We start from the raw sequence: 54,370 nt of genomic DNA, 5'->3' as shown, positions 1-54,370 counted from the left end.
TTTACTTTTATTATTCACTCGCATGAACCTTTTCTATTTGTTTTAAACGTTTAACGTTTAAAATTTCTTTCTTCAGGGAGCTGTAACTTCCTCCGTGGTTATTGTTAGTTGTTGCCCTGGAAAATTGGAAACCATCAGTCTTCTAACTCTAATACCAAAAATTAATCGCATTGCTCCTATAATGATCCTTTCCCTAGTAAACATGCTCCTTTTCTAACTTAACTGAAGTAACATAACCGTTTCTATTTGATTTAAAAGTTTTAACGCTTGGCATACCTTTCCTCTTGGAGCTGTAGCTTTCTCCGTGGTTATTGGTAATTGTTGCCCTGAAAGCCATCACGGTCTTTAAACTCTAATACCACAAAATGGTCACATTGCTCCTCTAGTGATTCTTTCCCAAGTTAACATTTAACATGCTCCTTCTCTAACTTGGCTGCACCGTACTGAAAACGACCAATAGTCAGAAATACGTATATACGGTTGCCTTCCATCGATATACCTATTTTTCTTTTCCTATATATATATATATATATATATATATATATATATATATATATATATATATATATATATATATATATATATATATATATAAATATATATTTCTTAGGTTATACAGCAATTGAAAAATAAGAATAAGCCCATATCAAACAGTATATTCAGGCAAATTAGATAAATATAGAACAAACACGCTTTGACATTATATCAACAACTTGCCAACTTTTTGATTTACCCGTATATTTAATAAAATAAGTTCTAAAAAGCGCAGAGAACAATTCGACGTAAAAATTTTATTTTAATAACTTGGTATAAAAATTCAAAGGGAAAATTTCTATTTCAATCAATTTTTTTATTCGAAAGTCACGTTCTTGCTACCTTAAGAAAGCAATAACTTCGAGATGAAAAATCACCCACGAATTCAGTAAAAAAACTCAATAAACTTCTAAAAGAATTGGTCTCATTCCCTTAGAGCTCTGAAAGACTCATAATTTTCACTGATATATGCAGATGCGTGCGAAACTGAAAATGTTTTTTTAGGCCAGTTATCACAAATAAAATGAGCCTAATTTCTAGACCAACGATTACTTAAAAAAAAGATTGGCTTTAGTAGTAAAATAAAAATACCTTTTTCCGTCGACCGTCCATTTATGATCAATTTTAACACCCTCAAAATAATTGATTAATGACCCCTATTAATGAATGATTTTCTATTAATGAACGATTTTATTATAGGCAACACAACATACTCGTACATTGCTTGCATAAATTAATTAAACGCTCTGTGATTGGCAGTGACCTGTGGTGTAAGCAACCAAACATATACCTATTTATATTCCCACTAAAAAATTAATTGAAAATGAAGTAGCCGCTGTTAGTACTATCTGTCATTAGTGTCATTGTATGTCATTATTTACTTTATTGTTTAAAATTCTGTGTATTTGAAAAATCAAAGGATGGATATTGACGAAGAGTTTAATTTAACGCCACCAGAATTTCTTCTTCTATCACAGAATTTACAGAGGTCCAAGAAGACTTAAATATAAATTTGTCAAAATGCTATACAGCAGATAATCATTTATCAATATCTTCCTTTAATTTCAGTAATTGCACCATTTCGAATATTAATGTTTACTATAATAAAACTACCACTAAGGAAACTTTCAATAAAGTCAATGAAAGCTGAAAAAATTGTTGTTTATCGTTAAGTAAATAAATATTTAAACTAAGATATCTTTATTTCAGAAAAGTACGGCCGACGGAAAAGTTTTGCAACGAACTCGTGAATTAAAATGGCGATTAACAATCTCGAACATTAACGCGCTCGCTTTGCTCACGCGTTAAAATATCTCAATTGTTAATCGCCTTTATTAATGCACTTGTTGGTTAAATAACTATTAATTGCTTAATACCTTAATACCTAAAATATACAACACGGATAATATCATAGATCTAGCCATAGGTTTCGTCAAATGGTTTAACCTTTAACGATCCTACATTCCAGTACTGGTTTGATTTCTTTTACCAAATAATGCCACATGTAGACACATTATTTAACCAACTGCAGATTGCAGAAAATTGAAACAGACTGTGAAATTGCAATACGCTATTGACAGTTTTAAAAAAATAGTTGTTAACATCAAAAACAGCCTAACCTCTGTAACGGAAATTATGCAAAATGAGTGGGGACAGAAGAGACGTGTACGAAATGAGAAAAAATTTAATTTATCTACAAGAGAAACTTGTGAAAACATTTTAATTCAAATTTAGGATTGTTTTGCTTGCAAAAATCATCTATCTGGTGCAAAGTAGTGTGAAAGATAAAATTATGAACACTATAGAAAGGAGATTTAGAACCTTTAGAAGACATTGATATTTTCAGCAACGGTTAAAAAATATGCCCTAAAATTGAAATTGGCAATATTTTACCCGTGGCCAGAAATAACACAACACAAAATGAAAATGTTATGGGTTGCTTACGTACTTTAAATTTAATAGTGTCATATAGTTTGGATTCAATATTCAGTGAAACTGGTAAAGTTTTGATTATTTTATTAACAACCGCAGAAACTGAAAGACGTTATTCTACTTTGAAGTTGACCAATACGTGTCTAAGGAATATAACGCCTGAAGAAAGACGAATGACACTTGCCGTATTGTCTGTCGAAAAAACTTTAGTTGGAGAAATTTCTGACTTCAACGAGAAGATGATAAAAAGGTTATATAAGTTTTATATAAGATTGTGATCATCCCGTATTTCCAGAAAGGAGCACTGTATTATTAACTTTTCTTTGATGATTGGCCTAATTTTTTATGGCATATAGTACTTGCTATATAAAAATCTCTTTTTTAAGTTTATATACTTTTTGACCTATCAGTTAGGCGTACACAAAACGAAGCTTAAAGAAGAACTAACAAAATATTTCACCGAATACAGATCCGGTTCAGTAAAATAATCCCCTTCTTAATAAGGAACTTTTTCAATCCTTAACAGTTTTACATTTTTTAGATTATTTTTTAAGTTTTAGTGTTTTAAATTTAATTAAATGCGAGAGAAAATTTTAATTGTATTCAAATTGTGTTGTTTTGTTTACCTTCATCATCATCATCATCCAGCCTTTATTTATTACGCCTACTGCTGGACATAGAACTCCCTTAAACTCCTTTATTCTTTGTAATTTTGTGCTCTTCGTTTCTAATTTTTGGTGATACGCCTGATGTCGTCAGCCCAACGTAGGTGGTCTTCTTCTACTATGTTTGTCTGCTCTTGGCCTCCAATTTGTAATTTTGCTAGTCCATCGTGAGTCATGCATTCTCGCTACATGGCCAGCCCAGTTCCATTTTAATTCCACTATATATTCCATAACATCCCTCCCAGTATAGACAGTTCCATTCTTCTCTATGCCACTCTCAATTTCGAAGCTGTAGTCTTGGTTAGACTCATAGTTTCCGCTCCATAGATCATGACCGGTAATACGCATTGGTCCAATACTTTTCTTTTGAGGCTAATTGCTATATTGATCTCACATGTTTTCCAAAGGCTGCCCACTCTAAAGTAATTCGTCTTTGGATTTCGCATGTTTGGTTAGCAAATACTTTAGTTGACAAATACTTATATTTCTCTACCAGTTCTACCACTTTGTCTTGAATAGTTAAAGGGTTATTGGGGACCATATTTGATATAAACTTAGTTTTGGCTCTCTGAGGTTCACTCTCTGAGGTCACTAGTTCACTCTGAGGCCCACCTTCGAACATGCAACTCATTTAACATATCTGTGGCTTTTCCTAAATTATCTGTGACAACGACCATGGCATCTGCGAAACGGACATGGTTAAGCTTTTCGCTATCTATTGTTACTCCTCTGTGGTCCCAATTGATCATCTTAAAGGCATACTCTAATGCCGCTATGAATAATTTCGATGACAATGTATCTCCTTGCCTTATCCCACGTTTTATTTTTATGGATCCGGTTTTATCGTGTCTCTCAACAGTCATAGTGGCTATTTGTAAATATTGTAAATAAGTTCACGATACCTATGGTCAATCCTGCTGTCATTCATTGTTTCTATAAGGCTGTCTATTCCGATCGTGTCGAACGTTTTATGAAAATATATAAAAGTGAGGATAAGAGGTTTGTTATATTCTATAGATGTTGTGTGACTAGCTGTCACTGGTTTGAGTGGCTTCACTGTATGGAGGTAATCATTGGTACCATAATCTGATCGGAATCCTGCCTGTTCTCTTGGTTGGTAAAAATCTAATTTTTTCTCTAATTTTGATGTCACTAACCTAGTGAAGAGCTTGTATATGTGGTTCAACAGGCTAATAGGTCTATAATATTCTAGGTTCGTTCTATCTCCTTTTTTAAGGAAAAGGATGGTTATAGCATTGTTTGATTCTTTGGGTACCTGGGGCTTTATTATTTTTCATTTTTCTTAACGCTTGTCGAATCTCATCTACCTTTGTTTCTGGCATTAGTTCGGAACCTTGATTCATGATCTTCTTTGAAATGGATGTTTGTATTCCTGTTTGACCTTCTCGTCTATTTTCATATAATTCCTCGTTAAACTCTTCCACGATCTGTATTAACTCGTCTCTAAGTGATATTATTTCATTTTGCTTGTTTCTTAATTTATGATTTTCGCATTTCCCATTGGTTAGCTTTCTACGTGGAACATTTAGGCTGTTATTTTCCTCGGTTATTGGTTTTAAATTTCCTTAAATCTTTCCTGATTGCCTTTGAAACTGTTTTATTTATTTCTCTAAGAGTGTGGCTGTCTGCATTCTTATCGCTTCTTATTTGTCTTCTTTGATCCAGCGGAGTTTCAGTGTATGGATTCATTTTACTATCTGATTTTCTTTTAGGACAGTACACTCGGTGACTTTCCTGTAAGGCGTTTATGATGTAAATTATTCAAGTCGTTAGGATCGTTCTCGGAGGTTTCATGCAGTAGTAACTTATTATTGATATGTGCCTGATATTGGTTGATATCTAATGGGGGTGTCCAGATACAATAAGATTTATTTCTAATCATTATGTTGATTTAGACTTTCGCTCGTATCTTTCTGTGATCACTACTTATGGTGAACTTGTTGCAAGTACTGTTACATCTTTAATTATTTGTTTTTTGTCATTTATAATGTAGTCGATTTCGTTCCTTGTTCTACCGTTTGAACTTTCCCAGATTTATCTTCTGTGTATATTTTTGTGAAAGAAGCTGTTCATGTTGCATACATTATTCTGGAGTAGGCGTCTAGCTCTGTTTCTTTTACACCTATTTTACAATTGAGTACGAGAGTTATTAAGCGCAGTAGATATATCGTCATAAAACATTCGTCTGTATGGTCTGTTGTTGGAGCGTATACTTGGATAACTTTTAGTTGATCTACTGTTCAACTTCAGAATAAGATAGGCCACTCTAGATGATACTTTAAATGAGTATTATCTTGTTCGCGTGGTTTCTATGGACAAAAAAACCAATGCCTCCCACTGATGTAATTTCAGGGCCAGTCTGATAGAATATATGCCCCGATTTCAGTGTTTTTCAAGTTTCACCTCTCTTTTTAACTTCGTTGATACCTATGACATACCATAACTTCCTTGATAGTTAGATGTCGAAAAAGGCAATAACCCCGACTTATGCTTCGTATCGTATAACATCAAGTCAAACTGTATCAAAACAGTATATGATTGCCTCCAAAAATCACAACATCGTCGTATAAGAATAAATGTAAACAACGTAATATAAACTCTTACTACTCGATTTAGGAGAAGGTTTAATTTTAGAAAAGCCATATGGGGCAAATTTTATGAAGAACTAAATAGCAGAGTCAAAACAATCGACGCAATAAATTTGTAGAAGCAGTTAAGAAGGTATCCAAGAAACCTGTATCCAGAGGCCGCAAATAATGATATTACATGATGGTGTTACATAAGAAACACAAAAAAAATACAAAAGCTTCTTCGAATATTTTTTTAACGAAACGATTCTTGAATATAGCATCGTTCAAGCACTAAGCGAAGCAAGAAAGGAAACATGGGAACAAACATTATAGAAAATATACATGTCGCACAGCAGCAAAATATTCTTAAATATAACAAATAAACTGAGCCAAGATCCTACAAAACAAAAGAGTGTAAATAACGCAAGTAAAAACCAGGTAGCGTACCAACTACTATGGGACAGTAAAACCGAAGGCAAAAAAATAATAAACAACTCTCAAAGCGAATCTAACTTTTCCAACATACCATTTAATATCCAATAATTAAACGGAAACATACAATGCATGAAAATCGGTAAGGTGCCAGATGGAGATGAAATATTTACAAAGCAGATTAAACATTTTGGTCCTAAAGTAGCTGCTGAAGCTAATTAACGGCTTCCTTCGGATATAAAATCGCGAAATTACTACGTAAAGCAAAAGTAGAAACGCTTCTCAAACCAGAAAAGAACACTAAAGTACCAAATGACTACTGCCAATCTCCCTGTTGTGGACGTTAAATTTTATAAAAATATGTTCCGACACCATATCCAGACGGTAGTGAATTTTTAATCGATTGCCGAACTGTAGGAAAAATTTTGCAACGGACAAGTATTGAATTTACAGAATTTATAAAGGAAAACTGTATGGTCGAAAACAAGCAGATAATTAAAGTCCCACTAGTTGACCTAATAGCTGCCTACAATACCATGGACGATAAAAAATTGCTAGCAAAAATATATTCACAATGATTCTAAACTGATAAAAGTCCTAGAGTGTGTCACAGAACAGAATATTTTACAATATTAAAGGAAAAAAATCAGGTGAAGAAATTTAAACAATGGCCTGCCCCAAGGAAATATATTTTCTTCAGTTCTGTTCAATATACATGTTACGGTTAAAACGCGAATATCGGATAATATGCCAGAATTTTCGGATAGAGTTAGAATATAATGATATACATCGTCTTGGTCCCGTCAGCGCTTTGTAAACACGCATCCCCATCACACGTTTTTCTTCCATCAATGTACGCTAGAGGAGATAGAAGGCCTTCGACTGTATAAAAGAGCAGCCGCCGCAAGAGAAAGGCAAGTTCCGTCGGAGTATTAATCTGGCAACAACTTCACTGGCCCTAGGGTACTGACGAAAGACCAACTGCTTCTGCTAAAGTATTGATCTAGTGTGGCAGTTTCGTACCCAGTCTTGGAGTATTGATTTGAGACAGACCCATTTTCTCCTGTGACCGAGTACTGATTGGTCATCATTCGTTCCTCGCCCGGCCGAGTGTTAATTGGCCCGTTCCATCTCTATTCCTTTGACCCGTTCCTTCCCGTTTGTGAGTATTAACACACCGTAATTGCCGTTTGGATTTTATGTCATTAATTGTATTTTATTTTTGACAGATACTAAATAGTGGGTCATATCGCCTTCGATGCCGTCGTTGCCAGGATTAACGTTTAAATTTTTATTGTATATGTTACCTAGGATATAATTTTATTTGGTTATTTATTTATTTCGAATATATTTTTATTTAATTTAAACCTGTGTTTTACTGAGTATGCTGTCTAAAAGAGCTACTCGTCACAAGAATTATCCAAGTACAGTGGATAAAGCTACATATTTGTGAATATTTCGTTATATTTTGGATTTAACCAGTTTACCCTGTTCAAATAAATAACCGTTTTAGCGTTTTTTAACTTTGGAGTAAAAATGAATGTAAGTTTTACCGCTGTTTTAGTTACATCAAGGTTTCAGGGCTTAGTTATATCTTTTAGACAATAATTCTGTAATAGATTCTTAATAAAGAAAAGAAAGAAAATAAAATTTAAACGTAAGTAGTGTTATTTATATTTAACTTAAAAAGGTACTGATTTAACCATTTGACATTGAATGTATCTCGAATGACTTAAATTAATCAAGAAGTTATTAATGTCCTTTGCCTTTTATCCAGTCAATTTTTATAACACGCAAAATATCCGGCTAAAACAACTAGTTACATCCAGTTTCGGGGTATTCCCGTAACAGATGCACAAATAAACTGCCAACAGAAAAGGACGCAGGACACTACCTATGTACTGACCAGTTGGTTATAGCCAAAATAAGCTACTCTAGACAACATGTTTAAATACTAGGAGAAAAAATACCTTAAGTCCCGTCCCTTAAAACGAAAGAAAGCGCTTTTCATTTAAATACACACAATGTCAGTCATACGGGAGAAAAGGTCCTGCAATGAACAGGCAAACCAAAATACCTCGGAGTAACTTTGAGCAGCTCGTAGTGGGCTCGTACACCATGGTAATATCCAATACGCAACATGAAACACGCAGTATCAATAAATATCGCCGATTAATATTTATCTCTTGAGCGCATTGGAACTATCGTTCACTTAAGCAACGGAGATAAAGATCGTACAACCAAAATGACATGAGACATTCCGTGCATATCTTAATGAGCAATCAGTTTTAGACCTTACCGATAGGTACTAGAGAACTAAAAAATCTATACCTTTGGTACAAAGCTATCTAAGTACAATAAAATATAACGATATTCTCTATAAAAGCCAAACTCTGCCCTATTACGGTGAAATGACAAAAACACTATTTTTTAGAGAGGTTAGGATATGTTACTTAAACTCACATTTACTCCCAAATATATTTAATATAATTATTCAAGAAAAATGAACAAAGTATCAGTACATTTTTACTGATGTCAAAAGATGCAAATGGAACAGGCTATGCAATGTTCCACGAAAATAAAAATTACCATCACCAGTATAGCTTACCCAGTGAATGCTCAATATACACAGTAGAAATGATGGGGATAATGTTTGCTCTTTAGTATTTACTACTGAATCCGACTAGCAACTACGTTATCTTTACTGACAGTAAGACGTGACATGGTCGAAAGATTTAACAACATTCAAACAGTCATTTAATTAATTATTTGTGGCTTATTCCCATTTAAATAGTAATTAATTCAAACAGTCAAACACATAAACCATATTGAACTGAAAATTCTTAAAATTCTCTATGAAACAATTAGGATTAAATGTAATAATTACATGGATCAAGGGCCATTCGGGAATAAAACGCAATGAGATCGTTGACAATTTGGCTAAATCAGCATATTTATATGCTTGGAGAAAAAGTAAATAAAAATTTAATTCTAGCGACACATTTTGACACCGTTAGTAGACAAAAACTTAAAAATAATTGGCATTTACATTACAGAGAATGTAAGACTGGCTTAAACTTTTATCATTGTAACACTAGGATACCTTCAAGAAGATGGTTCTACACAGAATCTAATTGACACTTTATAAAGACCGTTAATCGGCTGAGAGCAAATCATGCTCTTACGCCATCTTAGATGCATGGAATCGGCTTATCAAATACTTCCAATTGTACTTGTGGCAAAATAGGCGGTCTAACACATATTATATTAGAATGTGATTTATAAATTAATAATATAAACGAACTTTATAAGGAATTAATAAATTCTAAGTGTTGTAAGGTGTTTTCCAATAAACATTAATCTTTTAATATTTTCAAATAATATGGAAATTCTTCATTGCATTTACAAACATATTAAAATATGAAAATAGAAGTTGTAAATAGTATATAGGCATAATCTGTTAATATGGTTTGAAAAAAAAAACAAAAAAAAGTATACCACAAATTAATAAAAAAAAACATAAAAGAATTAAAGAAATAGAAATAGAACAAAAAACAAAAAAATAAATACAAAAAAAAACAAAAAAACAGCAAAAACTAAAAAAAAGAAAACAAAAAAAAAACAAGAAGATGATAAAAGAATAAAAAACAAAATGAAAATATATCAAAACAAAATTTATGTATCCATAAAAATATTATGTATATGTAGTACTAACATTGATAACTAATAACAAGAAAATTTTGACTATCAATCTGCAAGTAATAATAATTAAAATTCAGTTGATTTTAAAAATAAACACAAACAAGTCTGGGTAATCGGCTCTGTCAAAGCCATTTTTCAGAAAAAAAAATACGACATGGAAACGTTTATACTAAATAAGAAAGACTCTAATAAAATAGAAACTTTTGACTTCTGGTTGTATCGTCGAGTATTATGAATTTCATAGATACAGAGAATCACCAATATCGAGGTACTAAGGAATATGAAGAAAAAAAGGTGGAATACCTATTAAAAAGAAAAACCGTCATTACCTTGGACACATTATGAGAAGTAATAAACACCATCTGCTTCAACTTATAATGCATGGAAAAATTAGCGCAAGAAGATCAATGGGAGGCTGAGGACAATCCCGGCTAAAAAATCTGCTTGAATGTTTCAACACCACTAATAGTCATCTATTTGAAACCTCAGTCTTGGATGTACTAAGAGCTTTGTTGATTGCCACCTTCGGAACGGAGACGTCATTTAATGAAGAAGCTGAGGAAAAATCTTTGCCAATATTTTTGAATATTGTTCTCAGTTATACGATATTCTGCTCAGGGTGCCTGTCCGTTCCGAATATTGGCGATCATTCTGGCTATAATGACTTTGTTGGTTGCTATACGAAATAGCTGTGTTGAGGTCTTTCTATACCATGCTCTCCGGTTAGCATGCCAGGATATTCTTTTTCGTACTGTGGCCCTTTTTCCTTCAATTTTACCTTGCAAAATGCATTGAAGTAGCTCGTATCTGCCTTGATTTCTCATTATATGTCCCAAGTACTGCAGCTGACGGCCCTTCACGATGTTGACCAAATCCGCAGTTGTGTTTATCCTCCACAGTACTTCTTCATTGGTGACTTTGTCTGTCCATGGTATCTTCAGGATCCTTCTGTATGACCATAGCTCAAAAGTCTGAAGTTTTGATAGAGTTTCCGCCCTTAATGTCCACGTTTCTACTCCGTACAGAAGTACTGAGTACACATAACATTTAAGAAGCCTTATTCCTATTTCTAGGGTAAGGTCATGGCTCTTGAACACGGAGCTCATAGTCAAGAATGCACTTTTTGTCTTTCCAATGCAACATTTAACCTTTTGGGTATTGTCCCACGACTCATTGATTATAGTTCCCAAGTATTTGTATTGTGAGACACGTTCCATTCTTATTTGGTTCACATACAGATTTGCTCCAGTTATGTTTTCCTTGTTGATGATCATTAGCTTGGTTTTTCTGGTGTTTATATCCATATCTTCTACTTGTTTCCATTATTTTGTTCATTAAGTTTGCAGCCCTTCTATTGTATTGAAAAACACTCTTGTATCATCTGCATATCGCATGTTATTGAGTTTGACTCCATTTATTGATATGACTTCATCAATATCTTTTAGAGCCTCTTCAAAAATGTGCTCTGAGTACAGATTTAATATCAGTGGTGAAAGTTTGCACCCCTGTCTCACTCCCCTTAAGATTTTGATCTGGTCTGTATATTCTCTATCTATTCAGTTATAAGATATTTATTTAAAATACTTGTAATTTATTTACAAATCTGAATTATATTTTACTAGCTTTTTTTCTGTTTTCCATACATTTCAGACGTATTTTTAACTCCTTCTTTAATACAGGTTGTTATATTTTAAACTTTTCTTTAATATCTAATTTTTCTTCTTAAGATAAATTCCGATCTATTATTTATTAAAAATTTTCTGTAAGGGTCTTCCCATTCTTGTATACTTATTAACGACGTTTAATTGGCAGACATATTTATACATCTACAGCTTTTGGTATTCTTGCCTAATTTAATGGCGTTTTAACGTTTTTATTAAATTTATTGTAGATATTTTTAGATACGCTGTTAGATTTTAATATAAACTGGTCCTCGCTTTCAAACAACTATTTTATATTTTTACCTAAAGACAAATTCTCGGTAGTCAAGAACCGTCCCTGTGGAAACGCCGATCCCGGTAAGATATGAAAAATAAGATGAAGTCATAGAATTTTAAAAGCACCCAAGGGAATCAGCATTCTCACTGTGCAATATGCGTATCTGGCAGCTCAAGAATGAGGTAATATTTGCAATTCAAATAGACTGGGATATATATTCATACTTTTCTTATACTGAGGATAGTGTTATTGCAGTCCTTTTGTCGTCAACAGTCTTGAATGTGTGTAGACGTATAGGATGAGACGACGTCATTCAAGGAGAGTGATTCTTCAACACCCCTCGTGAAGGTGAGAATAAAAATAAGTATATAGAGTCTAAACAGTTTGCTTAAGTTTTATCTTTTAAATTTATCAAACGATGATTTTAATATTTTTACTAAATTTTATAAAGCTAAAATAAATGAACAGAACTTAAAAAAAAATGATAAGAATGATAAAAGTAGTGACACTCTTAGGTAAATGCGAAACAGTTCGAAATATTCTGACTCTGGTACTATGTCACGCCCAGTTCAATTTTGGCGTTGTAATTCTTTTAATTGTCTCTGTAATAGATTTTTCTCCTAATTATTTGAGTTGAGACTCTGTCTCTGAGGGCTATATTCAACATTGACCTCTCCGTTGTTCTGTGTGCCACTTGTATATTATTGATTACTTTTATTTTAAGAATCAATGTTTCAATAATAATGAAAATGCCCTCTTTAACTTTACACTGCGCAGTGTAACACACATGAGACGTTTCGATTTCAAAGCAGTTATTTTTAATTTAAATAAGTGTAAAGCTACCCTTCTGCTACAAATGTGTACCTTACACGAACAAAATAACGGACCATTTTGTTCGCATCGGCATTTACACGATTAGCACGTGCGCAAGCTTGTACAAATAATTTGGTTTGTGGGTTTTATTTACCAGTTATTGTGTTGCAATTTTATCTCTTTTAGATAAGATAGGTACGTTTTCTTTCAACTTATTGTTTTTGAAACAAATACTAGTCAGATTTTCGCTGAGAACGAAATTGAAATAGGTTGTTACACATCTGAAACATTGCGCATGCGAGTAACTATTTGAAATATGCGTGGGATATTTTTGAATTGCTTGTGCTTTTGAACAAAATATACTTTTTTTGCACATTTTTAGATATACATAACCGCTTTAGACCTCTTACTCAAAAAGAATTTAAGGAAGCAATTCTCAATTTGATGGATAGTGAGTACGAGTTCGATGGTGAACTTGTGGAACGAGAGAATTATTATAGTGTCCTAAATGTATCACATATGTCAGTTGAACTAGAAAATGTAGTTGTAACACAACCAGAAGAATCAGCAGTAGTGAGTATTCAGATGGTGAAATTATTTCCGTGAATAATACTGACGATCCTCCATCTGTCTCTGTGTCATTACGAGATACCAAAAAGGAATTGAAAGAGAAATATTCAAAAATAATAGGGCGTTAAAAAAAATTAATTCCAAACAAAGACTTTTCAGTTTTCAGGAAAAATCCGAGCTTTCTAAAAATATTCTTAATCTCGCAACACCTTATAGCTTCTTTGCTTATTGTTTTGATGAGAGTGTTTTTAAAAACATTACCACAGAATTTAATTTGCATTCGAGACGTATTAATCCTATTAAACCTGCAATGCTTTAGGACTTATCCAGATAAAAAAAGTTGTCTTAAATAAGTTTTGAAGAAGTTCGTCAATATTTACATTTTAATGAAAATCAGTCGAGGGTACCAAGAGACCATCCTAATCCTGATCGTTTACATAAGCTTTGGTCCATTATTGATGCACTCAACAAAAAGTTTTAGTCAGTTCCTCTTCAAAAATATTTATCTGTCGATGAACAGCTATGTGACACTAAAGCTCGACACCATATAAAGCAATATCTTTCAGCAAAACCCCATTAATGGGAATACAAATTGTATATTTTCTGTGGAATGGATGGTCTTTCATTTAGTTTTAAAATTTATACCGAAATTTCGTTAGGTAAATAAACCCGGTTTGGGATCCAGTGCCAACGTTGTTGTCAGACTTCGCTGAATAATACTTTGTAATCAAAATTACAGAGTATATTTAGATAATTTTTTATACTTCGATATCTTTGGGGGCCTACCTATTGCAACATGGTAATTATTTGTTGGAAACGGTAAGATCGAAATAATTGTAAGCTATCCTCTGACCAGCAAGTCAAAAAATATCCCAGAGGATCTTTTCATGAATTTGTATTTGATATTGACAGTGTTGAGGTAGCTTTCGTAATTTGCCTGGATAATAAACCTGTTACATTCCTATCAACATATAAAGTTTAAATGCCGCTAATTAAGGCCGAACGTAAGGACAGGAAGCAACGTAAGTGTGTCAACATTGAATGTAAAAGTTTGGTTCCTGAATATAACACTTATATGGGTGGAGTCGACTTTATGGACAGTTATATTGACCGTTATAAGATAAAGATGCGGGTAAACAAATTGTATTTGCGGTTATTTTACCACCTTTTGGATACGACTGCTGTCAACATTTGTCTCCTCTGTAGGAGATGTTGTGTACTTCAAAATAAGAAATGTTTAACTCAGCCTGAATTTCGGGCTAATATATCCTAATGTTTAGGCAAATATATATACTCAAAGTCTAGTATATATACTCAAAACCCTGAATGACAAAAATGTTGAGTGTCTAATTAAAGTGTTTAATAAAATCTAAAACGACGGTCAAAATTCCAGAAAATTAGTTAAAATCCATCTTTTTATTATCCTTACCCAAGAAAAATAATCCTAAATCTTGTGATGAATACCGAATAATTAGTCTCATAAGCCACACTTTAAAAATACTACTTAAAGTTATTCAGCAGAATATATTATGTATAAAAAATGAGAAGAACAATTAGACAATACACAGTTTGGATTAAGAGGTTTAATGGGAACAAAAGAGGCAATATGCGCAATGGCGGCATTATTACAAAATGCAGGGAATATAATAAAAACGTATTCATATGTTGTATAGATTTTCAAAAAGCGTTTGACATAGTTCAACATGGTAGTTCAACATGCATTGAAACAGCTACACCTAGATCCCAAGGATATTAATTTAATCAAAAATCTATACTACAATCAAATAGCGGTCGTAAGCGTGGAAGATAGTGAGACAAACCAATAAGAAATTCAAAGAGGAGTCAGACAGGGATGTGTACTGTCACCCCAAATATTTAATGTGTACTCCCAACTAAAATTTCAGGAGGCACTATGGAAAATAACTAAAGGTGTAAGGATTAGAGGGAACATCATTAATAAGACAAAATTTGCACACTATACCGCAATCACGGCAGAAAATATGGAAGATTCTTATATAAATCATTAACAGAGAAAGCAAAAAGATGGCACTAACAATGAATATAGATAAAACCAAACACATGGTGATCTCGAAAACCCATGTTGACAACATACATCTGACATTGGAGAGAGAGTCGACCCGTTAGAGAGTGTCGAGAGAGAGTCGACAAGTATAAATACGTCGAAGCAATTATAAAATCAAATCACAGTTAGATCAAGATAAAAAGATAAAGGTCAAAACTGAAATAGCTTGAAAAGGATTTATAAAATACAAGTCAATGTATACAAATAAGAAATTGAGTATGAGTATTATCAGATTGAGGTTCGTCGAATATTATGTATGATCACAACTGCTATATGGGATAGAAGCTTGGACTCTGAAAGCATAATTCGTAAAAAAATTAGAGACATTCGAAATGTAGCTATATAAGCGTACTCTAAAAATTCCTTTGGACTGCAAAAGTCTTAAACAAAGAAATGTTAAGAGGAGTTGGATATGACAGAAAGCTCGTGAACACAATCAAAATAAGAAGAACATCTTATTGGGCCACATACTTCGAAACGATAAATTCTCTCTTCTGCACGTCATCATGCAAGGAGGAGTAGAGGGAAGAAAAGGCTTGGGAAGAAATCTTGGCTGAGCAATATCAGAGATTGAACTAACCTCAGTGTTGAAAAGATATTTCTTGTTGCAAAAGATACGGATGCGTTTAAAGAAGTGATCGCCAACTTTAGTTAGAAGACGGCATAATAATAAGAAATTAATCATTGGAAACTATGACTATTAGCATTACTTTTTATTTAATTTTATTTGAGACGCTTTGCGTTAAATGTAACGACCCGAATTGACTACTCCAACTGTTACATTTTTCAGAGAGCTCGTTTAATTTTTCTATTTATATAAAAGAAATCATTTTAATTATTTACAAACTTACTTCTTTCTTAAAAATAAATTTGCTTAAATACGTTTGCAATAAAATTTTTTGTTTTCCTAAAAATCCCTAACAAGTATTAAAAAAATATGAAACTTAATAAAATTATACTTTACCTGAAACAAAATCCCAACTCAGGTAGCAAAACACCAATCTGCTTCAACTAATTAGAACAACCTCTTAGCCATATTTTTATTCCTGGTCCCGTTTCCAATCTCAAGAGATAAAAAAGTTAGATTAATTAAGTCAAGGAAAAGTAAGCAGCAAACCGAAATATTTAATTAGAATTTCCGTAACGAACAGCAGCCTGCAAATAGTTGAAAACCGCATCAAACTCAAATTAAAACGAATCTAAAGTCGTTTTAGCCACACGAAAATGGCGTCGTGCCATTCATCATCATAAGTTACTTTAACCATAAAAGGGCTTTAATGATTTCCGTATCTGGTTCAAAGCAATAGCTCTGAAAGGGTAGAAGGCAGATATTCTGAAAGTTAGGTGAAGCGAAAAACACTAAATCGGAGTAAGGACGCAATTTGAAGAAAAATAACCAACTGCTAAATCACTGATGTCACATTTCGGGTCGTTTGAGCTATTTAACTTTTTCCTGTACACTAGAAAAACCACGTAGGTGTATTTTTCACAACTACAGAGCTGGACTTAACAAAAATTCTTATTTAATTTGCATATAAATTTTCTTACAAAATATAAATAATTGAGATGGTGTCAGTTTGAGCGTTTATTGCATCGTGTTTTGTAATCGAAGAATGCCATTAGGGTGCAATAAAGTAAAGAGAGCATAATAGTTAAATATAATTTTATTGTAACTGGCTGAACGACTAATGTCTATGCCATTAAAAAAATTAAATATAAAGTAACTGGCTTAACAAATCATAATTTGTATAGTATATTGATAGTTCTAGAATGTTAGAAAATTATAAATGTAAAAATAGAGCTCTGGGGCAAGTTGGCGCTGTCATGGAGACAATTAGGCTAGCAAGTACACTCTTGATGTCACAAATTCAAACACTTTTTGATTTAGGTTTACTTCGGCTACATTCCTGCTTCACAAAAATGTGACAAATTAGATCTTAAAAACTATAGGCCCATTAGATTTTTAAACCACTTATCCATTTCTTCTTCTTCTACTGAAATCTGCCTTATTGTATCGTACTATGTTTTCTTCTAAATTGAGTGCTTGGCATTCCTGCTGATGATTTCGTCCCTACTCTTCTGTTATCTCGTCTCTTATCATCATTATCCAGCCTCAAGAGTCTACTGCTAAACATGGGCTTTTTTCTCGTGTTTCTCATCCCATTTACCTTGCGCCACTTTCATCCAGTTTTTATTTTTTTTTAATTGTCAGCCCATCGTGTAGATTGCCGGTCGATGCTTCTCTTGTTTTCCCTTGGTCTCCATTCCAATAACCTCTTTGTCCATAGCCCATCCGTCATTCTAGTTTTGTGTCTTGCTGCTCTCTATCTATATCTCGTCTCTATAAGGCCAAAATATCAGCCAGAGGATCTTTCATTTTAAGACTAATAATTTTGTTGTTTCACTCTGGTTAAATATCCACGCCTTACTTCCATACGTTATTATAAGGCGATTTAAAGTTTTATATATTTTTGTTTTAGCTGTTATTGAAAGCAATTTTGATATAAGTAGCGTCGTTAGTAAAATAATACGCTCTATTTCCTGTCCTAGATTTTTAAAACTAAGGGCACGTTTATGTTGGAGCTGCGATAAACGATGCGATGAGCAGCGATGAGAGCCGCGACAAGAGCAGCGCAAAATTCATTTTTATGATATGCAGTTTATAGTGGAGCTTCGACAATATTAATTAGATACTAATTAATTAAAAATATTGCTTAAAATGAGTGACTCTCAAGAAGACATACTTTCAACTTCAAGTGCTGTTAAATATTATATTGTTGAAACTGCAAATGAAAAGTGAAAATTCTCTGCGCACCCTATAAATACCCAAAGGCACATGTTTGGAGACTTTCATCATCTGTACCAACAAATAAGGCACCATCCTACAAAATTTATGGAATATATGAGAATGAGAATAGACACCTTTGATTATATACTTTCGCATATCTCTGATGGGATTAAAAAAAAATGGAGAAACTGTCACTGTAGACCAATTTTATCCGAAGAGCGGCTAATGATTACAATCAGGTAGATAATAAATGTAGTCATATTTTATAAAAAACTTTATTCTAACATAATTCAAAACTTAAACAGACACAAGAGAAAGTATTAGTAACGCTAAATTTAAAAAAATAATAAAAAAGTAAACTTTAACCTTTAAATGAGTTAAATATCAAATATCTAATATAACGCTCTAGGATTAATTTAATAAAGCAAAAGTATTGAAGCATTTTTGAATAAAGCGAGCGGTTCGAATTTATATAAATAGATTTATTAAGTTTACAGCATGAAAATATCTTAGCCACTAAACTTAACTCATAGAAGTTATGTTTATATATAAAAGTAATTATGTACTAGAACATGCTGGAGTATCCCACCTCTAATTCACCTATTTGACGGGTCGATCTCTCTCGCGCTCGAGACATTGCCGAAAACTTCTAGTCGCTTTCGAGATGCAACCGTTACACGGGCCACGCCGAATGCTTGTTCGTAACACTGCTCTCCTCTTAGATCTGAGCGTCCCGATCAGCAACTCTATATGTAGGCCCAGGATGGCGGAATCTACAGAACTCTTCAGCTCTGCATGAACCCCTCAGAAAAAAAAACAGTCTACTATCTTTGAAGGACACGATCTCTTCGGATTAATGCAACACACAGTAATTCTTACGCCAGTTTCTCGGAAGATCACTTCAAGCATTCTTGTGACAGTCTTCCAATCTAGATTATCTAGTGCATGGCCTATCTTGGGTAAAGCCACATTCTTGATGTCGTAATTGCAGACGATTTTCTTCAAATTAGTTGGAGCACGCCATATATCCTCGTAGGTTGCCCTGTCTGTATACGACTTCCTGGTCACCATATACAGCAAAGATCGAGGACCATCTTCTAATCTCAGTACTTTCCCATCTTTAGACTGCTGATTTTTTAACTCGTCCAAACGACTTAACTTCTTATAAAATACGGACGAGATTCCTTTAGTCGTCTCAAGATCTTGGGCAACACAGTGGGCCAAAGAGACGTTTTGCGGGACACTAAAAAGATCCTGCTGAACTTCTGTGGTCACGCCAAATCTAGTACTCTTTCCCTCTGCGTAATTTGACATAAATTTATTAAAGCTTGGTCGCCGGTCATCTTTGATCTCATGTTGTTGCAGGGTTCGGGATTCTTCTGTTTCATTTGAGCTAGCATAAGGTGCAAGACGATTTATGTGAACTACTTTTGGTTTACCTTTCGACAATTTCTTAATTCGGTATATTACATCATTTATTCTCTTTTTAATTTCATACGGACCCTCCCATTGACTTTGCAGTTTAGGAGACAAGCTATGACGACGTTGTGGATTATAAAGCCAAACAAGATGACCTACTTCATAGCTTTCATTCTTGCATCGAGAATCATATTGATCTTTCATTCTGACTAAGTGGATGTGTTGTCGGGCAAGTTTATGAATGTTGTTCAGTTTTAACTTCAGGCGGTCGACATATTCTTCGCTTGCAACATGTTCTTCGGAAGGTCGGCAGCCAAACTCTAGGTCGCAGGGCAAACGAACTTCACGACCTAACATCAGGCAGGTTGGAGTCTGGCCTGTAGTTTCATTCACGACCGAGCGTTAGGCCATTAGGAATAAATGAATGTGCTGGTCCCAATCTCTTTGATGTTCTGATACAACTTTAGACAGGTGTTTACTCATCGTTCGGTTCATCCTCTCGACCATTCCATCTGATTGAGGATGCAGAGGTGTCGTTCTGGTCTTAGTGACACCAATCAATTTACAAACATTTTGGAAAAGGGTTGACTAGAAATTTCGCTCTTGGTCGGACTGGATCTCCAAGGGAACACCAAATCGGCTGAAGAATTCTTTAACAAGTACCTCTGCAACGGTAGCAGCTTCTTGATTTGGTATCGCATAGGCCTCAGTCCATTTCGTAAAATAATCCATGGCTACCAGGATATATTTATTTCCATCATTCGTCTCTGGAAGTGGACCAGCAATGTCGATTGCTACTCTTTCCATAGGACTACCAACATTATACTGTTTCATGGGTGCCTTCTTTTTACCAACTGGACCATTACTGGTCGCGCACAGTTCACATTTTTGGCACCATCTTCTTACATCATCGTTACATTGGGTGAACTACCCAATAGAACCGTTCTCGAACCTTTTGCAGAGTCTTCGTAATACCAAAGTGTCCACCTGATGCACCGTCATGCAAATGACGCAATACTTCTGACACTTTACTTTTAAGTACAATCAACTGAAGCTTAGTTTCCGTACCATCATCGTTCTCAAAGTTTCTATACAGAAGATCTATCTTTTAGCTTTAAGCAATTCCATTGGCTCCAGTAACACTTGACTTCGGGCCTACATGCACTAATGTCTTGCCAAGAAGGTCTTTCACTTCGACGCATCCAATTCAATACTCGTTTTATACATGGATCATCTGCTTGAGCGTCTTGTAGCTGTTGAGGCTGCCATTGATCATTAATGATGGTGGTTCGTCTCACGGGGCAAAGTCGTTCTTCTTATTTAAGACAGTGATTACAATTTACACTGCACGACCGTCTCGAAAGGGCATCAGCATTTAAATGAACTCTTCCAGCCCTGTGTTCGATCTCCTAATCATATTCTTGTAATCGTTTTAACCATCTTGGCATCTGGCCCTCCGAATTACGAAATTGTAGGAGCCATTTTAGAGCAGCGTGATCCGTGCGAAGAAGCAACTTTCTGCCATACAAGTACTTATGGAAATGCTCGCAAGCCTTCACTACGCCTAGTAATTCTCTCATGGTAACGCAATAATTCCTTTCTGGTTTCGACAAAACTTTGCTAAAGTAAGCGATGACTTTCTCGTCATCGCTTACTTTAGCGATTTTAAAGACATCTCTTTTTGCAAATGGAAGTCGTCTAGGTATTAACTTATTAGGCTGAGCGTCTCCGGTTTTAATTTTATGCTTTACTATGCTTGTTTTGCCATTATCCTTCATACTATTGGCAAACACATCTGGAAATTCTATCAGCATAGACTTCACTTTTTTAGTTCGTTTATCATCAAGATCTTGGCACACGTGTTAATTACCGTCTCAACAAGCTCCTGTGGATACTTAGATTTCGATAATTTCTCATTAGTATTCATAGAACAAATCGAAGCCACGGGAACACACTATCCGATCAAAGTTCTTTTACTTAACTTAATAGCAGTTCCCTTTAAATTCATAACTCTTACAGGAACGACATCTCGTATTCTCACCAAAGCTTTTGTCGTTAGGAACTCGGCATTGTTCACATCTTTGACCATCCTTAAAGTTCCCTCTCGGGAGTAAACATCAGCTCTGGTCATCAACATTTTCTCACTATTACCGGGTATTGTTACATCACAAGTAGTTATTAAGCTGATAACATCTTCTTTGTCTTCATGAAACGGCAACTCTTCACCACTGATCTTGAGAACTCCATCTTTGACATTCAATACAGCCCCAACTTTCCTTAGTAAATCCATCCCCAATATGAACTAGTCGGAGATCTTTGCAATTAATACTCTATGTTTCACTGTGGTCTGGCCAATTGATACTTTCATATTAGCTTCGCCATATGTATTAATTATCTCACCAGTTGCTGTTCTAAACTTTAATGTTGCAGACGATAATTTAAAATGGCCTCGTACTACTTCTGGCTGTGCAATAGTTCTTGTTGCACCTGTATCTACCAAAAACGATTTACATTTATTATTCATTATTATGTAATTCACTTTCTTTTAACCCATGGACGAATGTATCTACAGCAATTTCTTCCAAAATGTTGTCTGGTACATCCAGATAAACCAACCGCACTATACGAGCAACATCTGCTTCAAACTCTTGCAAATTTTATTGGCTCGTTGAATTCTACTTCTTAGTTGCGCCTTGTAGACTTGTTGTAAATGAGCATCTCTGTAACGTTTGTCTAGTCGAGTAAACAAGGTCTGGTAACATTTTTCTTGACCCTTAGGAATTGATCTTAGGAAATCTGCAGCATCACCTCGTAAAGCAGCAGTCAAGGAAACAGCCTTTTCTTGTTCTGTCCAATGATTGGCTGTCGCAATACCTTCAAATTGTCCAAGGTATATGGACCAAGAAGACTTTCCATCAAATGGTGGCAATTTGAATCTCATATGATGTGTCGTTTCGTCTCTCGGTGATTCTTCTTTTACTACCGGATCTAAGGCTACCGTATTAACTGGTGGTAGCACTTTCGTGTTAGTTATCATGGTCTCTAATTTGTTTGATCTTCTCTTCTACGTCTTCTATCTTGTCGTTTATATTTTTCTGTATCTTATTGAATGTTCTTGAGACTTCTTCAAATTTCTCATTGTTCTGAATACATATTTCTTTAATAATTTGTGAAGTCTCGTCGAATCTTCTAGATACATATTCGAATATTTCATCGAATCTTTTGGAAACATTTTCGAATTTTCCATAAATTATTTTAGTTAAAACGGCTTCTTCTGCTGCTTAAAACTGGAATGTCTCTGGAACGTTTCCATTCTTGCTAAGAACAGTCTTTAGTCATTCTTGAACTATCTTCTTGGACCTGCTGCAGTCTTCATCGCGTTCTTCTAGTTGCTCACGCAACTGTTTTACTAAAAGTTCTACTAGCAGAATCTTTGGTCAGGCACACACGTACTTTTTTAAATGTTCTTTTTTACAAAGATCACTACCGAACTATGCGGATGTTCCCGATGAACAATACTTTTCAAAAGTTCAGAAGTCTTTTTCAAGAGTCACTGCTGAATTAATTTTTTGAATAAATCAATTAACCCCACACCTGACACCAACTGTAGCGTTTTTAAATAAAACGAGCGGTTGGAATTTATATAAATATATTTATTTATAAGTTTACAGCATGAAAATATCTTAGCCACTAAACTTAACTCATAGAAGTTATGTTTATATATAAAAGTAATTATGTACTAGAACATGCTGGAGTATTCCATCTCTAATTCGTCTATTTGACGGGTCGATCTCCCTCGCACTCGAGACGTCGCCGGAAACTTCTAGTCACTTTCGAGATGCAACCGTTACACGAGCCACGCCCGTGTAACGGGCGAGGCCTGACTGTGTGTAGACTGTGATTTAGGTAAATTTAAATGTGTTTCTGCTTTATTATAAAAATTTCTTGCTGTATTGATGTGACCGCTGGATGTAGAGCCGTAATTGGAGTTCGTAGTGTTTTCAACTTACAAAATATAAATAATTTAGTTCCAACAACACAAGATAAAATTTTTTATCAAATTCGTAAAATAAGTATACTTGGTGTCAATTTGACCTCTTATCGCATGGTGTTTGGTAATCGAAGAATTTCATTAGGGTGCAAAAAAGTAAGGAGAGCATGATAGTTAAATATAATTGTAACTGGCTGAACGACTAATGTCTATGCCATTAAAAAATTAAACAAAATGTAACTGGCTCAACAAATAGAATAGAATAGAAATATGCTTTATTGTCATGTCAATGAAAATTATTGAACAATTTTATGGACAAAGCTTAAAAAAAATCAGTCAAAACGTACAAAAAAAAAGTATAAAACAAAAACAAATATAATAAAAAACAGAACAATACAATTTTAAATTAGTAAAATTATTGTATCACTTGACATCCAGATGTAATTATAAACAATATTAATTTTGTTTCTTTGTTATACATTAAGAAACTCGTCAACTGAATAATATGGTCTTTCAGAGAGATAGATTTTTGTCATCTTACGAAACTTAATGAAAGATGTTGCGGATTTAATTTCTCTTGGAAGTATATAAATTTGTATAGTATATAAATTGATAGTTCCAGAATGTCTAGAAAATTATAAATGTAAAAATGAGTATAAGTGTAATATATAAGTTTAGTGTAATAATTTTTTTTCAAATCTCTCCTAACAATATTTATTTATCTTGTGGTGAATGTTAAAATATGTTTTACTGTATAATTGCTACCTTAAATACAAAATATAGGATGAGAGGGTATACCACATATATCACGGGGAAAAATTCAACATGCTCTTAAAAATATAAAATGTAATAGAGCTCTGGGGGAAGATGGCGTTGTCATGGAGACAATTAAGCTTGCAAGTACACTCTTGATGTCACAAATTCAAACACTTTTTGATTTATGTTTACTTTGGTTACAATCCTTCTTCACAAAAAAGTGACAAATTAGATCTTAAAAACTACAGGCCCATTAGATTTCCAAACCACCTATTCATTTCTTCTTCTTCTACTGAAATCTGCCTTTATGTATCGTACTATGTTTTCTTCTAAATTGAGTGCTTGGGGTTCCTGGTTATGATTTAGTCTCTACTCTGCTGTTATCTCGTCTCTTATCATCACCATCCAGCCTCAAAAGCCCACTGCTGAACATGGGCTTCTTCCTCGTGTTTCCAACCCCGTTTATCTTGCGCCACTCTCATCCAGTTTCTATTTTTTTTTAAATTGTCAGCCGATCGTCTAGATGGTCGATCGATGCTTCTCTTGTTTTCCCTTGGTCTCCATTCCAATAACCTCTTTGTCCATAGCCGATCCGTCTAGTTATGTTTTCCTTGCTAATGATCATTAGCTTGGTTTTGCTGGTGTTTATATCCAGTCCATATTTTCTACTTGTTTCCGTTATGTTGTTCATTAAGTTTTGCAGCCCTTCTATGGTATTGGAAAACACTATTGTATCATCTGCATACCGCAGGTTATTGAGCTTAACTCCATTTATTGAGATGCCTTCATCAATATCTTTTAGAGCCTCTTCAAAAATGTGCTCCGAGTACAGATTGAAACTGTCATAGTAGACCAATTTTATCCGAAGAGCGGCTAATGATTACAATCAGGTAAATAATAACTGTAGTCATATTTTATAAAAAAACTTTATTCTAACATAATTTAAAACATAAACAGACAGAAGAGAAAGTAGTAGTAACGCTAACTTTAGAAAAATAATAAAAAAGTAAACTTTAACCTTTAAATGAGTTGAATATCAAATATCTAAAATAACGCTCCAGGTTTAATTCAATAAAGTAAATGTATCATATAAATGAGACTGTGATTTAGGTAAATTTAAATGTGTTTCTGCCTCATTATAAAAATTTCTTGCTGTATTGACGTGACCGCTGGGTGTAGAGCCGTAATTGGAGTTCGTAGTATTTTCAACTGCATGACTATTTTCGCTTGGTTTTAGAAATTTCTTAGTTAATTTCATTACCCCCATTCTGAATTCTAGCTGATCGTAAGCTGAAAATTTTCGTACATGCGGTAGTAAGCTTTGAAAAAAATTCAAATCTTCAGCTTCTTCATTTTTATTCTTTTTTTGCTATAAAAACTTCAGTTTTTGTTTTTCTACCTGTAGTAAAGCTTGACCTATATTTTCTTTTGCTAAACGCTTTTTGGGATAGTTTCAAGCAGAACTTGAAGCTGACGACGAAGATGGCGTAACGCTAGACGGTGCTGAGTCCAAATGTTCAAGATGCTCAAGTGGAGATAGGACGTCGTCTGTTACCGACTGTTCACTTACGTCATCTTCGTCACTTTCACCTTGTAACGTTTGGGATGACTCATCTACAATATCGTCATTATTTCTGTGGAAATTGCCGTTAGATTTCCTTGGAGTAATTTGATCTTTTAGAAACAAAAGACTTTTAAAATATTTCCATTCTCCTGTATATTCATATGTTTGAGAATCTACAGATTTCGGTTTAGGAATGGCTGCCAAGGTAGTCCTAAATTTGTTGCTTAAACTCTTCCATTTATTCCGTACCAATGTCCCTAAAATAAATAATAAAAATTATAAAGTATATATTATTAAAAATAGTAATTAAATAAACTGAACTAAATGGCCTATATTACATTACAGGTATTTATCAACTGGTCAATCGTTTAGAAGTTTGGCGTTTACTTTCCGCATGGGAGTTGCAACAGTTTCAAGAATTGTTAGAAAAATGCTTAAAATAATCTAGAAAACACTTCAACTGTTCCACGTGAAAATCCCCAGTGAAGATGATTTTAGGAAAGTAGCAGACGATTATTATATTTTTTGGAACTTTCCTAACTGCATCGGCTCCATCGACGGGAAACATATTAAATTAAACTGCCCTGCTCATTCTGGCACAATGTTTTATAACTATAAAAAATATTTTTCAATTCTTTCGCAAGGATTAGTTGATGCTAATTATCAATTTATAAACATTTATGTTAGAGGTTACGGCAAATAGAGTGATGGGGGAACTTTCAGGTCTTCAGCATTGTTTTTGTACCTGTCAGATGGGCGACTTAATATTCCCAACGAATGTGCTTTACCAAACTCAGACATCACTGTACGCCAGGTTATCATAGGTGATGAAGCCTATCCACTTCTCCACAACTCATTAAAGCCTTATGAAAGACAACAATTAGATGCAGATAATATTTTAATGCCAGATTATCAAGAGTACGAAGAAATGTTGAATGTGCTTTTGGCATACTGTATTCTAAGTGCAGAATTTTAGGGACAGCGATACAAACATCTACAGATGTAGCTGATAATATTGTGAAGTGTATCTATTTGCTGCATAATATTATTATTAGCAGAGAAGGTATTGAGCATAAAGTTCAAGAAACAAGCACAACTAAACTCATGTCACAACAAGTAATGTCATGTCAGATGATTTTTATTTTTTTGGTCCCACAAGGGATCTAATACATATTTCACTAATTAAGCTGTCGATATCCCTGCCGGCATCTCTGATAAACGCAAAGAAAATAGACGGAACAATTATCGTCGCTCTTATCGTTGCTCGGCTGCCAAGCATGGCTCAACGGGTCGCTCCAATATAAACACCTGCATATAAAATAATCACATCATTTTCTTTGCTTCGCTAGTATCGCCGCTCTTATCATTTATCCCAGCTCCAATATAAACGTACCCTAATTTGGGCTGTTATCAGTGGTCCTAAGTATTTGCATTCTTTGACAACTTCGAAATTGTATTCATGTATCAAAGTATTGTGTCTTATTATTAATCTTAGATATTTGGCTACTACCATGTACTTGGTCTTGTCTTCATTGACCTTAATGCTCATTTCCCTGGCTTCGCTTTTAAAAAGATTCTACAATTGTGTCGATATCGACAGCAAGAGGTAACAGTACCTTCGCTCCCTGGGCAGCGAAGCCATTCGTTAATTCTGGTTGTACTTTTCTAACTGCGTGTTCCAAAGCGAAGTTGAATAATAAAGGGGAAGGTGAATCGCCTTGTCTTAGCCTTGTTTTGATTTAAAACTCATCTGATGCACTGCTGGCAATTCAAATACGTGCACATGAATCCTCCACACATATCTGGGCTAATATCAGCTTATTTACGTACTTAAAAAATACACTAAATTTCAAATTAAATTTCGATGGCTGGAACTAATGGCCGACTAAACCACTTCCGCTATATAGCAAATATTTATCGGCAAGTGATAAATATTTGCCAAATAAACGAGTAGTGGGAGTCTACCTCAAGAAGAAGACTCGCTGTTATCGCAGAAAGTAAAGAAATAGCCTCTCAATACTCTCGGTTTTCAGTAGACTCATCTCAATCAATCGGTTACTCGTTATTTCTTTTAAGCGGCAACGAAAAGTATTAAAAATAATGAACAATTGAAACAAATCGATCGTATTTGGAGTCGGTTACTGATTGATTACAACACTACTACAGATAGATAAACGAACGATAATAATTAGGCAATAAAATGTAACAGTTTGACCAAGAAGAACAAGAAACACAGAAAAAAGACAAATTGCAAAACAAAATGGGCGCCAATTAGTTTTAACCTGAAACTCATGAAGGAACTCAAGATTAAATAAACTAAACAAAGTTTTCTCTTAAAGACTTCAGAACAACATACATTAGAAAATATATCAGCAAATTATCAACAAAAATTTTGAAAATTTACATATTTAATAATAAGCTGAGAGGAAGAGAAGCTTACATATTCAATAAAATATTTTAAAATATTTACATCGTCTCTATAAAAATTAAATAACAAACTTGAACAACTGTTTATACAAATAGTCAACAATAAATGTATTAACAAATAAATATGAATAAAAACAGATAATGACACATCCCATTGGCCATTGTTTCATTTATACTAAAATTAACATTACTAAATTATATGTTACATCTAGTAACATACTCAAAAAACTAAAAACAATACAAAATAAAACGTTGTTTATTGTCAAGAAAAATAAGCAAATTTACTAATAAAAGCTCATCAGTCGAAGCGATACATTGATATCGGGTAGACGTGTTTATTGATAAAGTCATTAAGCTCCCAGTTTTTGTGACAATTAGAATATTTTAATTTCGTCGTGTTTAAAAATATTTACATATTATAGTAAAATAGTGATAAAAAAGTGAAAATATTCTCCCCTGATGGGGGAGAATACTAATAAGACGCCAATGCGCGAACTAAATACTTCTGAAGTTGTTAGTGTTAGTGAACAAGATATGGATACAGGAATTATTAATTCTAGTAACTACGATTTTCAAAATTGTTGTGTATATGTTGAAAAGACCAATGATTAGAATATAGGCCGATTGCACCCTATGGTTGTGGGTGATACTTTACATCAAAAATTAAAGATCAACAATATTAAGGAAATTAAAAGTATAGGAAGAAACCGTGTTAAAGTAATCCTCAAATCTATTTTGGATGCAAATAAATTAGTCACTAATATTCATTTAAAAGACGATAATTTAAAGGCGTATATTCCCAATCACCTCTTAGAAATCAAAGGGCTGATACGTGATGTCGATACCAAATATAACATTGAATATTTGAAAAAATATATGACCTCTAGTTCACAAATTATTGATATTAAAAGAATGCACAGGAAAATAGAAAAGGATGGAAATACAGAATATGTACCTAGACGTAATGTTATAATTACATTTGAAGGCAATTGTTTACCAAACTATGTTGTAATTAATTATGTATATTTTCAAGTTGAAAAATTGTTAGGTAAAGTTACACAATGTTATAAATGCCTCAAATTTGGACACATTTCTAGACAATGTAAAGGTACACAGGAATACTGCATACGATGTGGAGAAACTAAAACTGATACACATACATGTGATGAAAAAAAAATGTATTGCATACACTGTAAAAGTGATAAGCATATATCAATCTCTAAAAACTGTTCTTTTTTCGAACATCAAAAAAAAAATAAAAAATATCATGATTGAACATAAAATTTCATATTTGGAGGCCAAAAATTTAAACGATTCTTCTTTTTCTGGTCTTATTTGTAATAACAGATTTGAAATATTGTCAAATTCAGATAGAGAATTTCCAAAATTAACTAACACATCTGAAGTTAATAAACCTGCTTATTCCAACCTATTGAGGCCTCATTTACAGAAAACCAAAAATATTAGTCAACCAAGTTGTAGTAAATCAAGCACTGATTATAGAGAAAATAAAAAAAGAAAAGTATCATCTCCAACTTCCGAATATCCTACATCTCCTCACATCCCTTTCAGATTTGGACCATCTCAACCTTTACCACCCTTAAACAAGGAAAGTTTTTCAACTGTAGACAATGAAAAAAATAAATTAGTAGATTCTTTAGTAATTCTTTTCTCAGATTTTATTCAAAATATTAATTGTTTAGAACAGGCAAAATCACTTGATATTAATATGTTAGCCAAAGGTATTAATAATGTTCTAGATAATATTTTTAAAAAATAACTAATCTAATTACTTTCAAAGCTAAACTCAAAATAATACAATGGAATGCTCGATCAGCTGTTGCTAACAAAAACAGCCTTCTCAACTTTTTAATAACCGAAGATATTGATATAGCTTTAATAAGTGAAACCTGGTTTAAACGGGATGTTGTTTATAGTTATAGAGGTTATAATGTAATTCGCGAAGATCGGGATGACGGCTATTCCGGAGTTGCTATTTTAATTAAAACTGGTATTCCCTTTGAAAACATAAAAATTAAAAAAAATTATAATAAAGAATTGCTGGCTTGTGGTATTGAAATCAACTATAACAAAAGTCATTTAACTTTACTCTCTGTATATAGGTGTCCGAAAGCTAAAACTAACACTGAAGATTGGGATAAGTTATTTTCTCAATTAAAACACCCTTGTATCATTGGAGGAGATATGAACGCACATAATTCTCTGTGGGGCTCATCTAAAAATGATAAAACAGGCCATGAAATTGTGGAGACAATTCAGAATCTAGATTATGTGGTAATGAATAATGGACAACCAACTTGCCAAACGAGACCAGGAAACACAGATTCCATGATTGATGTCACATTTTGCTCACCTTCTCTCTTTGATAAAATTTCGTGGTCTGTAGATACTGATACTTTGGGATCAAATCACTTCGTTATAAGGGTTGTAATCGATATCTTGGGAACTGATGCGAATATCATTTATCCCAGCAGTAAGTGGAACATTAAAAAAGCCAATTGGTCATTATGCTCTCAGTTTATTGAAACCTTATAAACTAACAACCCTCACGCCTACTCAGACACGCAAGAAAAATATAATTTCCTTATTGACTGTATTAATGAAGCTTCTAAACAATCAATTTGTCAATATAAATCATTTAAATGTAAACGTACTCCCGCTCCGTGGTGGGATTCGGAATGTGATGAATCCGTTTCGGAAAGAAAGAAAGCATTAGTAAACTACAAAAAAAAGCCTTCTCTTGAAAATTTTTGTAAATGCAAAGAAGTGAATGCTCGTGTCAAAAAATTCCTGAAATTGAAGGCCAAACAAAGTTGGGTTGAATGGTGTTCAAAATTAAATAAACAAACTTCATCTAGTCTTATTTGGAACCAAGCAAGGAAAATGAACAGGAAAAAAGTTAACTTTTCACTGCCTCTAAATAACACATGGGTAGACGACTTTTTTGATAAAATAGCTCCACCTTACGTAAATAACCAGATAGATGTAATACCATCTGAAACTCTCTCATCTGATCAGAATAATTTTCTCTTAACACCTTTTTCAAGAGCTGAATTAGAGTTTGCCCTTGATAATCGCGTCAGTACCTCACCAGGATATGATGCAGTCAAATATCCTATGATACAAAATTTGCCAGATAACGCAAAAGAATTACTTTTGAATATATTTAACCAGATAATTATTGAGGGTAAAGGCATAATCGATTTTAAGCGTATTATAGTTGTCCCTATTCCCAAACCGGGAAAAAACCCTAAATTAGCTGAAGCTTACCGACCTATATCACTATTATCATGTGTTTATTGTATTGTAACTAGGCAAAATTAAAACTATGGTGGACTGTAAAACACTGGCTTTAATGCTGTTTAAAACAAAAACATTGCCTTTTGTAAAATGAAAACTTATACGAATTTATTGTCTTTTACCGAAACTGCCTCACTGTTTGCTGCTTGATGTCTAGTAGTCTCTCTTCCCCCTTGTCGTCTCTTCGGTGCGCGCACTGCTGGGTGAAGACACGCACACTGTTGCCGGTTGTACAAAAAGTCTAAGATAATTGTTTGCGGCGCAAACATGCCCCCGGCCTTGAAAGCAAAGGGCCTTAGCTTTCAATTGGTAATGGACAAATTTTCGTAAAGCTCCGCTTAACGATTCCATCTTGGGTCTTGATTGATGCTACTCTTGCGACGTTATCAGAGCCTTTGAAAATATGAACGATGCGACCTAAACGCCATTGAGTAGGTAGAGTATTGTCCGACTTGAGTAAAACAAGAGAACCCTCAGATAGGCTGCCATGGTTGGTTTTCCACTTGGTTCTGTATTGAAGTTCGGCTATGTATTCGAGACTCCAACGTCGCCAAAAATGCTGACACAATAACTGGATGTGCTGATATCTGGTAAGACGGTTTACCCTTTCTTCAGTAATGTTGCGGTCTGGACATGCAACCAATGGTCGACCAATTAAAAAATAAGCAGGAGTTAATGGAGTATAGTCGGATGGATCGGATGATAGCGGACAGAGCGGACGGGAATTTAATATAGCCTCAATTTGATTTAACATAGTATTGAATTCCTCAAATGTAAAATGAGTGTTTTGAAGAACTCTCTTTAAATGGTGCTTACAACTCTTAACACCCGCTTCCCAGATTCCGCCCATATGTGGTGAATACGGTGGGTTGAAATGCCATGAAATAGCTTCTTGAGTATATGCTTTCTGCAAGGTTAGTTCATTATTAGAAAGAAAAGTACCTAACTCTTTAAATGCCCCAACAAAATTAGTTCCGTTGTCGGAAAATATCTTTATAGGCTTGCCCCTCCGTGCAACAAATCTACGAAGAGCAAGTAAAAATTCGTTTGCTGAAAGACTTGAAACAAGTTCCATATGCACCGCCTTTGTAGTGAAGCAGATAAACAAGCTGATGTAACCTTTAATTATAGAACCACCACGCCCCTTGTGCGTTTTGATATTGAAAGGTCCAGCATAATCTACTCCGGTATAGCTAAAAGGACTAGACAAATTGAGGCGCTCCTTAGGTAAGTTACCCATCATAGGTTGTATGGTCTTTGGATTAAATCGAAAACAAGTGAGGCACGATTTAACTGTTGACCTAGCGAGTCTTCTGCCCCCGATGGGCCAGAATTGTTCTCGGATAGTGGCTAACAAACCCTGAGGACCAAGATGCATTAATCTATAGTGCTCAAATTGAAAAAGAAGCTGACAAAACTTTTGCTTTGAGTCTAAAACGATAGGATGAATTTTATTAAATTCATAGGAAGAATTGATCAGACGACCGCCTACCCGCAGAAGTCCTTTATCGTCCAAAAATGGGTTTAGACTAGCTAGTTTGCCCTTAATTATTGATTTGTTATTGGTTAAGAGTTCAATTTCATTTGAGAAAGATTCCTTTTGTGACATTCGAATTAATGAATGAAAAGCTTGATCTAATTCGTCAATGGAAATAGGAAATTTATTAAGAGATCTTTTCTCCTTATCTGAGCGCAGAGAATTTGATTTGAAACGAAAACACACAGCAACCACTCTTTTTAAATGACTAAGACGTGAAAAGCGCTCAAATGGAAATAACTTTGAGGCAGTGGCCAAATGAGTGAAATTCTGTTGCTTTAATTCTGGTAGGTCTAAAATATAGTCGAACTTTGAGGTGGGCCAAGAGGATTCATTCAACTGAAGCCATGGAGGACCTGACCACCATATCTCGTGATTCAAAATATGGCTGGGAAATAGACCTCTGGACAAGATGTCACATGGATTATCACGTGATGATACGTGTCGCCATTTGCAATTGGAAGTGAGAGATTGAATTTCGGATACTCGATTACTGACGAATGTGTTCAGTAAATTTGGACTGGTGCGAATCCAGGATAGTACTATAGTAGAATCCGACCATAAAATAGTTTCGTTTATTGTTATTCTCAAAGATTGCTTCACTTTATTGAATAAACGTGCTAACAAAAGTGCTCCGCAAAGCTCTAACCTAGGGATACTAATTGTTTTTATTGGAGCTACCTTTGACTTGGAGCAAAGTAAATGAATGTGGACCTGATTGTCATGATCTAGACTACGCAAATAAATGCACGCCCCATATGCAATACTAGAGCTATCGGCAAATCCATGAATTTCAATGTATTTGTAATTCTTGCATATGGCATGCCTAGGAAGATTGACTTGACTAAGCTGGGCTAATTCAGATTGGAATTTAATCCAACGTTCTGCTAAATCGTTTGGAATGGGTGCATCCCAAGAAATCTTCTCGAGCCAAAGTTTTTGCATTATAGTTTTGGCTAACACTGTGCATGGACCTAAAAGTCCTAATGGATCAAAAATCTTGGATATTGAAGAAAGAACAGATCGCTTCGTAGGAATTTTATTGATGGGTAGTGTTTCCACCTCAAAATGTAGTAAATCCGCATTACATGACCATGTTAGTCCAAGCGTTTTTGCCTTTTCTTCTGGATCAAACTTCAAAATACATGCATCGTTTGAATGCTGCAAGCCATCTAATACTTTATTGTCATTAGAATACCATTTTCGTAGATTAAAACAACCTGCCTTTAAAATGTTTGAGACGGTTTGACAGATATGTTGGGCGTTTTCAATAGTGTCTGCTCCAGTAAGCATATCGTCAACGTAGAAATCGCGCAGAATAATTTCCGCTATCTCGGGAAAAGTTTTTTCATTGTCTGTGGCGAGTTGGATGAGACATCTTATTGCTAAGTAAGACGCACATGCTTGTCCGTATGTAACGGTGTTTAGAACAAATGTTTTTATTGGTTCGGAAGGATCGTCCCTCCATAATATTCTTTGTAAGTTTTTGCACTCATCGTCAACAGTAATCATGCGATACATTTTCTCGATGTCCGCTGTTACGACATATCGGTGCTGACGAAATCTAATTAGTATTGAAAATAGATCATCCTGTAAGGTAGGCCCGACGCATTGAATATGGTTCAAAGACAACCCTGATGTGGTCGGTGCTGAACAGTCAAATACTACTCGTAGTTTGGTAGTCAAACTTTGTTCACGAAGCACTCCATGATGTGGCATATAGTATACAGGATGAGGATAATCGTTTTCTTCTATCGCAGTCATGTGATTAAGCTCTTGGTATTCTTGCATGAACTGAACGTACAATTCACGGAATGATAGATTTCTTTTTAGTTTTCTTTCAAGGCTGTAGAATCTCTGTTCTGCTTGAACCTTGGATTCACCTAGTGATTCTGGTGACTGCTTTAATGGAAGACGCACAATAAATCGACCGTTCTCGTTACGACGTGTATTTTCCTTGAAGTGCTCTTCACAAAATTGCTCTTCAGTGGAGAGAATCTTCGTAGATTGGCATTCCTCCAATTCCCAAAATTTTGCTAATTGCATTTGCAAATCCAAATTAATACTAGTGCTGAGGTGGCATCTGATATTGTTTAAACTAGAGAGGCCGACCTGACCCGATGCAACCCATCCTAGATGAGTCTCTTGGAAAACGTACTGGTTGATTTTGATTTGGTTGGGACATAATAGTTGCCAAAATAGATCTGCCCCAATTAAAATGTCAATAGGTCTAGATTCGAGAAACTTAGAATCCGCTAGGATAATATTGCTTGGGATATTCAAGGTTTCATTATCGACAAATGTTGCAGGTAGATTGCTAGTTATTTCCTTTAGAATAAAAAATGTAACATCAGCTTTAAAATAGTGATATTGTGATTCTATACATATATTGCACTTTCTGGAAGAACAAGAAGTCTGATTGCTGATGCCAGTGATAGAAAGATTGGTAGCTTGACCCTGAAAACCTAAGAGATTGAAGAAGCGCTCGGTTATGAATGATTTCTGAGAACCTGAATCTAGAAGCGCACGCGCAATGTGATATTTACCCCTCGAATCTGCTATTTTTACACAGGCAGTTGATAAAATTGTTTGCTGCACAGAGGGCACTGCAGTTATGGTAGTTAGAGAAGTGTTATTGTTTGCTATAGTTTCATTGTTTTCATGTTTATTACTAGAGATTTCCTCATGAATAAGAGTATTGTGCCATTGCTTACATTTTCGGCAAGGCCCTAGTTTGCATTTAGAACGAATATGGCCTGTTCTTAAGCAGTTTAGACATAATTTGGCTTTATTGACAAAATTGCGCCTCTCAAAAATAGAAAGCTTAAGAAATTGCTCACAGGAATAAATTGAATGATCGCCCTTGCAGAAAACACAACCTTTGCTAGTACCGTTAAACTCGCTTATAGAAGTAAAACTTCGAGCATACCCTTTAGACCGTTGTTTGGCATCGAATTTACCCGATTTCTCTTGTATTGAAGGCTGCTTTTCAATCTTACCCTCTATTTTTTCTAAATAGTCTGCACGATCTCTTAGAAATCGCTTTAAATCGCTCCACGTTTCGTCTTGCATCTCTTTAGTATGTTTTTCCCAATCACGTAAAATATTGTTGTCAAATTTAGATGTAATCATATGAATCAAGAGTAGATCCCAATTGTCAGTACTTTTATTTAAATTCTCTAATGCCTGCAAATGATTAGAAACTTCATCAACCAATGCTCGTATTTTGTGTGAAGTTTCTTTGCTTATTGTTTCTATATTAAAAAGTGCTTTTACGTGCTTGTGAATTAACATTTTAGCCCTATCGTATCTTTCGCATAGTGAGTTCCAAGCACTGTTGTAATAAGAAGCCCCGAATTTAATTTCTTTAATGACTTGTGCCGCGGAACCTTCTAATGAACCTTTAAGATAATAATATTTTTTCATATCGTCCAATTTTTTATTGCTGTGTATCATGGCTATGTAAGTATCGCGGAATTCGATCCAGTCCTCGTAGTTACCGCTAAATGTTTTTAGATGCATTGGAGGCAAAGAACTCAAATTTATATTGTCATTATCAGGAATATTGCTTGAATTTGAATTATCGTATTTGCTTATCAAGTGTTTGGCTAGTGCCACAGAATCGAAATAATTATTTTCGAAAGTGAACCTTTCGTTATCCTGAGTTTGTTGTAATTCTAGTTCTCCCTCAGCACTGATATCGATATCGCTTTGAATACTATCGAATTCCCCACATAATGGTTCTATCTTTTCTAGTCTTAATTTTAATTTTAAAATGTCCTGTTCTGAAATATTTGCCTCATTTGCCATATTGTTAACTATGCTAGTAAAGCTTGATAGTTTAGAATTTAGCGATGTGCGGCGCGATATGAGTTTTTTCAGTTCTGCTTTCATGTTTAATCGAGTGCAAACACCACCAAAGATCGTTTAAATATAGTGTAATGTTAGCTAGATATGTTTGAAAAGAAAGAAAATAAAAAAATATTTTAAGTTGAAAATTGATTCACCCTGTATATTGAATTTGCAGTAATTTTAACCTACTTAAAATAAATATCGTATTTGAGGTGACTGTAATATAGTTCAAACTTAAATTTATGGCTTTATTTTCAAAACAAATAAATTAAATTAATGAGGCTATAATAAAAAATGTTATTGTTTGGAATAGATAAAAAGGATCGCTCACCAATTTGCCGGTAAAAAGTGTTTTTCTTGGCATCGACAACCGTAGAAACTTGAATTTCAGCCTTTCTATAGTTCGTCAAGAAATGTTCCATCCGTGCTCGTTTGGACCAATAATGTTTATTGTATTGTAACTAGGCAAAATTAAAACTATGGTGGACTGTAAAACACTGGCTTTAATGCTGTTTAAAACAAAAACATTGCCTTTTGTAAAATGAAAACTTATACGAATTTATTGTCTTTTACCGAAACTGCCTCACTGTTTGCTGCTTGATGTCTAGTAGTCTCTCTTCCCCCTTGTCGTCTCTTCGGTGCGCGCACTGCTGGGTGAAGACACGCACACTGTTGCCGGTTGTACAAAAAGTCTAAGATAATTGTTTGCGGCGCAAACATCATGTATATTGAAGACTCTTGAACGGATGATTAAAATTAGGTTAGATTGGTGGCTAAGGGATCAAAGTCCCTTACCCGCTAACCAACATGGCTTTAAGAAAGGTTATGGAACCTTAGATTCCTTAACAACACTTGTTGTAGACATTCAGAATAGTTTTTCCAGGAACAGTTATGTACCTGCTTTATTTTTAGACATCGAAGGTGCTTACGACTCGGTATCTCTTACAATTCTCCAAGAAAAAATGATTACATTTTTTTCATATTCCAGCGCAGTTTGCTTCTAACGTTGTGAACTTGTACACAAATAGGATAATTTATTTAAAAGACAATCATACTCTTATAGGACCTAGACTTAATAACAAAGGATTACCTCAGGGCTCCGTTTTGAGTCCTATTTTGTTTAACATTTACACAGCAGATCTACACAACATCACTATTACTAATATTGCATTTAATATTGTACAATATGCTGACGATTTCTGTTTGTATACAGAACACAAAAAATATCAGCAATCCATTGAAAACCTGAATGAAGTGTACGGATTCCATAAAAAATGGTTTATAGAAAATGGTTTCGAATTATCCTGCAGTAAATCACAAGTTTGTTTATTTACCAGACATAACTTTCCTAATGCTAGTACAATAAATTTAGGTGGGCACCAATTTTCCCTTAAAAACACAATTAAATATCTGGGAATGATACTCGACCAGAAATTGACCTGGAAGTTACATATTGATGACATGTTGAACAGATGCAATAAGGGATTAAACTTTCTTAAATCAATTAATAAAACTTGGTGTGGATCGGATGTTGAAGTAAGTTTATTATTTTACAAAGCTTACATACGATCTATTTTGGATTACGGAAGTGTTTTGTATGGATCAGCAAGTAATGTACTACTAAACAAAATCAACGTTTTACAGAACTCAGCCCTACGAATATGTTTAGGAGCCATGAGATCCACTCCAGTACAAGCTTTATATTTGGAAGCCTTAGAACCTCCTTTAAATATAAGACGAAGGTTTTTGTCCAAAAAATATTTAATGAAAGTATACTTACTGAACTCATCTCTATACGAAAAGATAGTCACTTTGAATTGCCATGACCTGACAAATAAATATTGGCAAAAAAAGAAATCTCCCTTACTTTGCGAAGCGTATAATCAAAATATAGCACTTTTAAAAAATATAGATAGAACGAACTATATATTCAAAAATTACTCTTCTTTCTTTTTACATACAGATATTATTGTACCAAATTATAGTGAAAATATATATTTAAATAAAAATATTGTTCTATCTTTAACAAGCAAATACAAAGAGGCAATAACTCTATATACAGATGCGTCTAAATCTCCAGATGGAACCGGATGCGCTTTTTTTATACCATCGGAACATATAGAAAAGAAATTCAAACTGAACCCGGAGACTTCGATTTATACAGCAGAGGCTATTGCAATATATGAAGCTTTATTATATGTAGCTGAAGTTGAGTTTGCCCATATTCTAATTCTGTCGGACTCCTTAGCAGTGTTAAAATCCATTGGTAAATGTGGACCACCTAACTTACAAGACTGCCCATACATTTATAGAATTAAACATATTATTCAAACTCTTTTAACTAAAGGAATCAATGTACATTTTCTCTGGATTAAAGCACATGCAGGATTTGAACATAATGAATATGTCGACCTATTAGCCACAGAAAGCATTTTATCCGATACTGGTATTCTACATAAAGTAACGCTTTCTGACAGTATTGTTTCTTGCAAGTTAACATTGCTTCGAGAGTGGAGCTACCAGTGGAAGGAATACTCTTTTGTGAACCAAAATAGATACTCGATAATTCAGCCAGATATTCCCAAATTTCCTTGGTACAAGTCTTTTAGAGCTTCCAGGAGGCACATAACCTCCATTATTAGAATACGTTTCAGACACGCATGTTATCCAAAGCACTTATTTAAAATAAAGGTTTTGGATGATGACAAATGTGAGCATTGTGGAGAGGAAAGTGATTTAGATCATATATTTTTTGGTTGTTCTAAAAACAGAGTGTACTCATCCAAACTTATAAATGATTTATTAAAATATAAAATAGCAGCTCCTTGGAATATACTATATTTATTATCACTTGGCTCTGTAGATATTTACAACTCCTTAATTCAATTTTTAAAAGACAGCAAATTATCATTATAATTCTCTAAAAATTATTTAGTTAATCTTGTTACCTTTGTTTTAAACCATTTGTATAACTTCCTCCTCTCCGTGACCTAGTGTTGTTGTGTCTTATATAAATAAATGCCTTGATAGGTCCCTAGGCGAGAAGAGTGTGTCCCTGTTCTCCTAATATCGATGTAATAATCTTTTATTTTGATAGGGCATTTAGGTAAATAATTATAATGATGACTGTCTCAGTTCTTTTGTGTCTGGCTGTATGGCGATAAGTCTAAGCCAAAAAAAAAAAAAAAAAACAAATAAAAGCTAAGGTCTCTATAAAAAAAAAACATTATCAATATGAAATATGGCACTCGTGTAAAAGGTTGTTGACACTCGAAGGCAGGGCCATTGGCCTACAGAATAACAGATGTCGAAAGTAATCAATTGCATCATACCTGATCGGAATCCCTTTTCTAGTAAACCAGCAATGAACTGTGGTTAATCCCGTCGGCAGAAATCAAATAGTAAAACAGGTCTGTGAATGTGTAGCGGCAAAAAGTGAATTTCCAGTCGGACTCTATAAATATACAAAAAAAGTTCTCTTAATATCGCAATTAATTAAAAACAAATAGTGAACGACTTACCACAAAATTGTTAGTTTCTCGATCATAACTTAACAACAAGTATACATGTCTGAATGCATATTGATATACAAATAACAACTGGCAACTGAGAACTAAAATTGGATTTTGGCTTTTTTATAAATTCACCCCGAGCTAATTAATTTTTGGGGAGGGAAAGTATAGTTTTAATCAAAATACCTGTTCCCTTGAGAAAATATTTACGCTTTAGCTATATAATATGATCCAAAACCAATAAAATTTTGAAAGGGATTATGTGAGATTAATACTCGAATGAATTGGTTTAAAAGAAAACGTATTCGTTTATGGGAACGTAAAAATACTCTGACCCAAAACATAATTTATTACGAAAAGGTAGACTTTTAAGTACAAATACTTGTACATACGTATTCTAAGCGATAAAAATTAATAATCTCTAGACAGAGTCCTGAAAATACAGTCTCAGTAAAAGATCTAAATTCAAGAAATTTAACATGCTACAATCTTAAAGACAAAACAATCTTAAAGTTTTGGGAAAAATTTCACCTGGTCTGATTGAGAAGCAAAATGCATTTAACAAAGAAGGCCATGGAATTGAAATGTCATCAGTTATTGACATTTAATAAACAAAGCAGAATATTTTGGTTTGTGCTCTGTAAAATGTCTTATAAAATTGATATTCGTCGAGGTGTTTATAATATGGTTGGGCAAATGTCGAAACGAGATATTGTTAATATTTATCGAGATCAAAACATAAGCAAATCGACAATTTATCGCACAATCAGAGAATGTGAAGAAGGGATACCATGTGGACCCTATCGAGTAACAATATTATCTACGGGAAAAGAAGGAAAGCTCCAAAATGCACAGAGGATCAATTAGAGAGAATTCCGAGATGTTGCCGCGCGTTAAGGCGAGTGCATTTCGTCAACAAGTTGATCGTGATGGACGATGAAAAATATTTTACTTTGTCCAAACCTGAGATGAAGGGTAACGATGGGTTTTACACGAACGATTACGAAAATGTACATGATGAAATTAAATTCAAAAGTAAGAAAAAATTTGAGGACAAAATTTTGGTATGGTGTGCAATTTCTGAGGCTGGCTTTATCTCACAGCCCTACATTGGTGTTGTTCGAGGCGAAGCCTTAAACGCAAATATTTATATTCAAAGATGTCTCTCTAAATTGCTTCAGTTTGTGAACACACATCATGCAAATGATCAAATAGTCTTTTGGCCAGATCTTGCTTCATGTCATTACGCGAGGATCACAAGGGACTGGTATGAAACTAATAACATTACCTTTGTACCGAAAGCAGACAATCCCCCCAACCTACCTCAGGCTCGTCCAATTGAAGAGTTCTGGGCAATATTAAGTCGGAAAGTCTATAATAACGGATGGGAAGCACAAAATTAGGAACAGTTAAGACGCCCCATATATACAAAAATTAGAGAAATTGACGCCGAGGTCGTCCAAAGGATGATGCAACGTGTCAGGGGAATTATTAGGCAAATCGAAAATAATGGTCCCTTGTATGTCATTTGAATTTTGATTTATAATAAGGATAGTTAAGTTAAATTGTTGAATAATTTAATAAAAATATAAGATTATTGTGGTCAGAGTTATATGCTTTTGAAATTTTTCCCAAAACTTTAGGACCATACGTTATGATACATGATATTATCCAAAGATGATGCATCAAAAAAAGAAGCAAATAATTTTTTAACAATGAAATTTATGTAAGTCAAACTTTATTTATTACTATAAAAATTGTTGAAAATTTGTTCATTTAAATTCTAATGAATAATAATTTGTTTAGTCTAAATATACACTAAATTTTTTCTGCAATAAATAAAATAATACGTTGTTAATAATAATGTAGCTATGCTACATTTTTTATAGTTTTTTCAGTTTAGAGTTTTTTCAAATTGTAAATTGGGTGTGAATAAATTAAATATTTTATAAATGGCGGTATAAAAACACTACATAACTATTGAAATCTTAATTAAATGTTTATACATAACCAAAGACATATGGAATCATGGGGTATTTCTTATTATTTCATACGAATTAAAAAAAACCAACATACAAAGAATATTTATTATTTTAAAGCAATTTAAACACCAATACATAAAAATTAAAGAAAACGATAAACTTTTGAATTAATAAACTGAAACCGCTTGTTTTAAGATTAATAACATAAAAAATTTCAATGTGAAACGACTAATGTTTAAATTGTTTTTATTTTTTTTTGTGTTTTTTTAGTAGTCAGTGTAACCACCCCTAACCCTTATGCAAGCTTCAATTTGCGTGGGTATGTTCCTAAACAAATTGTCAATATTTTGTGGTGACAGCTTGTTCGATTCTTTAAGAGCAGATTGTACTAGCTATGCAGTGTTTTTTGGATTCTCCCGGTGAGCTCTAATTCTTCTTTAAGCATATCCCACAATTGCTCTATAGGGCTAAGGTCGGGCGAGCAAGCAGGTCACTCCAGAACAGTGATATCTTCTGCTTCAAAAAAGTCTATAATCACTCTACTGGTATGTGCAGGCGTATTATCATGTATAAAAATTTAATTTTCTCCCATTGCACCTATCCAGAGCCTAACTATGGTTTCTAGAACCAAATCAAAATACATACGAGCTGTCAAAGTTGGTTAATGAAAATTAAAAAAGTTTTTTTACTGATCATTATGCCTTCTTAGAACATGACACTTTGTCCTATATATCCGTGAACAGACCTGCAAATTTCTGTTTTTACTTGTCTTCTTCGCTCTCTAAGTACACGAATTCGTCCATCATCTGATTTTTCACAAATTCCAGTTTCGACTGAAAATGTCACATTTTGCTAATTTCTAATGTTCCAGTTTTGGTGTTAAAGACTCCAATTTAAGCCATCAATATTGAGCTGTCTAGATCATTCGGGAACCTGTAACTGTTTACTGCTGTATAGTCTTTGGATACGAAGTCTTTTTCTTATTATTTTAACTGAAACAATCCTGTAGCTTCCAAAAATTGCCTTCGGAGGTGTGGTGAAAAATTGTTGGGTGTCTTGTAGCTAATTGACCAATGAAGCGATCGTGGCTAGCCATTGTTACTTTTTGGCCACTTTGTCTTAGTCTATTCTTAATCGTTACTAATTCCTGATACCTAGCACAAGTTTTTGGTAGTGGTAGGCGTAGCACAACGTCCTGTGTTATGCCTACCACTGCCACTATGTTCCTCTGAGACATTCCTTATTCCACGAGACCAATAATCTTTCCCCTTTTCGCCTGTGTTAACCCCACATTATGCATATTTTCGTTTTTGAATGCAAAAGTAAGTTTATTTATTTTCGTTTAATGTACAACTAAAGCAAATAATGTATAACGTTAATTTTCAATAAAAACCTTTATTCCCCGCAACAATAACAAATTTTTACAAAAAAAAATTAATATTGGTTAAAAATACATAGCGATTACATATAAGTTTGGTTGTGTGTAGTTGAAGATAGGATCTCAATTTTTCCGCCTATGATTATGTCATAAAAAAAATTAAATCATTTTTGTGACTATGACTGTTTTCAGATTCGCCATTTACTTTTACATCTATATAAAAATATAATTCGATAATAATAATTGCTGTGTTGAATACCATGTATACTTAATTATTCGATAACTGTGTGATAGATCATGCAGTTCTTTTATCAGAAATCAGTTACATTTTTTGTGAAAGTATACCTTGTTTAGATAATTTGAAAATATGAAATGTAAATATTAACACCATAATATCAGCTAATTGTTCGATCTGGACAATAAAAGAAAGTTTGTTTACATTAAATTTCCATTAATTAAAAATTTGGATTTGAATCGCCAAGCATTTAACAAAATCTGTATAAGTCTATAAACTTCACATTGTATAAAAAATTTAATCAATTTTATAGCCCCGACCTAACATTCAAGATTTCTTATTTGATAAGCAAATTTCAAAAGCCGGAAAAATATTAACAACAACTCAGAGATTTGGCTTGTCTCGTTTTCATCCTTAACTCAGTTTTTTTCTGATTAAACTCCAAAAAGGAAGTGTTCCCCCTTTGTAAATGCAAAGCTTCAACGAACATTGCTCAATTCTGTTTCCACTTTTCACACAATTTTGTTCCTTCTCTAAATTCGTATAGATCTGGTTATTACGTCGTAAGTTTTAGGGAATTATTTGACAGGTAACATAGGAAAAAACCAGAATGGGTTGAAAATTCCTTGATTTCTACTCATAAGATTAAGGATAAGATTTGCATATACATAAATATATGTATACGTTTATTAAATACAGTATATAGGGGAGAGGGGGGCAAGTTGTTACACGGGCAAGTTGTTACACAATTATTTTAAAAAGCAACAAGTATCATGAGTTGCCGATATTTTATGGAAAGTTGGGTCAACCGACCCATCATCTGTGAACGGATATTGATACTCAAGTCAGACATCCATCATAGTGTTATTGCTTAGAATGTGGTTTCGGGTCTAAAACTGTACCGTTATCAGGTGGCTTTTTTTTTTATTTGTGAGAAATTGGTAAGTAGTATAAATATGTGTATTATATAGTTTTGAAGCGTATATATTTCTCGTTATTGGCATGCTATTGTTAGTAATTGATTCTCAATATTTACCAAAAAACGTTGACTTAACCTCATTTCGTACACGTGGGGCCAGTTGTTACAATAATCTGGGGCCAGGTTGTTACTGTAACAACTTGCCCCGAACACGTTAATGTAAGAATATATCGAAATACCTACAATGGTTACAATATGGTTACCATAATTTATGATTTCACTAAAAATCCAATATTATGATCAGACATATTTTGTAGATAGTAATTTGTTTGTAATGAATAGCATACCTACCTACATTTATTTTCGCAAAGCATGTTAGAAACACAGATTAGGTTTTATTAAATTTTTCTATCATCAAATTGTTTTGGTTGTTTTCAGATAGCTTAACATGGTGCGAACGTATACCAAGAAAACCACAAGGGGTATTATTCCAACCGAACAATTTGAAAGGGCGGCGCAATCGGTTTTACAAGAACACTTGTCAATTAGGGATGCTGCTACTCGCTATGGAGTTAATTTTATGACATTGCACCGCTATATGAAAAGAAAATCAAACTTAGGTGCTGAAAACAGTAACAAGAACTTAGTCGGTTACGCTACGGCCAGAAAAATATTTAACAATGCTGAAGAAGAGGAACTTGCTGAATATACTGAGCATTCTGCTAAAATTTATTACGGTCTTACAACTTCTGATTTGCGAAAATTTGCATTTCAATATGCAACAGCCAACCAAATATCTGTTCCGGAAAATTGGAAGGTTAATGAAATAGCTTCCAGAGACTGGCTATATGGATTTTTGAAGAGGCATCGAACTTTATCAGTCCGGACACCTGAAGCTACTAGTATGGGTCGAGCTACCGCGTTTAATCGTCATAATGTGTCACAGTTTTTTCACAATCTCGGCGAAGTTTATGATAAATATAAATTTGAGCTCCAAGAAGTGTACAATATGGACGAAACTGGACTTACAACTGTCCAAAGGCCTACAAAAATCATTGCAAAAAGGGGAACTAAGCAGGTAGGTGCTATCACATCTGGAGAAAGAAGTCAACTTGTTACCTTGGCATTAGCTGTCAACGCAACTGGAAATTTTGTACCTCCATTTTTAATATTTCCGAGAAAGAAATTCAAAGATGTTATGGTAGCCAATGGACCTCCTGGTTGTGTAGGTGCGTCTCATTCCTCTGGATGGATGACATGTGATAACTTTTTGTTGTTTATGAAACATTTCGTCCAGTTTGTACGATGTAGCAAAGAGAAACCCGTTTTGATGGTATTAGATAATCACGAGTCTCATTTGTCTATTCCCGTGTTGAATTTTTGCAAAGAAAATGGAGTGGTTCTTTTAAGTTTCCCGCCACAAGTTGCAGCCGCTTGATAGGACGGTATTTGGCCCACTTAAAAGATATTTTAATAGTGCTGCAGATGCATGGTTAAGATCTAATCCCGGTAAAGTAATGAACATTTACGATATACCTATCGTTCTTGAAGATTCATTTCCTCTTGCTGTTACACCTCTCAATATACAAAAAGGATTTAGTGTGACAGGAATTTGCCCAAACAACAGAGAAATTTTTCAAGATGATGAATTCTTGCCTGCAGAGGTAACAAATAGGCCAATAACAGAAAATATAAACGCAACAGTAGTCATAGATCCGGCACCTATTGGCACCGAAACACATAGAACTCCTTCCCAACAGCAACCTTCTACAAGCACAGATTTTAACTTGGCGATAAATGAACCTGTCGATTCACCTACTCATATAACGCCCCAGGAGTTAAAGCCTTATCCAAAAGCAATGCCAAGGAAATCCAAAGGGGGTCGGAAGAAAAGAACTTCCGCTGTTTTGACTGATAATCCCATTAAATCAGTTTTGGAGGAGGAAGAAAAGGCAAGACAAAGAAAAAAAATGTGGGGGCAACCAAAAGAAACATATCAGGTGAATCAAGAAACAAGGTAAAAACTACTGTTAAAAAATGTAAGAAACGGACCGTCATTACCAAAAACACCTTCAAAAAATCAGATTCTGAAAGCTCGGAAGAGGATGAGGAATCGACGTGTCTGGTATGTTTAGCTCCATTTTCGAAGTCCAAAAATGAAGAATGGATTCGGTGCATTGTGTGTCAAAAGTGGGCACATATTGCTTTTGGAAAAGACGATGATTTTTATATTTGTATTCACTGCTCGTCCGATAGTGACTAGTTTAACATTCTTGTAAACAGGTTTGTTCAGATTTTCATTTTTTATTTTATTTTATTTTGTGTTATGTTTATAATATTTTTTGTAGCTAAGCAAGGGTTCTTTCTGTGACCACTAAATAATGTTGTGGGAAGTTTTTAGAATTTTTTTTTCTATTGTAACATCTTACCCCATGGACTGTAACAATTTGCCTCATAGTGGGGTATGTTGTTACAATTTACAAGTTAAGTTAAATTGATAATAACAAAATGTTAAATATGATTTTTTAAATAAATTAAAATTAACATTATTTGTGTAAATGTATCAACTACCTTAATCCGATTTTAGTTTTCATATAAAAGATCTACTATTGCCCAAATAAATAATAGAATCAATTATGTAACAACTTACCCCCCTCTCCCTTACCGCAACAAAATACACATATACCTTAAGTTTTATTACATAAGCCAAATTAAATAACAATAATTTATTGTTTTAGCATTCTGTATACGCAAGTATCAAGAGTCGTTACATCAACTGACTAAGGAAAGCAAGGAAGGATCCTTGTTATGGAAAATTACAGGTTAACAATTTTTTAAAGCATTTTTAAGGATGCTCCTATGGCGTGGGGCATAATTTTGATACTTTTCGAATAGTTTTAACATTTTCTTTTCTTTCTCTATATCATAAAAACCGAAAAGATTGTTAATATCTGCGTTTCTAAGATTGATAATCTAAATATTTTGGAGTCTGTTTATAATAACCAAATTGCTCTTTCGTTTGATCTTGGATCCGCCTAGATAATTACGCATGAAAAAAATAAAAATCTTTCTACATTTCATAAGTTGAAACAAATTTTAAAACTTGTACGGATGTTCAAGATGTGATCGCAGATGTTTTCTGTCTGGTGAATAGGAAAAATAAATCTGAATTCATTTGTAACTTATATTACCTCCGTTGTTAGTTCAGGGTAGTACCAGTTTTCTATATAGGGTATGCCCCTTAAATTTTTTTTAAAAGTCCATAATGATCTTTAGTTTTTTTTTGTGCACAACATAAAAGTTTGTTTGTTAATTAATAGTTTGTAACGTATGGTCCTAAAGTTTTGGGAAAAATTTCAAAAGCATATAACTCTGACCAAAATAATCTTATATTTTTATTAAATTATTCAACAATTTAACTTAACTATCCTTATTATAAATCAAAATTCAAATGACAGACGAGGGACCGTTATTTTCGATTTGCCTAATAATTCCCCTGACACGTTGCATCATCCTTTGGACGACCTCGGCGTCAATTTCTCTAATTTTTGTATATATGCGGCGTCTTAACTGTTCCTGATTTTGTGTTTCCCATCCGTTATTATAGACTTTCTGACTTAATATTGCCCAGAACTCTTCAACTGGACGAGCCTGAGGTAGGTTGGGGGGATTGTCTGCTTTCGGTATAAAGGTAATGTTGTTAGTTTCGTACCAGTCCCTTGTGATCCCCGCGTAATGACATAAAGCAAGAGCTGGCCAAAAGACTATTTGATCATTTGCATGATGTGTGTTCACAAACTGAAGCAATTTAGAGAGACATCTTTGAATATAAATATTTGCGTTTAAGGCTTCGCCTCGAACAATACCAATGTAGGGCTGTGAGATAAAGCCAGCCTCAGAAATTGCACACCATATCAAAATTTTGTCCTCAAATTTTTTCTTACTTTTGAATTTTATTTCATCAGGTACATTTTCTTAATCGTTCTTGTAAAACCCATCGTTACCCTTCATCTCAGAGTTGGACAAAGTAAAATATTTTTCATCGTCCATCACGATCAATTTGTTGACGAAATGCACTCGCCTTAACGCGCGGTACCATCTCGGAATTCTCTCTAATTGATCCTCTGTGTATTTTGGAGCTTTCCTTCTTTTTCGGTAGATAATATTGTTACTCGATAGGGTCCTGTATACAGTAGTCTTTCCAACATGAAATCTTCTGGCCAGTTTTCACCGTGAGACCCCAATTTTGTTCTTAGCTGCTTCAATCAGTCTTGCATCTCTTATATGGTTCAAAATCCACGGTCGGCCACTTTTACGCAAGTTAACACTTTTACACAAGTTATCACTTCTTCACATTCTCTGATTGTGCGATAAATTGCCGATTTGCTTATGTTTTGATCTCGATAAATATTAACAATATCTCGTTTCGACATTCGCCCAACCATATTATAAACACCTCGACGAATATCAATTTTATAAGACATTTTGCAGAGCACAAACCAAAATATTCTGCTTTGTTTATTAAATGTCCAAAACTGATGACATTTCAATTCTACTTTTGCTAAATTTTACTATTTAAATTCATCTTACCGCTTTACACAGTATTCCATATAATTTAAGGGTATTTGTTTAATACCTGATTTGTCCAAATTTGTAAATTTTTTTCGCTTTGTTTATTTATGTTTATTTTGCTAAGATGTTGATATTCCTTAAAACTTTTATCTGGTTGAAGTCTTAAGTACTAAAACTTGTTAATTTGTAGCCTTTTTTTGCGTAATACTCTCCAATAATCTCTAATCAGATAGAAATGTAGAGCGATAATACAAGGTAAGTGTGTTTGTTTATTTTTTTTCAAAACGTTTGTTTTTTTAAAGAAGTTTAGCCTATATTTTTTATTTTTCTTAAGCCAATCTTCTCATACGTTAAGTATTATGTTTTCCTCATGTCCATTGACAAAAAACTAGATGGCGTCCTTATTTTTTCCTCTTTCTTTTAGTACCAAATTCTCTCATGTTCGTACGATTGTACGTTTCAATTTCGACTCCGACAATTCAACCGACTTGAACCTGGATTTTCTATTTTTATTTCAATGCCCTACTTCCCATACAGACAAGATACGTTACACATTATAGTGTTTCTGTTTGTACCAAATGTTTGCTGTGATAAGTAATCCAACATTTACTCATCAGATTCGACCGGATGAGTTGGTAAGTGGAAGGATACTTTGTTTTCCTGAGAAATTGGTCTCGAAGGCAGAAAAACCAAGAAAGTGGTCAATGGCATCAGAATGCAGAAGGCAACGAGAAACCACTGCATTAAAGGTCCCTGATGACATCTCTAGTAAAGCTATCATGGGCAATACAAGTAAAGTGTAATCAGTTACAAATCATGGCATACGGAAGTTAAAATTCGGCAGGAAAATTGATCCACCTCTAGATCACAAAGCCTCCCAGGTCATAACCCAGCGAAAATCCTGTGATAGAACTGTATATTATGTAATAGAGCAGAAGATACTGGGTTTTTTCTCTAGTCGTGAAAATACTAATTTCAATGTTTTCTTGTGTTTACAATGTTTTCTCAATGTAGTTTTAGTCTTAAAATTTTATTAATTGTTTGTTCGTTGTACCCATTGTTTACTGCTATTTGCTTAATGATATTTAATTCTATCTCAAAGTTGTATTTTGACATCGGAATTTCTATTAATTTATGTAACAAGCTATGGTAGGCTGTCAATTTATGTTGTGTAGGATGGGACGATGAATTGTGTATAGTCGTGTCAGTATGGGTAGGTTTATGAAATACTTAGAACTCATGTTTGTTTTCAAGTCTAATAATTTTTAAATCTAAAAAACTATGAATTGATTTTATTCTTCACCAATATAAAAACTGTTTGAATACGGGATGTTTTGAAATCTTTGTTTCTAGATGATCCAAAACAATATCTGATAGCAATGGGATTAGGGGATTACCTTTTGTTTTTTTTTTGTTGTTTTGCACTGTTATTTGTATATATTTGATTATTAAATTCAAAGTAGTCCTGATTTATGCAAATTTCAAGAAGATGTAACATTTCATATGTAATGATTGGATTTGTAATATTATGGTCTAAAAGGTTTTTGACTAGAACAAAAGTTTCTGTAGGATGAATACTAGAAAAAAGATTTTTTACGTCAAATGATATACGTCATATAAACTTTCAAAAACTCTTAGAAATTATTTTAAAACACCTGAATTTACCGTAACAAATACAATAGAATCAGTTAATAAAATATAACATTTTCAATTACCTAAAAACTCCAGGTTAATTTCATTTGATGTAAAAATCTTTTTCCTAGTATTTCTCCTACAGAAACTTTTGTTCTAGTAAAAAATCTTTTAGATCATAACACTACATCTGAAATTTCACATCTTCTTGAAATTTCCATAAAGCAGGACTACTTTGAATTTAATAATCAAATATATACAAACAACAGGACTTATAATGGGTAATCCTATAAGCCCATTGCTATTAGATATTTTTGTAGATCATTTAGAGACAAAGATTTCAAAACATCCCGTATCCAAACAGTTTCTAAATTGATGAAGATACGTAGACGATGTACTAGTATGTTTTACAGGAACTAACAGGCAACTTAACCAATTTTTATCTTATATTAATTTACCCATAGTGATATTGAATTTATTATCGAAACAGAACAAAATGAATCCATAACTTTTTTAGATTTAAAAATTATCAGACTTAAAAGTCCCATCCCATCCTACACCAACAGTAAATACATACCAAAAATAGATCACTTGGGACAGGTACTCTGCCAAAACAGCTGTAGTGATAATAATTTATGATACATTTTGTGAAAGTTTTGAAAACTAAGTTTTTAGTGTTTTATTGTTATATTATTGGAACAATTTATGTTTACAACATATCATGTACTATTCACGTCAACTTTTTATGTACCCACTTAATATTCACGTACTTTTAGCAGCCCAATCTATAATATATACTTAACTATTATTTCTATGCGATATATAAACATATTGTGTAGACATCTTCAGTGACTCGGTAAGAGACCACAACAAAATTTTGTAATAGTACACCGCACTGTATATGAAACATATGAGTTATATAATCCAATAAAATTCAATAAAATCTTCTTTCCTGAAATGAGTAACTTTTACCTGAAATTTTATACAAACACGGGATCAATTTAAGTCAAAGCACAAATGGAACTTGTCTGATGTCTGATTGAGTTGATATTTTAAAGAAACCGGAAGAAATTCTATAAAAAAATATAGAAGACAGCATTTCCTGAGAGCCTATTTCAACTAACAGATCAATTGTACAATGGTCAGTTAAGTAACAAATATTATTGAAGTTGTTACTTATAATATATTAGTGATTTAGTGACTGAACATTTCTTATTTTTCTTTGAACCTTTTAGTTAAACTATTTTCAAATTATCTGATATAAATTCTTAAAAATAACCATCTAAACTATTTTCTAGCAAGACTTTGATAATATACCTACTTATACTTATATAGATAAATGTGAGTTGTTGTAACCTACATTTGCGAATAGTTTATAGAGTAACTTTTTCATTTAATTTAAGAATTGAATGACTTTGAAAAAGTTGATTCAACAATACATCTTTTGTACTCATTTCATAAAGTTTCGAGAGAATCTCAATCACTAGAGTTATAAAAATGTCTAAATAAATCCGCATCTAAAACTAGAACTGTTGAAGTAGTTATTTTAAAAGTTTCTACAAAAATCCATTTCTATTACTACTTGCTACTTTTCAGTCTGTAGCCTCTTATTCGCAGTAAGCAATTCTCTCGTACTTCAAAATGAAGTTGTACGCGGATTTCGTACAAAGACTATTTTTCCAATTTCCGAACGATTACTTCGATAAATGGATATATAGAGTCAACTGACTGCTAGAATGGACTACTTTTAGAACCAGGGGCGGCGGCACAATTAAGAGGTTGGTACTTGTTAAGTGATGTTAAGCTTTTCTCCAATAGGTATCAAAGTGAAGTATATTCTTATTCTTTAATCCACCCTTACTCTTTTAGTTTCTGTTCGATTATTAAGGGTCTCAAATGCAATTATCCGATCTGATAAATCCAATCTTTTAAATGCAGCTTTTTGACAATAATTTTCTTATTCATTTGATGTGTAGGGATCATATAGGTTGACTCCCCCCTTTCACATTACAAATATTATATGTCGGATTCATTCATATGCCATATTGTTCTAAAGCTATTTTCTTGTGGCATTTTAATACAAAGGGAGAATACAGTAATATGAAGGACGAAGAACAGGTTGGCTTCAGAGCAGGTAGATCGACTATTGACAATCTTTTAACGATTACCCAACATAAAAAAACAGCATGGAGGTTAACAATACACCTCCTATACGTAGATCTTTAAAAAGCATACGACAGTCTACCACAAAAAAAAACAGAAAGCTTTAGAAAAAAAATAAACAATAACATAACCTGAATCAAGGCAGTGAAAAAACTCTATAAAAACAACATGAACAAAATAAAGATAGACCAAGATATATCTTAAGGGTTTATGGTGGACAAAGAACTCGAACAAGGGTGCTGTCTGTCCCCGATTTTGTTTAAGATCCACTTAAAGTAACCGCTGAAGACGTGTAAAAGAAAATTTAGTGGTATGGGAATTCCTAAACCACACCACATTGTACACACTATGCTTTGTAGACGACTAAATAGTCTGGGTTTAGGAATAGGAAGATCTCAAATATATGACATGCAAACTTATTCAGGAATCTCAGAAATGGTGATTAAAAGTAAATGTCAAAAAACGTGTATATAGGAGGAGAACAACAAAATATAATTTTGTAAGAGCAACACCAACTAACTGAATAATGTATAAATATCTAGGAATACACATAATTAATCACGGCAACTTCGATAAAGAGATCAAACACAGAAATAACCAAGTCTTTTTCTTCTTCTTTTTCTTCTTACTTTTATGTAGACATGACTCTGTCTATTTAATGTGTCTCCAGTGAACTGCAGATCCATCGTTTACGTGTTCTTCTTAGTGATCGTCTTTCTATTAGGGAACTCTTCTTATTGATCGTCTTCCTATTGAAGAACCGTCTCCTGCCGTCTTTACTACTCTATTTAATGTCATTCGACTTATGTGATCGTTCCATTCTACTTTTATATTTCTTACCCAGTCCTTGATATTCTCCATCTTGTTGCATCTACGTCATGTATACATGTACTTCTAGCACTATCCCATAGTATCCTACCTTTAATTTTTCATCCCCGCTGTTTCCAACATTACTTTTGTTATCTCTGTGTCAGGTCGTATTTCGTCAGGTCATAAATTGCGTCAGGACTACTTCGTAAATTCTACCTTTTATTTCTTTCCCTTCTGCCTCGGGTAATTGCA

General features: G+C 33.8%; 1 protein-coding gene and 1 pseudogene across 1 annotated transcript; both read right to left on the bottom strand.

The window, feature by feature from the left end:
• Window positions 1-25,277: 25,277 nt before the first annotated feature.
• LOC140438888 (uncharacterized) lies at window positions 25,278-31,795 on the bottom strand (annotated as a pseudogene).
• A 26-nt stretch (window positions 31,796-31,821) lies between these two features.
• On the bottom strand, window positions 31,822-36,957 carry LOC140438887 (uncharacterized). The gene has a single exon (XM_072528525.1). It carries the CDS (start codon window positions 36,955-36,957, stop codon window positions 31,822-31,824), a length of 5,136 nt encoding a protein of 1,711 aa, XP_072384626.1.
• Between the last annotated feature and the right edge of the window lie 17,413 nt (window positions 36,958-54,370).

Source organism: Diabrotica undecimpunctata, chromosome 4, assembly GCF_040954645.1.
Source record: "Diabrotica undecimpunctata isolate CICGRU chromosome 4, icDiaUnde3, whole genome shotgun sequence".
Classification (NCBI taxonomy): Eukaryota; Metazoa; Arthropoda; class Insecta; order Coleoptera; family Chrysomelidae; genus Diabrotica; species Diabrotica undecimpunctata.
The sequence above is the reverse complement of the archived record's forward strand: the minus strand, read 5'-3'. Positions and strand labels throughout refer to the sequence as shown.

Coding starts and splice junctions, on each gene's coding strand:
- LOC140438887 (XM_072528525.1), bottom strand. CDS start 36,957: ATGAAAGCAGAACTGAAAAAACTCATATCGCGCCGCACATCGCTAAAT.